The 72,089-nt window shown below is 37.3% G+C and overlaps 2 protein-coding genes across 5 annotated transcripts; one reads left to right on the forward strand and one right to left on the reverse strand.

Moving 5' to 3' along the window:
* Positions 1–9,572: 9,572 nt before the first annotated feature.
* NPY1R (neuropeptide Y receptor Y1) lies at positions 9,573–31,463 on the reverse strand. Of its 4 annotated transcripts, XM_032863535.1 has the most exons (4): positions 19,394–19,603; positions 17,979–18,189; positions 11,434–12,281; positions 9,573–11,326 (listed from the first exon to the last, which is right to left on the reverse strand). In XM_032863535.1, the coding sequence occupies exons 3-4, from the start codon at positions 12,127–12,129 to the stop codon at positions 10,874–10,876; spliced, it is 1,149 nt and encodes a 382-aa protein (XP_032719426.1). In that variant the 5' UTR covers positions 12,130–12,281; positions 17,979–18,189; positions 19,394–19,603; the 3' UTR covers positions 9,573–10,873. The 4 variants fall into 4 exon arrangements, with proteins under 4 accessions (XP_032719426.1, XP_032719454.1, XP_032719435.1 ...); XM_032863563.1 differs by lacking the exons at positions 17,979–18,189; positions 19,394–19,603 and adding an exon at positions 31,424–31,463; XM_032863544.1 differs by lacking the exon at positions 17,979–18,189.
* Positions 30,516–36,617, forward strand: NPY5R (neuropeptide Y receptor Y5). The gene is made up of 2 exons (XM_032863521.1): positions 30,516–31,137; positions 34,916–36,617. The coding sequence occupies exon 2, from the start codon at positions 34,925–34,927 to the stop codon at positions 36,263–36,265; it is 1,341 nt and encodes a 446-aa protein (XP_032719412.1). The 5' UTR covers positions 30,516–31,137; positions 34,916–34,924; the 3' UTR covers positions 36,266–36,617.
* The last annotated feature ends 35,472 nt before the right edge of the window (positions 36,618–72,089 follow it).

Below are 72,089 nucleotides of genomic sequence, written 5' to 3' on the forward strand. Positions count from 1 at the left end.
CAACAGAGACCTGGCAGGTCAGAAAGTTCTGGCATGGTATATTCAGGGTACTAAACGAGAAAAATATACAACCAAGAATACTATATCCAGTTGGCTGTCACTGTAAACAGGAGAGATAAAAAGCTTCCAGGACAAACAGAAACTAAAATAATTTGCAATCACCAAACCAGCCCTACAATAAATATTGAAAGGGATCCTCTAAGCAAAGAGAGAGCCTTAAAGTAACAAAGAGTAGAAAGGAACAGAGACAATATACAGTAACAGTCATCTCACAGGCAATACAATGGCACTAAATTCATATGTTTCAATAGTTACCCTGAATGTAAATGGGCTAAATGCCCAAATCAAAAGACACAGGGTATCAGAATAGATTAAAAAAAAAAATACTCATCAATATGCTGTCTGCAAAAGACACATTTTAGACCCAAAGACACCTCCAAATTTAAAGTGAGGGGGTAAACATCATGCTAATGGACATCAAAAGAAAGCTGGGGTGTCAATCCTTATATCAGACAAATTAGACTTTAAGCCAAAGACAAAATAAGAGATGAGGAAGGACCCTTACTTCTTAAAGGGTCTATCCAACAAGAAGACCTAATAATTGTAAATATTTATGTTCCTAACATGACAGCAGCCAATTATATAAACCAATTAATAACAAAATAAGAGAAACATAACCACAATAATACAATAATAGTAAAAGATTTTAATACCCCCCTCACTGAAATGGACAGATCATTTAAGCAAAAGATCAACAAAGAAATAAGGGCTTTAAATGACACACTGGACCAGATGGACTTCATAGATACATTCAGAACATTCCATCCTAAAGCAACAGAATACACATTATTCTCTAGTGCACATGGAGCATTTTCCAGAATAGATCACATCCTTGCTCACAAATCAGGTCTCAATGGTACCAAAAATCAGGATCATTCCCTGAATATTTTTGGACCACAATGTTTGAAACTAGAACTCAATCACAAGAGGAAAGTTGGAAAGAACTCAAATATATGGAGGCTAAAGAGCATCCTACTAAAGAATGAATGGGTCAACCAGGAAATTAAAGAAGAATTGAAAAAATTCATGGAAATAAGTGAAAATGAAAACACAACTGTTCAAAATCTTTGGGATACAGCAAAGGCTGTCCTAAGAAGAAATTTTACAGCAATGCAAGCCTTTCTCAAGAAACAAGAAATGTCTCAAGGACATAACCTAACTCTACACCTAAAGGAGCTGGAGAAAGAAGAGCAAATCAAGCCTAAACCCAGCAGGAGAAGAGAAGTAATAAAGATTGGAGAGGAAATCAATGAAATAGAAGCTAAATGAACAGTAGAACAGATCAACAAAACTAGGAGCTGGTTCATTGAAAGAATTAATGAAATTGATAAATCCCTAGCCAGACTTATGAAAAAGGAAAAAAAAAAGGGGGGGGGCCCAAATAAATAAAATCATAAATGAAAGAAGAGAGTTCACAACCAACACCAAAGAAATACAAACAACTATAAGAAAATATTATGAGCAACTATAAGCCAAGAAATTAGACAATCTGAAAGAAGTGGATGCATTCCTAGAGACATATAAACTACCAAAACTGAACCAGGAAGAAATAGAAAACCTGAACAAACCCAAAACCAGCAAGGAAATTGAAGCAGTAATCAAATATCTCCCAACAAACAAGAGCCCAGTTCCAGATGGCTTCCCAGGGGAATTCTACCAAACATTTAAAAAAGAATTAATACTTATTCTTCTGAAACTGTTCCAAAAAATAGGAATGAAAGGAAAACTTCCAAACTCATTTTATGAGGTCAGCAAAATCAGATAAAGACCCCATCAAAAAGGATAATTACAGATCAATATCACTGATGAACATGGATGCAAAAGTTCTCACCAAAATACTAGGTAATAGGATCAAACAGTACATTAAAAAGATTGTTCACCACGACCCAGTGGAATTTATTCCTGGGCTACGAGTTTGGTTCAACATCCTTTAATCAATGTCATACACTACATTAATGAAAGGAAGGACAAGAACCATATGCTACTCCCAATAGTTGCAGAAAAACATTTGACACAGTACAACGTCCTTTGATTAAAACTCTTCAAAGTGTAGGGATAGAGGGTACATTCCTTAGTATCATAAAAGCCATCTATGAAGAACCCAGTAAATATCATTCCCAACAGGATAAAACTGAGAAAATTTTCCCTTAAGGTCAGGAAGGCAGCAAGGACATCCACCATCACCACTAGTATTCAACATAATACTGGAAATCCTACCCTCAGCAATCAGACAACAAAAAGAAATGAAAGGCATCTGTATTGACAAAGAAGAAGTCAAAGTCTCATTCTTTGCAGATGATATGATACTTTATGTGGAAAATCCAAAAGAATCCACCCCAAAACTTGTAGAACTCATACAGGAATTCAGTAAAGTATCAGGATATAAAATCAATGCACAAAAATCAGTTGCATTTCTATACACCAACAATAAGACAGAAGAAAGAGAAATTAAGAAGTTGATCCCATTTACAATCGCAAGCAAAACCTAGGAATAAACCTAACCAAAGATGCAAAGAATCTGTACTCAGAAAACTATAGAATACTCATGAAAAATATTGAGGAAGACACAAAGAAATGGACAAACATTCCATGTTCATGCATTGGAAAATAAATATTGTAAAAATGTCTATGACACCTAGAATGATCTACACATTTAATGCAATCCCTATCAAAATACCATCAGCTGTTTTCACAGAAATGGAAACAAATAATCCTAAAATTTGTATGGAATCAGAAAAGACCCTAAATAATCAGAGGAATGTTGAAAAAGAAAAGCAAAACTGGTGGAATCGCAGCTCTGGACTTCAAGCTCTATTCAAGCTGTAGTCATCAAGACAGTATGTTACTGGTACAAAAACAGATACATAGACCAATGGAACAGAATAGAGAGCCCAGAAATGAACCTTCAACTCTATGGTCAACTAATCTTTGACAAAGCAGGAAAGAATGTCCAATGGAAAAAAGAGTCCGTTCAACAAACAGTTTGGGAAAATTGGATAACCAAACTGTGAAGAATGAAACTGGACCATTTCTTTACACCACGCACAAAAATAAACCCAAAATGGATGAAACACCTCAATGTGAGACAGGGATCTCTCAAAATCCTAGAGAAGAACACAGGTAGCAACCTCTTCAACCTCAGCCACAGCAACTTCTTCCTAGATACATTGCCAAAAGCAAGGGAAGCAAGCGCAAAAATGAACTATTGGGACTTCATCAATGTAAAAAGCCTTTGCACAGCATAGGAAACAGTCAACAAAACCAAAAGACAACCAACAAAATGAGAAAATATATTTGCATATGACATATCAGATTAAAAAGCTAGTATCCAAAATCTATAAAGAACATATCAAACTCAACACCCAAAGAACAAATAATCCAATCAAGAAATGGGCAGAAGATGTGAACAGACATTTCTTCAAAGAAGACATCCAAATAGCCAACAGACATATTAAAAAGTGCTCAATATCACTCAGCATCAAGGAAATACAAATCAAAACCTCAATAAGATACCATCTTACACTAGTCAGAATGGCAAAAATCAACAAGTAAGGAAATGGCAGAGGTTGGCAAGGATGCGGAGAAAGGGGAACCCTCTTACACTGTTGGGGGAATGCAAGCTGGTGCAGCCGCTCTGGAAAACAGTATGGAGGTTCCCCAAAAAGTTAAAAATGGAGCTACCCTATGACCCAACAATTGCAATACTGGGTATTTACTCCAAAGGTACAAATGCAGTGATCCGAAGGGTCATGTGTACCCCAGTGTTTATAGCAACAATGTCCACAATAGCCAAACTATGGAAAGAGCCTAGATGCCCATCAACAGAAGAGTGGATAAAGAAGATGAATATTAACACAATATTAATGAAATATTATGCAGCCATCAAAAATGAAATCTTGCCATTTGCAATGATGTAAATGGAACTAGTGGGTATTATGCTAAGCGAAATAAGCCAATCAGAGAAAGACTATTATCATATGATTTTGCTGATATGTGAAATTTGATAAACAAGACAGAGGATCATAGGGGAAGGGAGGGAAAAATGAAACAAGATGAAACCAGAGAGGGAGACACACCATAGGAGACTCTTAATCCCAGGAAACAAACTAAGAGTTTCTGGAGGGGAGGCAGATGGGAAAAATGGGGTGGTGGGTGATGGACATTGGGGAGATTATGTGCTATGGTGAGAGCTGTGAATTGTTTAAGACTGATGAATCACAGACCTGCACCCCTGAAACAAATAATACTTTATATGTTAATTTAAAAAATCCTAAGTATATACTATACTTTGGATAACTGTATTTAAATTGAAAAAAGAATAATTCTTAAAGATGTTAGTTATATTCCAGCAACATAAACATTAGCTGAGATTTTATTAACATTTATCCTCGGTTAATGTTAGCTCCTGTCTCAGCAAAAATATTTGTTCTTACTAAATGTTCAAAAATGACTTTTGTTTTGAATGTATGAATTATGTATAACATAGGCAACAAAAAAAGCAAAACATTCTAAAATTTTTCTTGTGTGCTATATGACTTGGCCAGATTAAGATTCTCTATAATTTTTCCTGTCATGCAGTAGTGGGCCTTAACACAGCTAAGGCTCTTGCTCACTTTCAGGGCTTGGTTTAGATGTCTTTCAGAAGGTTCCTTCAGTCTGACTGAGTTAAGTACCTTCCAGAAAATGTAAATATACATTTAGGGTTACCTTCACCACCTGCTGTATGTTAAAATGATACATTTCTGTACATACCTTCCATGAATTTAATGTCTGTCCAGAGTTAAGTGTATTCTTGTTTTATTGCCAGCTTCTATCACAGAACTGGACACTATTTACATTGCTCATTAAATATTAGTTGAATGGAACTGAACTGATTTGGCTTCTGAGAGCCAAAGTTTCTAGTATATTAGCTTACTTTATTTTCACCCTGTTTTTCTTATTTGAGTGACTTCTTTGAAGAAACTCTAGTAATGTTGAGGCACTTAGAGTATTATTGTGGCTATTGAATTATAAATTACAATTTCATTCAAGCTGTGATTTTTACATTTTTAATACATTATTTAGTTATATTCAGGTACAATTTTTCCATTAAAACCATACTTAAGAGGGGCACCTGTGTGGCTCAGTAGGTTAAGCCTCTACCTTCTGCTCAGGTCATGATCTCACAGTCCTAGGATCGAACCCCGCATCACAGGCTCTCTGCTCAGTGGGAGACCTGTTTCCCCTTCTCTCTCTGCCTGCCTCTCTGCCTACTTGTGATCTCTCTCTCTGTCAAATAAATAAATAAAAACTTTTAAAAAAATTATAAAAACAATAATAACAACAACAACAACAAAACGTACCTAAGGGGTGCCTGGGTGGCTCAGAGAGTTAAGTGCCTGACTCTTGGTTTCAGTTCAGGTCATCATCTCAAGGTTGTAGGATCGAGCCCTGTATTGGGCTCTGCACTTATCGTGGAGTCTGCTTGTTCCTCTCCCTCCACTCCTCTGCCTGCTTTCACACTTATGCACTCTCTCCCTCTAAAAAAATAATTTTTAAAAAAAGTACTTAAATAGGAAAAAAATATGTCCTTAAAAAAAAGGCTACTTGTATGGATGTGCTCAAGCTGAAAGCCATGCATACAATTTTTAAAGCTTCCATTTGCCTACTAGTGAGAAATATAATAATCCAGTGTTTAAGCAGCAACTTTTTGGACTCACCTAGATATGGGATTAAATTTGGCTTTTGCAAATGACTAACTGATTTTGGAGGATGCTATATAGTCTTTGTGAGATTCAGCTTCCTTATCTAAAATAACAGCACTAACTTATAGCTTGTTGTGGGGTTCTAAGTGCTCACTTGGTAAATATTAGCCTCTATGAAATAATTTGTGTGGTTAGTTTTTGATGACAAAGGATTTCTTTCCCCATGGCCCCTTTCCTTCATTTAGAATGAGGTTGTTTTATTGCTTTTATTATTATTGTTTGTCATTTTGTATTAGTATTTTCTTAATTGAATGTTTTTCAATTTCAAACCTTTCATTGGAAAGAGAGATCACGCTCTTCCTTTTAATACTTACTAATTACTGATTTTCATGTTTTCCTTGAAACTCAGCGCAGTCTTCTGGTTTCCGTGACCCTATGCTCAGTTACGTTGCGCTCATGGCTCAGGCCATGATGCACCTGAATTCCACTTTGCATACAGTCTATTAGTTCGGGGCAATTTGCTTTCCTCTCCCCAACTGCATTCATACCCAAATATATTATTTTGAAATATTTTATTTATTTATTTGACAGAGAGAGAGAGAGAGAGAGACAGCGAGAGAGAGAACACAAACAGGGGGAGTGGGAGAGGAAGAAGCAGGCTTCCTGCTGAGCAGAGCACCTGATGCGGTCTCAATTCCAGGAACCTGGGATCATGACCTGAGCCGAAGGTAGCCGCTTAACCACTGAGCCACCCAGGCACCCCCAAATATATTTCTAAATATCTTGTTTTGTTCCCAGTTTCAAAATATCTTTTATATGACCTTTAAAAATAGTGTCCATTTGGAAACTCAGGGGCTTTCACCTCATTGGCTCCTCTGTACCCCTGACTCCCCCAGTCTCCCTCAGTCTTACCTTCTGTTCTAGCCCAACTTTTTTCCCTTGGTCACATGTTTTAAATGTTTTAGCGTCACATGTTTTAGATGTTTTAGCGTCTGCATCTTTCCTCAATCTGTCCTTATGTATGACACAGGTTTCTCTCTTACTTTCCTATACCATGACTCGTGATTTTTCAAGATACTTCCTCTGAGAAGATTTGTTACAGGTAGAACATTTTGCCTGCAAACAGTCCCTAACCAGGTATCCCCTTTCTATTAACTCATTCCTAGATTTACTTAAATGGAATCACATAATTTTGGAGCTTTTATCTATCTTAGATGTAAGACAGAGACTGTTTACTCTAGATATAGATATATCATATATATAAGGTGTAGATATATCTACATAAGATACAGATATTTAGCCTAATTTCCTCATCTTGTAAATAAGAGTGCTGAGGCCCAAGGAGATCATTACAAGCATTGCATTTAAGCCTATAAGATTACCTAGAAGGAATGAATGAATAGTCGTGTTTCAAAGGGAAAAAAGCAATAAAAAAAAAACTAATGGAATGAGAGAAAATGCCTGATATGGATGCTTACTCATTTCACTAATTTTTTTAAAAGCCATAAAATACTAAGGCTCAAGATAGAAAAGAAAGTTAAAAACTAGGGGCCAAAACTCCTAGCAAAATTTAATTAAAAAAAAAAAAAGAAAAATTAGTCACACTTTTTTTTTATTTTGGTCATTTGAGAAAATTACAATTTTTTTGCTACTTTTCCTCACTTTTCAACCGGTAATATGAATTGCATGAAAAATAAACAAAATAATTAAACATTATGGTTTCATTGCAGTGCTTGCCGGTGTAGATGTATAAAAGAACAATCCATGGATTTTGCAATCAGATCTAGGTTTTGATTCCCATGGGCATCAGTTTACTCATTTGCAATATCATGAGTTAATGTAGAAATAAAAACATCTGGTAACAGACCTTGAGTCAGACGCATATTTTAATGCAACATTCCCAAGAGGCAATTTAATCAAGGCAACCTTTCTCTTCTATTTCCCTTAGGAGTATAAGACGTAAATGCAAAGCCTGACATCAATACAGGTCTGTATTTCATTGACTTTGTCTCTGGGGGATATTTTGTGCATATCCAGTGAATTCATATGAGTATTAATACAGCAGCTTTCCCTGGAAGAAGTTGGAGCATTGCACAGATATAAAAAGAATGACACAGTTAGAAGTATTGTAAGAATTTCCAAAATGCAACAGACACATGAAGTGAGCAAATGCTGCTGGAAAATGGCACCAACAGACTTGCTCAACACAAGGTTGCCATAAAACTTTGATTTGTTAAAAAAAAAAAAATAGTGTCTGTGAAGCACAATAAAGTGTGATAAAACAAGGTATGCTTCTTTGTAACATTCTGGAAAAGGCAAAATTTTGTGGAATAGAAAAGGGGTCAGAATATCCAGCTAACAGTAAAGAAATAAAACTAATATGAATAATCAGATTCCATTTTCAAGTAGAATTCTGTAATTCAGAAGGGAATCAGAGATACACAGAATTCTAATGGCCGTTTTCTCTCAACTTTTTTTTTCATTTCATTCCTTTCTACAGCCAAAATCAGAAAGAAGGTGAATGGTACTATCATGCCTTAACAATTTAACTTGGAAAGAGAGAAAAGTATTTCTAAAACTCTAGCATAGGTCCAGCTCACTGCTTAGTTTAGTGTAGTTTAGTGGACAGACTGGCTTGATTCTTCCCCCCGTTACTCAGTGTGGGGCTCAAATTTTATAAGCTGAGCTTCGGTTTCCTCTTATGTGAAGTGATCACCTTAGTCACCCACCCTCACAAGTACTTAAATATTTGACATAGTACTTGGCACATGCTAAGTGTTTAAAACTTCTAGCTATTATCATTTTACTCTGAATTTATAGAAGCTACATCGTCATTATGCTCTTGTACCAAAACAGTTGATAGATTTTTGTTCTTGGGTTTCAGAAAACCCAGTGGTTCCATAGTTGGTATTTAGTGTGTACATTTATTTCTTCTTCAGTAACTTTAGATCCTTTGGTGACTGTTGGCTTTACTGTTAGTTCATCGACATATATTGATAAAAAATAATTTTATATTCGGTTCATTAGTTATGTAAAGATAAGGAATCAGCAGCCTATGTAGCTGAATGAGGATCTTAGAAATGGCCATTTCAGCAAATGTGCTGACAAAGAAGCCCCTACGTATTACAGCTGTTCTCAAGCAGCAATTTATTTCCATAGCACCTAAGTGAAGAAAGATAAAATTTCCCATTAGTCCCCTGAAGCAGAAAAACATTTAAAATTCCAGGTTTGGGTAAGGAAAGGTGATAATATTTTCCAATGTATGTTCAAAGTTGGTTTTAGAATTTTTTTCTTTGTTAACAAAAAAGTCATTATGAGGTAGAATTTGAATCCATATGCACATTCACCCTGTAAAAAAGTTCGGTCTGTGTTTGAATTACAGGACCAAACATGCAAGTTTCTATAATCAAAAATGTCATTTTTGCTTAGTTTCGAAGGGAAAATAACATAATGAAAAGGGCAAACATCTTCTTGGTAAATATGAACTTTGAAGGAGGTGGCCCTGAAAATTTCAAGATGCAAAGTCTTTATGATTATAAATGAGAAGGGAGGAAATTTAGTTATTATTGACTTATTTGTTTCAGAACTATTTCTTGAAAAAGTTGTAAGTACCTGGCACTGTGGTAAATGCACTGGGGACAGGTTGTAAAATAGCCCCTGCCTCCAAGAAGCTTCAAGAAGCAGAGGAGGAAGAACACAGGGTAGAAAATGTTTCATTAATAAGCAGAAATGGGATGTTGTGGGAACATCATGGGAGGGAAACCATGAGTTAAAAAAAAAAAAAAAAGCAGCAAACAAACAAATAAACTGAATAGAAACATAAGGAACTAGTCAGAAAAAGCAAAAACAATTTTAATAAAGAAAATGTCTGTCTTTTTAAAATCAAACACATTTAATACTTTTATAATACACTGAAGTTGTATCTTGTTCCTTAAAATATCTTTGCTCCAAATGATTCTGAGGCTCCAATCACGATTATAGAATACATAAAATGAAATATATTAACATGACACAGCCACTTAGTAGTCTATAAAGTACATTATTTATGACTCCACAAGGCACACAGTTTATACAGGTTAATATGGGTTATATGAAGTGTTCTCAGTTTTCAGGTATTTAGCCCTGCTAGCCAGAGTGAACATTCTTTTAACAGCATACTTTGGTGTCCTTTTTTAAAGAATGGACATTGAAAAAGTTAAAAATGTGTTACTTTGTAGGCACTGATGTATGGAAAATACACTTTGTGTTTTTATATATTGTAAGCTGGAAATGTCTTTTGAGTCACATATAGATTTATGCTCGACAAACACTGAACAGTCTGTGAAGAATGGAAAACCTCATGACCAACAATTCTGATGAATACAATTCAAATATATGCTGCAATACTAATTTGCTTGTTAAATTAATTACTCTGAAATCCTTTGGTTGTCAGGTACCAAAATGGTTTTGAAGTTAGAGAATTGCTTTCCCACTTAATTCTTGTGGGTGGCCCAATTCCCCATGATATTCACAGCTGAGAAGTATTTTTTTAATACATTTTATCTCAAGTGATAATCAGGAGCAAATTAAATCTGGTCTTACACCAAAAAAAAAAAAAAAAAATGCAAACCACTCAGTGACTTCAGACTGTAGGTCTGCAAGACGTAGGCTTAACTCCACATCTCGAATGCTGCTTTTGCATGCTATCACCTCTGTAACAGACTGAAATATGTCTATCATTACATCAAGATTGCCCAGTCCAATGACCGTCTAATCTAATCAACGCAGGATGGCCTGGCCTAATGAGTTTCAGATGCAGTGCTTCTAAAGTCAGTCAATAGTAATAATTTAAAGAAACTTCATTCCAACAAATTGAATATAAAAGTCTTTGTATTATATGCAGAAGTTTACAAAAAGCACTTCAAGGATGTCTGGTCAAAACTATTGTCAGAAGATTCCAAAGCCCATACATTTTGTCCCAGTGTAATTATGACAGCTACAATAAAAGCAGTAAAAAGCAAGACAAGCAAATCTTGGTCTTTCTTAAATGATTATAACCTCATTCCCTGGGGGAACAGGTAATGAAAAGATATTACAGGTTGTGCTTGTTTTTAGACAGATGTCATCTGGGACCATATGCTACAGGAGTTTCAGATTTTTTCATTATCATCAGTGTTGATTTTCTTAAATGCGACTGGGCTTGCTTGTTTCAAAGAAGTCTTAGAAACATCTGTGTGCATGGTAGACATGGCTATTGTCTCATAGTCATCATCCCGAGACCGGAAATCACAAAAGTTAAAGAAGAACTGCAAGTCTCTCTGGAAATTTTTGTTCAGAAATCCATAAAATATGGGGTTGACACAAGTGGAAATCATTGCTGTAAGGTGGCACAGCAGGAATAACAGATTGTGGTTGCACGTAGCAATGATCTGATGATTCCAATCAAACACAGTGTTAAAGATGGTAAGGGGTAGCCAGCAGACTGCAAACGCTACTACGATGGACAACAGCATGATGTTGATTCTTTTGGTTTCACTGGACCTGTATTTATTGTCTCTCATCTTGTCCATCATGTTGTTTCTCCTTTTTAAGCGTATATATATCTATAGAGAGGGGGAAAAAAAAAAGTTCAAATAGAACCACAAATTTAATATGGAATTCTGTGGAAAGAAGGTTAAAATGGAAGCGGTAGGGGGAAACATTTTCTTACCTTGAAGTAGCAAATAAATATAAAACAGAGTGGGCCAAAATACTGCAGCATCAAGAGGAGAGTTGTATAAGATAACCTATGGGAGTCCGATGGAAACTTATCAAAGCACACGTATTTGTCCTTGAATGCGTCAAGTGTTACATTCTGGAACGGCTCATCTGTCAATACTTGATAGATGAGGAAAGGTAGAGAAGAAACCACAGCAAGAACCCAAATGACAGCAATACCTACATAAGCATGTCTGTTACTGGGTCTCCACCCTCGCGGGTTGATTATCAGCTGATGGCGCTCCACAGCAATGAGAACCAGAGAGAAAATGGACACGGTGATTGAAACACATTGCACAAAAGGATTCAACTTGCACATTGCCTCACCAAAAACCCAGTGGTCCATTAAGGTGTAGACAAATGTGAAAGGGAGACACATGATGGCAACAAGCAAGTCTGAGAAGGAAAGGTTCACAATCAGGATATTGGTAACATTTCTCATCTCCTTTTGTTTCAAGATGATTATAATTAAGGCCAGGTTTCCAGAGACCCCAAGAATAATTACAGCTCCGTAAGCAAGAGCTAATGTAAATATCATGGCCAAGGGCAGATGACAATCATCGCTTTCAAAAGCCAAAAACTGGGAATTCTCTGAAAAATTACAGAAGATTGAATGATTTTCAACCTGGGAAAATAATGTTGAATTCATTTTGATTGGTTTGGTTGTTATAGATTATGCTAGACAAATGGAAAATATGTTTCTTCAAAGCAGATCAAATGCTCAGCTTTTTCTTAATTCTCCATATTGCAATCCATTTCTCAAAATTATTCTGAATTCTTCATTCCCTTGAACTGAACAATCTGTAAAGAGAAAATGACCAATGGCATTACTAATTTTATTCAGAGCAGTCAGTATAAATTCTGACTCATAGTACTGTTTTAAGTGAAGACATTGAAATAAATAAACAAATGTAATCTGTAAAAACATTTTTAAAATAGCAGAAACAGTGCAAACATTTTTTAAAAAACAATTCTAATGTTTTTAATTGGACTTGCAATTACTACATTTTAATTCAACAAAATGTAGTAGTCTGTAAATTAGTAAGGTGTGTGTAAATCTTACCCCCAAAAGTTTTATAGAAACCAATGTTACAGATTCCTAAACATTATAAAAATATGATTATGGAAAAAAATAATGCACAGATTAACACATAAGCTATGAAATAAAGAAAAACAACAATAAAAATTTCCCTTATTCTTCCTCCTACTATAGAAATGAACTAATTCATTAAGTTGTACTAAAAACTCCACCATATCCTGAACTGCTCTTTAAGGCAGACATTATTTAGCACAAGTATATGCAAAAAGGGATCATCAATACAGTGAAATATCAGAAACCTTTGTCACTACAAAGAGCTGATATCCAAGATATATATAAAGAACTCCTCAAATTCAACACACACAAAACAGATAATCACGTCAAAAAATGGGCCGAAGATATGAACAGACACTTCTCCAAAGAAGACATACAAATGTCTATCAGACACATGAAAAAATGTTCATCATAATTAGCCATCAGGGAGATTCAAATCAAAACCACATTGAGATATCACCTTACACCAGTTAGAATGGCCAAAATTAACAAGACAGTAAATAACATGTGTTGGAGAGGATGTGGAGAAAGGGGAACCCTCTTACACCATTGGTGGGAATGCAAGTTTCCACCCTTTGGAAAACAGTGTGGAGATTCCTTAAGAAATTAAAAATAGAGCTTCCCTATGACCCTGCAATTGCACTACTGGGTATTTACCCCAAAGATACAGATGTAGTGAAAAGAAGGGCCATCTGTACCCCAATGTTCATAGTAGCAATGGCCACAGTTGCTGAACTGCGGAAAGAACCAAGATGCCCTTCAACGGATGAATGGATAAAGATTTGGTCCGGGGCGCCTGGGTGGCTCAGTGGGTTAAAGCCTCTGCCTTCAGCTCAGGTCATGATCCCAGAGTCCTGGGATCGAGCCCCGCATCGGGCTCTCTGCTCCGCTCCGCAGGGAGACAGCTTCCCTTCCTCTCTCTCTCTGCCTACTTGTGATCTCTGTCTGTCAAATAAATAAATTAAAAAAAAAATAAAACTTAAAAAAAAAAGATATGGTCCATATATACAATGGAGTATTATGCCTCCATCAGAAAGGATGAATACCCAACTTCTTTATCAACATGCATGGGACTGGAGGAGATTATGCTGAGTGAAATAAGTCAAGCAGAGAGAGTCAATTATCATATGGTTTCACTTACTTGTGAAGCATAAGCAATAACACAGAGGACACTGGGAGACGGAGCAAAGACATGAGTTGGGGGAAATTGGAGGGGGAGACAAACCATGAGAGACTCTGGACTCTGAGAAACAAACTGAAGGTTTTGGAGGGGAGTGGGTGGGGGGTTGGGTGAGGCTGGTGGTGGGTATTAAGGAGGGCACGTATTGCATGGAGCACTGGGTGTGGTGCATAAACAATGAATGCTGGAACACTGAAAAGAAATAAAATAGATTGGAAAAAAACAAAACAAAACAACAACAACAAAAAAAACCCTTTGTCATATGAAGGACTGTGGAAGGGAGAAAAGATGTTTAATCCAGAAAAGACTAGGAATGGTATAGACGTCTTCTCATATTTGAATGGGTAGCATGTACCCTAGGGAACTGGGCTTAAAATATCATACCTAACTTTACAAGTAAGAAATAGGACCAGGGAAAGTATAACACAGTGTGTATTAAAAATAAAACAAAACAAATTTCACATCATTATGAGGAACAAAAGTTTAATGAAATAAAATCAACTGCCTGCAAAACTCTGGGATGCTCCATACACAAGAGTTTGCAGCTACTGTATGAAAGACTTTTGGGGAGCTCTTACATTGTGTGGGAGATTTAAATGGCTATAATTGAAATTCCTTCTAACTTTAAGGTTCTAGGATTTTATACATCAGCAGTTTTCTAAGGATTTCTAAGGTTTTATACAAGTAAATATCCTCCCTCCCCACTGGACTGTATACTGATACAAGGCAGGGACCTACATGTTTGGGGTAATTTTGATCTTTCACAGCATTCTGTGATACAAAGACTCTTTTCTAACCAACAAGAGAAATTACAGACAGTGGTTTTTAGAGATGAAAAGCTCCTTTTAAAAAAATCTGATTTCCTCTAGTTTGCTAAATAAATATATGAGATTCAGGGTTTTTTATGCTAATTAATAGGCCATTGTGCCTGTGTTAAGAAAGGGAATTGCATTTATTTATTTTTTTATGTGAGAATAAAGAAAATCATATAGATTTACTTCCACTTCAAAGGAGATAAGAAATTTAGTGAACATTGGCCTTTTAAGAGGCACATCTAATGAAATTTTCCTTGAGTGCTTTCGCTTTCTAGAATATGAAGTGTTTTTTATTATAAAAACGCAACTTGGCTTCAGAAAACTGAAGAATAAAAATAAAGGTTTCTGGGCACCTGGGTGGCTCAGTGGGTTAAAGCCTCCGCCTTCGGCTCCGGTCATGATCCCAGCGTCCTGGGATGGAGCCCCACATAGGGCTCTCTGCTCAGCAGGGAGCCTGCTTCCTCCTCTCTTTCTCTCTCTCTCTGCCTGCCTTTCTGCCTACTTGTGATCTCTATCTGTCAAATAAATAAATAAAATCTTTAAAAAAATACATTTAAAAAAATAAATGTTTCTAACATTTAGTGAGAATAGAAGAATTAAGACTAGGAATGATTTCAAGTGTAAACTTTTTGTTTGTTTTTCCTTTCTTTTCTTTTCTTTTTTTTTTTTTTTGTAATTATGTTATGTTAGTTACCATACAGTGTAAACGTTTTTAGAAGTATGGCTCTCCCTTCCTCTGTGCAACAACCAATACATAATGGCTCCTGAACTCAGGCAGCCATCACCCTTTATCTCTCAAGAATGCCAAAGGCATGGGGTATGTGGTTGGCTCAGTCCGTTAAGCATCTGCCTTCAGCTCAGGTCATGACCCCAGGGTTCAGGGATTGAATCCCACATAGGCTCCCAGCTCGCAGAGAGTCTGCTTCTCCCTCTTCCACTCCCCCTGCTTGTGATCTCTCTTTCTGTGTCAAATAAATGCTAAAGGCAGAGAGAATAATCTTCTTCTTAGTGTCTGAGAATGAACCTTGAAGAAGTAAGTAATAATCTAACATTTCTTTACAAATTCCTCACTGAAGAATTCAAGAAAATTTTCCCATCATACCTCATATTCGTGTTGCTGTCAAGTTATTCAACATGACTTATTAGTTAATTGTGAGTTTCTCTTCATTATTTAAAGTAAAACTAGCTTGATTGGAAAGTGCATCCTCTTTATCCCACAACTTCTCATGGCTCCCTGTCACTACACACACCAGAGAAATAAGTATCGTGGAAAAAGACACTATGAGTACATTCCTCAGCCTAACACTTGAAGACCTCTACATTTTGCTTCCCTTTGCCTTTCACTTCCTGCCCCAAGAGCCCCATGGTGAATGCTCTGTTCCAAGTTGGTCATTGTCTTCACAGTACACCAAGTGCCCCCCAGCCTGTTTTAGCTTCTGCATTCATCTCTGTCTCTGCCATTGCTCTTGCTGGGTACTCTATCTCATCACCAATTCAAATGCTACCCATCTTTCAAAGCACCATTTAGTGCCCCTGAATCTTTAACTGGCTCGTCCCAATTACGCTATAATCTTTTTAAGGTAGGTAGTGTATATACCTCATAGCACCTTCCAAATACTAGATTCAGAACAAAAATGTGTTGACTGACATTGTAGCCTCATGGCTAGAATAGTACGTTCTTGTGTGAATTAATCCTAACATCAATAACTGAATTCTGTCATAGTCCTTTTACATGGCTGATGGATACTAATTACAATACTCACTATATTAGGTCAGGTATTTAAGGGGAAATATTCCATTTCCATGTTTATAAAAAAGGAATTGTTTCTGAAAGAAAATTCATTCATCCAGTAAATATTTATTGAACACTTAGTTTGTGTCAGGCATGGTTTTAGTGGAGACAACAGTGACCTTCTCTTTGAGTTTCTAGTCTTGTGGACAAAGAAAGCCAAGAAAAAATAAATTGGCAAAAGGGAAGGTATGGCAGATGGTAAGTGTTACACAGAAAAAGCAACGAAGGGGAACTGGGGTTGTTGGAAGTTACACTTTGTTACTGGGTGGTAAGGAAGGCCTCTGCTTGTCTGAAAAGATGGCATATGAACTAAGACTTGAAAGTGAGGAAGCCATGTAGATATGTCAGGGACTGCATCTCATGTGAAAAGAACAAACATAAAATCCTTAAGGCTGGAGTGTTCCTGGTATGCTAAAGAGCAATGAGAAGTGCAATAAATAAGGGAGTAGAAAGTTAATTAGAAAGGGTAAACTGAAGAGGAATAGATTACATTAAGGACTTATTCCATGGGACAGTTTGACTTTTTCTTGGGAAAGATGAGGAATCACTGGAGAGTTTTTGGTAAAGGCATGAAGTTATATGGCTTGTTTTAAATGTTACTCTATTTGCTGTTTTCAACAGACTTAAGATAGGAAAGAGAAAAAGGAGAGAGATTCATTAAGAGACTAATACAATAATCCAGATTAGAGATAACGGAGGCACGTACTAAAGTGTTTACCGTGGAAAGGAAGAAAAATAGAAATTTTAAACCCACTGACTTATTTTGACAAAACCCAATACATAATACAGTGTGTGGGCTACAAAGACAGTTTCTTATGGTTTTAGGTGAATACTAAAATTCAACTCTGACGCCTTTGAAATTATATTTGATGGACACGCTCTGGTAAGGAACAGTAGTCTTTCTACTAAGTAGATGTTAAGTTAGCTATACAGAAAATGTAAACTATTTTTTTTTTAAGTATTTGCAAAGCTTCCTTTTCTAAGTGCATATATGATAGTCATTCTAGTTTGGTAAAACAGTTCTGCATTGGATAAAATGTGTATTTTCAGCCTACCTTAGTATAACTTCAAGAAAGAATAGTTGTCAGAAAATAGTACTGAGAAGGAATTTATATACATTATCTTTGGAAAGGAAAATAATTTGATAGTTACTATCCCGATATTTAAAATAAGATATGCATCTACAGACACTGCAAAAATTAAAGCCTGTTAAATCTCAATATAGCTGTTATGAGCAATTAGAGACAAAATAGAGATACTACATGCATCAATAGTTAGAAACTTGGTCCCCTTTCAAAGGGAAATTTCCTTCTCCTTTCCATCGAGAATGCTGGCCTTTCACTGCTTGCCTTTCTTAGTGCTGTCACTACCTGAAAATACAAGTTGCTGGTCGTAGTCTGCAGCAGATACATTTTTTCATACCTCAGAACTGTCTGTTCACCTTACTTGTTTTGGAAAAGAAATGCCAGCCTTGTTACACACAGCCTCCCAAAGTTACTGCTAGTTTATCTGTGTGATTACGTAATCCTGTTTCTTCCTCCCCTGGTTCAACGACAGCTGCCTTAAAATGATAAGGGAAGACTCAGAATGCAGTAGTCACCCCCCGAAAAGCACTCATGCTTTAGTCATAGGTGGGCAGCTGGGCTGGATAGCTTTCTGCTCTCTTCTTCACCAGGGAAGCATTCTAGAGTCTTGGGACCACCAGATACTGCTTCTACGTTTCTGTGCAGGTAGAGACAGGCAGGCTCTGCACGCCCCCCTGCCTGCGTGTCAGCTAGTGAGTGAGGCTTTTGCACAGGATCCAGGTGGGCATGACAAATCTGAGCACTCTGGGGTGGGGAGGGGGGTGAGAAGGAAAGAAAAAGTAAAAATAAATGTCAAAACACACTCCCTCTCTGCCTTCCCCTAGGTTTTTCTGTGCTCCCGCAGTTGGCAGAGAAAGAAATGGCATGGTTCAATCAAAATTCCTATTGGCATTCTTACATGCCCACCTTTTTCATATTGTGTAACTAGGTGAATTGCCCCAAATTTTCCTCATCCTTAACCGTCCCGCTCTCCCCACCCCCCACACCTTCACAAACACCCGTTTGCCACCCATGTATCATGGAACATCTCTACCTATGATGATGAGACCGGCAAACAAAAGCATCCAAACCAATCAAAAATTTTTAAAAAGGGGCAGAGTCCAAACACAGTTCTCTGTGACAAACATCAGTTCTTAAAACATTCGCCTCTCCAGTCTGTCTACCTGGAGACCAGCGGAACACTCTTAAACCACCTGTACCTCTCGTCCATACCCGATATCCTCATCTTGCCAGGTTCCGTCATCGCTGTTCTAAAAGCAGCGGAAGAGTTCAATGATTGAAAGAATACGGTTCAGGGTGTACTACCACGGCGCACAGACTGGACGGGTCAGCACCGAGGGAGAGGGGCTCCTTTCCTGGCCAGATACGCGGAACCCACAAGTGTCCGGGGGGGGGGGCCGTGCCTGCGCTCAGGTCCGCGGCCCGCCAGGCAAGCCCGCGCCTTCGCCGGCTCCCTGCGGAACACGAGCGGCGCGAGGGGGACCGAGGAGGACCGCTGGCCAATCCTCCCCCCCCCCATTCACCAGACCATCCCAGCGACCCGTTCCTCGGCTCAAACTCCAGCGCGGCCGCCCGGGCAGCCAGCTCCAGAAAAACGCCAAAGATAAGCGAGGTCAGGGAGAGACGGTCTTAGGAGAACCCCAAGTGGGGAGAACTCGTACCCCGGTGCAGAAGCCTTGGGGGAGCAGGGTGTGCGGATGCCGCCAGCTCCCGGTTCCTAACGTCGGCCCGCATCCACGGGCAGCAGTCCCGGAGCGGTCCGATCCTCTGCAACACCTTGCGACCTGCCTGCACCGAGAGCCCAAGGGAAAGGCCAGCCGCGCCCCACCTCAGTTTCCCAGAGTCAATTTCGGGCACTCGCACGTTTTTTTCTTCCTCTCTCATCCTTCACGCCATCAATGAGAGGTTTCCCAAAAAGTCCCTTAAAACGTGCAAACTTGAAACTTACCCTCCGTTGGATTCGTCTTTTCCGCCCCTTTATGAAAGCGGGAAGAACGGTAACGGAAGGGAGCAGAGAGGGGAGAAAAGATCCGCTGGTATTTCTCCTGCTCAAATCCTAAAGATTGATGAAGATAGGAAGAGACGCCCCCTTAAAGCCGAACTCCACCTCGTCCCCGGACCACGTGACGGCGCCCCGCGAGTAGCGCCCGATGCTCCCCCCGCAGCCACCCCGGCTTGGATGTCCCGCTCTGGGGCGCGTTGCCTAGGAATTCTGGAAAGAAGGGCAATTAAACAGATCCGCACATTGTTCGACACAGACGCACGGAAGAGAGCAAAGTAAGCACTCATCCGCACACTCCTCGACTCCCGGGAAGGCGAGACGATTTGAGGAGGCTTCCAAAGTCGGAGCCGCGGTGTGTCCCTTTGTTTGCGGGTCAGTGCCATCTTGTGGCCGAAGTTATAACCGGCTGAAAAGCGGGAGCGGCCGCCGAACTCTGAATGAAAGGGATTGGTATTTGGGAGAAAAGGAAGCGTGGAAGTCACCGCAACAATGCCACTAATAGGTTTCTCCCTTTCTTTTGTGACGTTTGTATATTTCTCACACCAGTGCCGAGAAGGCTTTTCCCCATTTTAAAAGGGAACAAAGAGAAGACCTTTATTAAAAAAAAAAAAAAAAAAAAAAAAGGTAGCAAATCTCGGAGGAGATAGCCTGACCCTGCAGTCCTTTCTGTCCACTGAGAAAATGCCGTCAGGTTTGTTCTCAGTGCCTAGCTGCATTCTTTAGGGGAGCACGATGAACGGAACATTTCCCTACTGGTCAAAAAGAGTCAATGCCATTTCCTCGGAGCTTAGTCTACTGCTGTACTGAACGTTATGAAGGAAAGAATGGCAGGTACACAAGAGGACCTTGACAGTGGCAAACCCATCATGGTGCCGGGGGATTCTGGATAATTACGGATACACTGATCTTAGATGTTTTGCATAGTTGTGTTCCACTTTGAAAAACCAAAGTTGTGTATTTCACAAACACATGCACACAATAACGGTTTACTGGTGAGGATGAATACAACTTCTTCCAAATCAAGCTGCCAGAAAATAAAAAGTGTTCCTAATAAAGATAAACAAGACTGCCTAGGATATGCACAGAATAACAACTATGATTGCATTCTGTCTTCAAACTAAAACAAAGCAAAATTTCAAGGAAAATGGAATGACCTGAACTTTACACTGTTAAAAAAATGTTTTCTTTCTCTGGCTATTAGGCAAAATAAACACTATTTAAAGTGCAGTATAAGTCATAGCTGGTTTATTTATATAGTGATATAAACATTTCTGGGGTTTTTTTCCACAGGAAATATTTCTAAATTATTTGTCATTAGAAATATTTTTATACACTTGAAAAGGGAAAGAATTAAAATATCATGCTCATATAATAAGTGAACTACAATAATAGATGTGAGCATACATTTTACAAAATCCTACTACTGGTTAAACAGTAAAATGGCATATATATTTTCTTTTTAAGTTCTTTTCTTTCTTCTTCTTTTTTTTAACCAAGGACAAAAATATAAAGCCTAACTTAGGAACTTCAGTTTTTTAAAGAGCAATAACTCTTTAGATTTCTTGTTGCCTTCTGTCTACTCCATTCCCTCAAGTCACATTCTGAGAAGCAAGTTTGCCCCAAGGTTCTGATATCAAATTGACTGTTTTCAGTCTACTGCAAGAATTAAAAATTAAGTTATCTAATTTTCTTTGAGGAATACATTTTTATGTAGCATTTTTACTATGTCAGCAAATATTTTGGAGTTGAATATGTAATCTGGACTCATTAGACACTTTTTTTTCTGTATTTTCCAAGAATGTTAATAAAGGCATGTCTATAATAATGCTTAAACTACTGTGGCTCATGTAGTTTATAACTGAATTGTTATAAATTGTCACCCATAAGGCAAATTTATAAAGCTGCATTTTTGAAATATTAAATATCAAATACCAATCTTTGAAAGATCAGTCTCAAAGACTTTTCTATGTCAAATTTTGTGGTACAAAAAGAAGTTTCAAAATGTTCAAAAACAGCAACAAATTGTATAATTCTCAAGAAATATCATTTATTAAGTACTGTTCCATGGTGTAAAACACAAATAAAATTTTTTAAATTGTAAAATAAAAAAAATTCAACATATATAATAATCAAATACACCATAAGATCCTCTTATAATGTAATCTTATGGAAGGTTTGACATAAAGTAATCTGAGTTTCTCAGAAGACATGTGCTAAAGAGTAATCTGAATTCCTCAAAAGATATACTAAAGAGAATATATGTATGAAATAAAGATAACTTCTTTTTCTACTGTTTAATGAACAGCCAATTGCATACTTTCTTATTTGGGATTCAAGCTAGATAAAACCTCATCTTTGCTAGGGAGAGAGAACTTTTTTCCATTTCATGTATTTCTTTCTGAAATTTCATTGCCATCTGGCCTATAAGCCATGACTAGGAGAATTAAATTAATGACCTGTTCTCATGTGATCTTGGGCAAGTCTTTTTTTCTATCATTTAAACAGAATAGGCTCTACTCATTAAATCTCTATAGACCTTAGTTTTATCATCTAAAACATTGTCTGGCCCTTTAAATAGCATGATTCAATGACTGCATAGATAAAAGTGTATCACTATATTTGCTGATAGAATTTATCCATTGTACCTTCTTTTTTGGTCTCCTGATAAATTTCTGCTGCAACGTTTAAAGATTCTAAAATGCTATTAGGCTCGATACAGGAAAGTTGTCATAAATTATGACTCAGAAAAATCTTGATAGACATTTACACTACATATGAAAACTATAAAGTGGATACCACTGAAGGAAAAATTTCCATTGGGGTAAAACTTAATATGAACCATGTTGGTGAATCAGTTCATATTCTATGCATTAATTAGGTGCTAGTTTTTCCTTCTTTCTGTAAATTACTTATTGTATTTATTAGAATCAGTGGTGTCACAGAATATAGATAGCAACATTATTTTATGGACCACTGAAGAAGAAAGAAAATGCTTCCAATAAATCAATGACACATAACCAATTGTAAATGAATCTCAAAGTTAGAGTACTAAAATATTTTTTTTTAAATCCTCATCTTAGAACCAATGAAATACAGGAGGTAAAGAGTTTTGACTAAATTGCTTAATATAATCAAATGGTCAATACAATCACTTAATTCAATTGTCTTTTAAGAATTAACTCACAGAAAGAAGTAACAATTTAGTTAAAATGTTAGTATACAAGTAGGTAGGCAAGCAATTCAATTACCTCCTTTGTGTAGAGAAACTAAGTAGTATTTATGGATTTGTTCTTGATTTGAAATGAGAATGCACTTCAAGAAAGTTCTCATTTCATTACATAGACTACAAATTCAGAGCATTTGTTTTAAAACTGTCAGAATAAGACTCTAGAGGACTAGGGTCTTAAAATTATTTAGTAAATATACAAACATTCTCCTGCAGATCCCACCTTGTCTGACACCCTTTAGACAGTCAACCAAAGTGTAATGTTATTTTACAAAAGTGTCACATTATGTATTTATTACATGGAATAATGAACAGAGCTTTGTGAATGTTACTATTATTGCTTTTGATGATAATTATTACTATTCCCTTCATATCTCCATACTCAAAGGTATGGAGTGGGAATAGCTGGTGAGAAGGGCAAGTGTGAATGCTGCCTCCAGACCTGCCATCATCTATGACAAATACCTCTGACAGTTCATCCGGCTCCACTTCCACTTCACACCACCCCCACCCCAAAATCTCATCCTTAATATTAGACCCTTTCACAACACAACACAACACAACACAACACAACGCAACACAATCCTACAGGCAGCCAATATCAGTAGATCAGACTTGGCTCCGTAATGTAAATCTATGTCACATCCCTGAGATAGGGCAGTTTTTCCCAAAGGAAAAATTTAAAAAAGACTCCTATGTCCACATAAACATTACAAACTGGACAAAGGTGGTATGAAATGTTCCTAGGTGTCACTTTGCTTAGGTAAGTTTCCCTTCTTCATTCCTTTGTTTAAAGTCTAGATATTGCTTTTCTTTCCCCAGATACATAGAAATCTAGAAAGAGGATAAATATCCAAGGATGGCTGGGGTATAATTGGACTCTTCCGCACCCAGGAAATTGCTTGACTACTACCCTCTACTAGCATAGCATAAAGATAGAAATCACTGAACTGCACAGATTATTCAAAACTGTAGCTGAGAGACACCTGAGTGGTTCAACCCATTGTCTACCTTTGGCTCAGGCCATGATTCCAGGGTCCTGGGAAGGAGTTCTGCATCAGGCTCCCTGTTTGGTGGGGAGTCTGCTTCTCCCTCTCCTTCTGCCACCCCCCCTACTTGTGTTCTCTCCCTCTGACAAATAAATAAAGTCTTAAAACAAAACAAAACAAAACAAAAAAGAACCTTAGGTGAGCCTTAAATATTACCCAGAAATTCTTGGACTTGAGTGACTTCTGATTTCTCTCCTTTTAGAAGATACTTCGAATTGTCCCCCTTCTCTCCCAGTCTCCTATCTCATACCCTCAGTTTAAATAGACTCCTCCTTCCTTCTAAGTAAAAACCATAGAGCACTTACTCCCTCATTTCTACATCCCTCATTTCAGCAGTGACTCCTCTGTCCCAGCTGTTTCAACCCCCAGGCTTTGAGTCAGCCTAGGTCAGAGTTTTCCCAGCTGACACCCCAAACACCATGTGACAGAGACAAGCCACCACCAATGTGCTCTCCCACTCAATCCATGAACATAAAATTCATGACTGAGTTTTTGTTTTATTCCACTAAATTTGGGAGGTTTGTTACAAAATAATATAACTATAATACCAGTTTATTTAACAATTCAGTTTTCTTGGTGAAACAATAAAATGAAAATACAAATAAAATTGCTCTTTCTTGCATTGTAACTCCCTCACCCATGTCATAGTATCTGTAGCTGCCTTCTCTTTCCTGGTAACTTCTCCAAAAACAAACATTTACTATTCCCATATTTGCTCCTCAAATATGGCCCACCTGAAACCATCTCTGCCATGACACCAATGATCAAAGCCAGTGGAAACAATTCAGACATTATTATATTTATTCTTTATGTTGAGTTTGACTCTCTTGACCATCCTGTGCTCTTGGAATTTTCTTTTCCTTTGACTTCATGAACTCCACATTTTAGGCTTTCCTTGTTCCTTATTAGATGTTCCTCAGTTTTCTCTCCTAGGTTCTGCTGTCTCCCTCTACTTCTTAGGTGTTTCCCTCCTTAGGATCCTGCTATATAAACAGGACGGAAATAGCACCTGTGTATTAGCCTAAAATGGCCCCCATATTGTTTCCTTCTTTGCACAGCAGGCTGGGACTAATAGCCCAAAGCCAGACAGCACCAAACTCAAATTTCCACACATCTAATTGCTTTAAATGTAAGCTAAACAAATATGATTTAACCAGTTACAGCCCATCTACTTTTCATACCCTGAGAAACTGCACCCATCATCTGTTAACCAGAGATAAGACAAATCCTGTTGCCATAAAAGACAGCAAATTATTGATGAGCTTTGGCGCTCTCTGAACCAAGTCTCCCCACTTTGCTACTGAGTGATATTACCCAGGCAAGTGAATTCACTCTCTATTTTCCCCTTCTCCCCCAGAACCCCCTATCCTATCTCCCTTCTGGATGGTAGCCCCATGCTGTTGTCTTTGGAAGATCTCTTGTCTGGAGAAACTTCCCCTGTCATGCAACCGTGTCCAAGACCACCCCCCAAAAGCTTGTGTGTTACTGCCTTTTGTGGTCCTATCTTTTCCCTGATTGACCTGAAATCCCCAAATTTACGAGAGACCTCATTCTTAATCTTCTCTCTCTCTTTTTTTTAACCTTAATGCATAATCATACCCTCTGTCACCAATTACCTGTCTGTAGGCTCACAATTCTACACATCTCCATCTAAAGGACAGATACCTTTCAGGTTTCCTTGGCAAATGTGCTTTCCAGTGGACAGGAATCTCAGTCTTGTCATCATCTCCATCCTTCAAACCAGAATCTAAGAACTGTGCCGTGTTTCTCTCACACTCTTAAATTCAACTGCTCACACATTCCCATTGATTTTATCTCTTAAACATCTCTCCAATGTGTTCCTTCACACCATCAAGCTCTACTTATTTCTTTGCTAAAGGGTCTTTCTGCCTCAGTGGTTTTCACAATGGTCCAGTTACATCCCTCCTCAGTTTAAACAGTCTAATTGCTCTCCAGACCCGTCAAGTGCAATGTCCTTTTAACCAATATTTTCAGTATCACCCTCCACCACTTCCCACACACATAGTCCCATCACACTATTTGCACTTCTCTGACTGTTAACTTCCTCTCTCACCTTCATGCTATTTCTCCACCTCTTACTTGTCCATCCCTGCCATCTGGGGATTTAACTCTCACCAGTTCCTCAAACCTCAATTCAAGTAGCTTCTAGACTACAAAGCCCTATTTTATTTCTCTCCATATCCCCAAATACCCCCATAGGCTGAATGTGCCTTATTCATATGCCTGCAGTACTCTAAGTTTATTTCTAACATAGGATTTAGTACATCAGATGTAATGAATTGTTTATTTGCACAGACCCACGCTGTGATCTCTGAAAGACAGTGACTACTTTTTCACCTCTTTAAACTTACAGCCTAGAATTCTGTCTGGTAAATCACAAGATACTAAAAAAGGTTCTGTTGAAGGATTGAAGAACAAAGAATAATGTAGGATAATGTAAATTATGAACATCACAAATCAAGCCCTTTTGTTCATCTGAAACATTTAAAACTACCTTGGGCATTTTATTTATGATGAATTACTGCTCTTTTATACACACACATTATATATTATATAGCGTATATATAATGTAAATGTAAATTCTACATATATTTTATACATATATATGCTTACTATATACTTCTCTTGACAATTCTTCTCATTTTAAAAATTTCCTTTATGTGTTAATTCTGCTTTTCTTATTAAGTATAAACTTGAAAAATGAATCCTACTGCCTTTAAAAATGCGGGAGTACCTGGGTGGCTCAGTTGGTTAGGCGACTGCCTTCACCTCAGGTCATGGGTTCTGGGATCAAGCCCTGCATCTGGCTCTCTGCTCAGGGGGAACCTGCTTCTCCCTCTCTCTCTCCCTCTGTGATCTCTCTCGCTTTCACTCTCTCTCAAATAAATAAATAAAAATCTTTAAAAAATGCACATAATGTCCAGCAGAAAAGTGTCTTATGAGTTTTTCTACCTGCTGAATAATATTCTTTTAGAAGTGGAATTACCCATTAACAGGATAAGAGTAAGAATATGGGAACAGACACCTTGTGGAAGAGCATATCATTTAACAACATCAACTTTTTATTCTGGGCTTATGATTTGAACTGTTCTCTAAACATTCTTTTTAAAAACTATTCAAAACAAACCAGCATACCCAAAACAAATAAACTATTTCTCTTTCATTTCCACTTAAATATAGTGAGGTTATATTTAGACTTATAAGTAGATTTAAAATACTAACCATGAAAACTTAGCTAAGAAATGAAAATTTATTTTTTAAAAAGCAATATTGGGGGGATACTTTTCAACATCATCACTTTTTGTTTGGATTTACAACAGGGAAGAATATATGGTCTATATATGGATTTATATGATAGAAATATTTGATAGAAATATTATGCCTCTGAAGGAATCTATGTTCTCTTCTTTTATATATTTTGCGCTGAATTTTTAAAATAATATAATTAGATAAAGAATCATTTGTTGATATGTAAGACATCCACAATTTTTTAAAAGAAGAGTCAAATATCATTATGTTGTTAATATAGCTGCAGGGAAGAGAATGTGCCAGTAATAATGGAAAGCTATCAACAGTATTTCTTTTTTTTTCGAATATGGACAGCAACCATTTCTATGATCATCAAATTTTTCTAAAGATCCAAAAAGTTTCCCTTTCTACACATATATCTATAATGCATGCTTGTTAATGGCATGAAGTCATATGTAGTCAGAGCTTAAAGGACTTTACATATCTACTAGTTAGAATATTTTATTTTACAAAGGAAGTGAAAATTACAAAGGTCAAAGTGTTTTGTCTAAATTAATTTGTCCATTAAATTGGAGTAAAACCTGGATGAAATCCAGGTGTTCTGACAAGTGTCCATTATACAAATACATCTGTGATATGTGATCGTGTGTATATGCATACATATACACACACACGTATATGTGTCATATATTTTTTAACATGGAAAATTTATTTTTTTTTAAAGATTTTATTTATTTATTTGTCAGAGAGAGAGAGAGCGCGAGAGCGAGCACAGGCAGACAGAGTGGCAGGCAGAGTCAGAGGGAGGAGCAGGCTCCCCACTGAGCAAGGAGCCCGATGCGGGACTCGATCCCAGGATGCTGGGATCATGACCTGAGCCAAAGGCAGCTGCTTAACCAACTGAGCCACCCAGGCATCCCTGGAAAATTTATTTTTTAAAAAAAGAACTGTACATTCTGTCTGGAAATCAGTCACTGCTTTATATTTAATGATTTAATTGTTAGGGAATCAAAAAGAAAGATATAGTATTGCTTAAGTAGCAAAATGCTTATCAAAATGCTTATCATTATGTTTATCCTGCCCCCTTAGCACCTCAAAATTATCATTGAGTTTTCTGGGAAAATGTCTCTATGCACCCAAAACTTTAGGTTAACTTTTTTTTAAATTGCTTTTGTTCCTTAAAAAACTGCGTGTATTTCACAATTATGTTAGTTCCTTGTTTTGAGTCCTAAATATTGATCATATGACAAACTATTACAATTCCAAAGAAATCAAAGCAGTGATGCACATCATAAAAATATTTTCATAACATGTGGAAATGGCCCTTTGCATGTCTTTTAAGAATTAAGGATTAAACTTACCATGATAGAAACAGTGGATAAAGAAATGTTTACTCTTAATGAATAACTAAAGTCTTCACAGGAAAAAAATGCATCGAATAAAATAACACTATTTTTCAACTTTTTTTAATCACCACTATTCTGATAACTAATATACCAAGATCACATATTGTCTGAGATTATGTCAGTGCATTTTAGTAACTGTTCTTTGCAAATGGTAGCTGTTATTAAAATGCAGCAATAATTTTGACAAAAATCATAGACAGGTTCCTCAGAGAAATGTTACCCCAGGCATTGTTTGGAGAGTGTTTTATTATTCAATAATTTGTCATAAGAGCCCCAAGAGGTTTTAACTTTCACCTTCATAGAAATGCTTTCTTTCAAAACTGATGAAGAACCAAGAAAACTGGAAAATAGCCAGTTTAATTTTGTAGCACACATAAAATCCAGCTTAATTTCCCAAATGAGCATTTTATAAGTAGTGAGTAGGAAAAAATACATAGAGCAGAGGTGGACATTACTACTTGTGTTCCCAGAGGTAGTACTCTACCTGCTTGAATTTACTCCATAAAATAAGAAAATTGCTTATTATCTTCTACAAAGAGTGATGATGATGAGTCTTGAATCCCTCCTGGGAAATTTGAAGATAAAAGCACACAGATCTCCATAACTTCTTATGTAGCATATTGTTGGAATTTTCAAGTTGACCAAATCTTCAAAAGAAGGATTTTTTAAAATAATTTGTTTACTCCACATATATTGAATGTGTATTTAAAGAAGGCTTTTTGAGGCTTGCATGCTTGTATGTGCAGTGGAAGAAAAAGGTGGGTTAATTGGAATCTTCATCTCAATGACATGTTGGCCTTTTATTTTTAATACTCAATAATAACAACAGCTACTTAAATTTAAGGGTCGACATCATCAAAAGAAATAACAAATTTATGGAAAAGAAAAAAAATCCATCTTGTATTTTTAACATACAAAAGCTTGAAGCATAGGTTAGTATTTTGGAAGATAGTCACAAAGGGGTTTATTTGGAAGTTGTTTTAACAACAAAGCATATTTGAAGTAAGTATGTATTATAACCACGCAAGGGATGGAAGAATAGAAATTTATGTGACAATGTGTATTGGATTGACCATGTTGATGTTGGAGTTAAGAAAGTCTAAGAACCAAACTTTGTTTTCTTACCAGTCATCCCTTTTTCACATATAATCCCTTAGCTTACCAACTACAGGATCCAGTGGGCCTGCTCAGACTGCCTATTCTGTCCAGCATTTGGGGGAGAATGTACTAGTTTACCAGAAATAAGACAGAAAATAATGAAATAGGTACTGGATTTACTTGAGGTATTTAAGAGCTCTTGGATGACTCTCTTGCCAATACAATGACGTCTATATAGTTTCCTCGAATACTGAATATTAAAATACAGGAGAGAAGAGGCACAATAATTTTTGTCCACTTCTGGGGAACAGGTAGGGTTTGCTGCCCGCAGAAACTAGATTTACAAGTTGCATTGCTATCAAGGGATATAGTCCTCCCCGGTTTGGAGTACCAGTCCCATGGGATTACACTCATCACCAAACCCTTGATCCTATGATTGTCACATGATCATTTTTCAGTTTTGTTATATACAAGAAATACAATCTTTCACCTGCAAGGCCATGTTCAAGAACATATGGATCTCTTTCCAATCTCTCCAGTGACTCTCTCTCTCTCTGCACTCCCTGCCTCCTACACACACACACACACACACACACACACACACACACATATACAGATACACGGAGAGCACAGAGAAGCCTAAAATACCTGCCAACGAATGACTAACAAAAATAAGGCAAATCTGCAATACAGATTTGGAAACAATGGGGACGGAAATCATGTTGAGGAGAAACAGAGGACCAAATTTTGTAGTGTGTTTTGGTTGCTGTTTTAAAAACAACAACAACAACAACAACAACAACAACAAAAAACAAACAAACAAAAAAAAAACTATGACAACTCTTTTTACCTCTCCCCCACCCCAACCCGGCTCTGTCCGTCTTCTGTTACCCAACAGTCCTGAGAAACGTGGATTCCGTTTCAACCTCAATCCCCAGTTCCAGGCCGCTTGCCCACGCCCACAACTACTTCTCCTTAGGAATGGGAATAAACCCTTTTTCCTATTCTGACCCCTTTGTGTCTCCTGCCCCTTCAGATCAGCCTTCCTGCCTAGACTTCTCCCCTCTTCATTCTAAAAAGGCGCAAAAAGAGCAGCATTCTGTTTTGGTTTTGGTTTTTATTTTTTTCGAACAAAGAGAAAACCTGGGCCTTGAAGCTTTTTCTCATGGAGCCTAAGCTCTTAGAGGTACCCCAGCGCTCATTCCCACATCAGCTCAAGACTCCTCCGAGTTCACTTCACCAGGCTGGGGACAGAACCGGCAAAAATCTTCCTGCTCGGCAAGTTAACTTGGCCTCGGCCAAGAACCAGAGGCCAGAGTGACAGGGTGCCATCTCGAGGGCCTGCAGCTTCTCCCTGGGGCCCTAGACAGCAAGGTAGGGGCTGGGATGCCCCGAACCCGGGCTTGGGGAGAGGCTGTGGCGGAGCAGGCGCCCTAGAGCAGGGTCTCCGGGGTCCCGGGAACAGTCACGTGTTCCCGAGGCGCCTCTAAAACCCCCGCTGCTCCCCGCTCCTTCCTCCCTACCCCCACCACATCCCCACCGCCACCTCCAGGTGCTCCCCCTGCAGTCGCCGCCGCCCGGGCGCAGAAGCGACCGCGTTCCCGGGAGCTGAGGCACCAGCACCCGCCCGGGCGCCCCGAGGTACCGGGTTCAGCCTCTCCCCACCGCTCCCTTCGGCGCGGGGGTGGGCCCGCAGGGAGGGGCTGAGGCCGTTCCTGGCTCGGGCAGGAATCGGTGCGGGGCCGGGGAGCCGCACCCGTCCCGGGTCCCGGGTGTAGTCCGGGCTCCCGAGAGGGCTAGCGGGGAAGCCAAAGGCAGAGCGACTGGAAAAGTGGGGGTTTGCGGTGGAGGAACAGGCAATTGTTAGGCGTCAAGGGAAAGGGGGAAGGGACAAAGCGGAATTCTTTGGTTCGGGGCAACTACTCACCCGGGGTGGGGCAGGCGCTGGCCGAATCCAGGAGGAGTGTCCGGAATCCGCGCTGGGGCTGGATCAGGAGCTAGCGGGAGGGGGTTCTGCGGGGACCTAGCGCTTCCCTTGGGGGCGAGCCGCGAGTGCAGCCCGGCAGAATCTGAGGCAGGGGGACCGCAGCCTACAGGGTGTTCAGCTAGTGCACAGCCGTAGCCGGGTTCTGGCGCGGTCCTGGGGCGCAGTCCACCGGGCGCCCCTCGGTCAGTGCACCTGCCGCGCAGTCCCGCAGCTGGCCGCAGACCTGGAGGCAGCTGCGCGCCTGGGTTTGCGTTCCTGTTTGCAAGGTGGCCTCATAGGACAAATGCGAGCAATACCATACATGTACACACCTTGAATTCCAGAAACAAGGAATTTTTTATCCCCAAGTTCACAGACCTTTAGTTTATCTTTTAAAGGAACTTAACCATCGTGTTGGATCAAAGTCGAAAGACTTTGCCAGACACCATGGAATAGCTTGAGGCTCTCAGCAGAATTTTGAGCCGGAATGCAATTTTACATTTCAGATTTCTCAAGGGAAAAGAAACTCTGCTGTTAGAATTAGGAGAGCGTGGTGCGAGCCTGCGTGTTTGTCAGCTGAGCAAAGCTGTATTTATCTTTCCAACTCAAATTTTGCCAGATTCTAGCTTTAAAAATAAAATCATGGGAATATCTGAGAATATGGAATCTCGCCATTGTTCCAGGATCGTAGCAAAATAGCCAAGAGCTGATATTTTATCATTGCTAGAAGGGGAAAAAAACATATATTTTATTCTTTTGTGTGTGACTGTCATCCTTTGTGAAAAGATGTGCCTTATCATAAGACAGAGATTATCCTAACAAAGGAAATTTATTTAAATCTATTAGCTGTCTTTCAGTATCCTTTGAGTTCCCAACAGTTCCTCCTATTTTTTTTAAGAACTATCTACTTAACATACCTACAATCTATTCGGAAGATTTCTTTCGTCTTGGTGTCAGCTATAGATCAATTTTTGCATGAAAATTATGATATCAGAAAAGTACATAAGCCTACAAAGACATTGCTTTCTAAAAGTCACCACAGTTTGACAAAGAACTTTTCACTTTTTACTCTGAGGATTAAAGTTTGATGTTGCAGCCTGGGAATTCTGATGGTGGGAGCTAAAACTAGATACAAAAGAAAATGTCTAAGCAAACACAACAAAGGTTTCACACAGTCAATATTGAATTTCTTCTAAAATAATATTTCATTTCTAAAACTTTCTGGTTACATTTCATAGTTTCTCTAGCACTCTGAGATTAGAAAAGCACACATATTGCATTACTCTTATGTACAAAGTATTTATGTTTTATAAAATTGTACACTGTTCATTATAACACTTGCTGAAAAGCAGATAATTATTAAACAGATCTACATTTCCATTATAGGTTTGCTTATGGTTCTTTTCAGAGAAGTGAAGGAGTAAATTTAAGAAAAAAAATCCTTTGTGTGTTTTTTTTTCTTTCATTTTCTCTACCTTTGATTTTCAATTAAAAAAAAACAACAACAAGACAAATCTTATTAGACGAATAATTCCTACTGTTTGAAATATCCCCTGGCTATTGTCAGGGAGGAAGAAATTTTTCTTTGTCCAAAGTTCTTCTAGTTGGACTAAGAACTAAATTTCCATGAGACAGATTGACAGAAGAAAATCAAATTTAGTTTCCTGCCTACAGGGAATCTGCACAGGCATGGAAATTCCAAAGAAAGGCAAAATGAGGTATAGATGTCATCCTGAACTAAGGAGAGGGGTAAGGGAGAAGAGCCATTGGCAGGAAGGTGAGAAGAGATGTTTGGAAAATGAAGGTTGCCCTGTTGTGCACATATGTTTCTTAGGCAAAAAGGAATCTCTATAAATAGCTCTTTTCCCGGTACAGGTCCTCTATCTAAATTTTTTTAGGCAGTTGGTGAGGAGGTCAGAGTTTCTACCTGAGTCTTTTGGGTCTTGATTATTTTCAGCTCAAAATAATCTACCTGCCATTGTGTGGCCCATCTTGGGTATCCTGCCTTTGGCCTCCATACAACAAGATGGCAAGTTAAAGAAACAGCTTAGCATTCCCTTCCTTCCCCCTGGCCCCATTTGCAGTACCTCCAGTTGTAAGAAGTCACTGGAGCAAAGATTCACAAAATGCTCATTTAGTGTAGAGCATGTTATTAGGAGTGTGTATGGTTGTGTGGAGGTGGGATGGATTGGCCTGGGACTACGGGGAAAGCAGCACAAGGTTGACTGCAATCACACCAAAATAAAATGAATAAAAGAATGTTAGATGAGTGAATGAGCATTAGGAGAGGGAAAAACATAAGAAAAAACTTATTATGGGGTATGATATTATTATTACTTCTACATTTAACTTCAAGATATAAATTTTCCTCAGATGATATGAATTTATTCAATCTTTCTAAAGCTGAAAGTTGTTTTCAATTTTTAAATTAAAAAATAAACAGGTAAATTTTGTTTTTAAAAATACTAGCTGGTCAAAAAATAAATAAATAAATAAATAAATAAATAAAAATACTAGCTGGTCAGTGGCTATCCTAACTATGATAATCTGGCACATCTCAAAGGACTAAGAATTGATCAAGGAATGACTTTGTCATTGACTATTGTGCACACATAGTCAATAGTACAGCTTGATAAACACTTAGTAAGTGCCTGTACTATAGACTAACTCCTGGGATAGTGTTTCTACATTTGAGAAGCTACACTTGAGAAGCTTCATTGGAATATACATAAACTAGATAATATTTAGGGTACTAGACATTTGTTTGAATTTTTCATTTTTCCATAAATATATATTTAGCACCTGCAATGATGGAGTTACTGGGTCATGTATTGTGGTAGATACCACAATGAGTAAAGGGTAGTTTTCTGCTTTTCCATTGCTTATTAATAGATAATATAGGCTGCTATGTTTTTTAATTGCATTGCAAAGCAAATTGTCACATATAGCACCAGAGAGCTGTAAACAGAGCAATGTGGGGGTCTCAAAGAGGAGACTCGCAGCCAATTGAGTAGATCAAGGAATACTTCAGGACAGGTGACTTCTAAGTTTGACCTTGCTTGAAGTTGGAAACAAATGAATGTTTAAGGTAAGAGTATATGACCACACCATAATAATGAGCTATTGTAAATTAGATATCTTGAAGTTTTTATATACATTTGCCTTTTCTTTCCCTTTCATTATATCTACGTAAATCTAAAAGACATGATCTGCTATTTAAACACAAGGTAATACACCATAGAAATGACGATAGACTTAGACTTACTGTAATTGTTATTGGCTGATATTTGCCCTGAACTTGGAAACAATTAAAGACCTCAGGAAACTTTGTTTAGGAGATTAATAAGGTATGGGAACAAATTTTAAAATTTCATTTCCCTCTCAGTGGATTAATGCATAGTAGTCATGTAATTTTTTTAAAGTTGGTAACTAATGTCTTTTTATTCCAAGCAGAGCTATAATATGGATTTAGAACTCCAGGAGTTTTATAACAAGACCCCTGCCACTGAGAACAATACTGCTGCCACTCGGAATTCTGATTTCCCCATCTGGGATGACTATAAAAGCAGTGTGGATGACTTGCAGTATTTTCTGATTGGACTTTATACGTTTGTAAGTCTTCTTGGTTTTATGGGCAATCTACTTATTTTAATGGCTCTCATGAGAAAGCGTAATCAGAAGACGACGGTCAACTTCCTCATAGGAAATTTGGCCTTCTCTGATATTTTGGTTGTGCTGTTTTGCTCCCCTTTTACACTGACCTCTGTCCTGCTGGATCAGTGGATGTTTGGCAAAGTCATGTGTCATATTATGCCTTTTCTTCAATGCGTGTCCGTTCTGGTCTCAACTTTAATTCTGATATCAATTGCCATTGTCAGGTATCACATGATAAAACACCCTATATCTAACAATTTAACAGCAAATCATGGCTACTTCCTGATTGCTACCGTCTGGACACTAGGTTTTGCAATCTGTTCTCCCCTTCCAGTGTTTCACAGTCTGGTGGAACTTCAGGAAACGTTTGGTTCAGCACTGCTGAGCAGCAGATATTTATGTGTTGAGTCGTGGCCATCTGATTCATACAGAATTGCTTTTACTATCTCTTTATTGCTAGTGCAGTATATTCTTCCCTTGGTGTGTCTCACTGTAAGTCACACCAGTGTCTGCAGGAGTATAAGCTGTGGGTTGTCCAACAAAGAAAACAAACTAGAAGAAAATGAGATGATCAACTTAACTCTTCATCCATTCAAGAAGAGTGGGCCTCAGGTGAAAATTGCTAGCAACCATAAATGGAGCTATTCATTCATCAGAAAACACAGAAGAAGATACAGCAAGAAGACAGCCTGTGTGTTACCTGCTCCAGCAAGACCTCCTCAAGAGAACCACTCAAGAATGCTTCCAGAAAACTTTGGTTCCGTAAAAAATCAGCCCTCTTCATCCAGTAAGTTCATACCAAGGGTCCCCACCTGCTTTGAGATGAAACCTGAAGAAAACTCAGATGTTCATGAAATGAGAGTAAACCGTTCTATCATGAGAATCAAAAAGAGATCTCGAAGTGTTTTCTATAGACTGACCATACTGATACTAGTGTTTGCTGTTAGCTGGATGCCCCTACACCTTTTCCATGTGGTAACTGATTTTAATGATAACCTTATTTCAAACAGGCATTTCAAGTTGGTGTATTGCATTTGTCATTTGTTAGGCATGATGTCCTGTTGCCTTAATCCTATTCTGTATGGCTTTCTTAATAATGGGATCAAAGCTGATTTGATTTCCCTGATACAATGTCTTCATATGTCATAATTCTGAATGTTTACCGAGGAAAGAATAAATGTTGAGACCATCTAAATCATATTCACAATAACTCTGTATGTAAATTAAATAAATTTTAGTAACATGAAATTGAATTTATGTAACAGAGTTCTGAATTTGAATGTCAGTTCATAATATGTGGAAAATAACTTTAATGTGTTATATATAATATGATGAATTCATTTAGTTGTATAAAGTTGGTGTCAATGCAATCTATAATTTCACTTTAAGAAGTAGTTGTATTAACGTTTATTTCATCTTGTCTTGTAAACAAATGAATTGTAACTTTTGTTTAAAATAAAAGTTGTATCTAACCTACTCTGTATTTTTGGTTCAAAATTATAGTAAACAAAAATATTTTTCCTGAGACTCATTTAATGTTAGATATGAGGAATATATATTATCTATTTATCTTCATTTCTGCTTCATAGAATTCTTAATATTTAGTCTGTGAAAATACAGAAAACATTTAGTATGCTCAGCAAATCATAACAAATGATAGCTGTACACCCAAGTCATGATTGTAACTGTAAGCAATGGGTACAGATTTGGCAGGAAAACACTAATTTCCTATTATCGATAATTGGTCAGATTGTTCATTTGCCCCCACTCTCTAGTAACACACAATTAATTTAACAAATAAAAGTAGATTTTAAATCTTTTCTAGTCTCATACCACATTAACACTATCAAAGAAAGATTGTTTTTATATACATCTTTTACAATCTAAAATGTGAAATATAAATAGTATCTGTATTTCCAAATATTAAATAATTTAAAAATACTTTGAGTATCCACAGGGGAGAGAAAGAGGTTAAGTTTTTTGGTCAAGATACAGAATGATTGATAGACTCTGTGCTATTTCAGTACTGAGGTCTCATATACTATCTTAGTAAACTTTACAATTAGAACTTTTTGTTTATTTCAGACAGTTTTTTGAAAAACTGAGTCCCCGAAAATCATTGAATATTTTAACAAACAGCATATGTACAAAATAACATTGCTGTCTTCAGATCCTATAACTGATTTAACCCTCCGCAATATTGGCTCCTGTCCACAAAAACAAAACAAAACAAAAACAAACAAACAAAAAACCCACAATAAAACAAAACAGGAAACATTTTAGATTTGCAAATAGGTAATTCTGGTAGCTATCTAATCTATTGAAAATCCAGACTCCATGGAGTTTTTCTTTCACAGACCCTCCTGCTCCTTCCCTAGATGTTGTCTACACATGGGGGAAGCTGAAAATGGTGCTGGTCCACATGGTGCCTTACGCTGACTCCCACTGAACTCCAGCGGAGGAGTATTTCTCCTGCCTGGTCTCCCTGTCATGTCCACCTGTATAATGTATGGCTGGTTCTCAGCAAGGTGAGGAGCTGAGAGTCCAGCCCCAGTCCACCCCTGCTGACATTTCATTGTGTGGTCGCACAGAGACTCAACCATACTCTCCATTTTGTTCTGAGCCTAGACTCTCTGCTCTATTGGTCTTGTACCCGTCAAGTTTGGCAACTACTGGGAAACTTTAAATTCATGACCAAGGACTCTGCAGGAGCTTATGAAATTCTACTCCTTCTATAGATCACTAAGAACTGAAGCAGGCAGCATGGGTTACTGAGGCCTTCTCAGCCCAGACACTCTCAGCTGCTGTATCTGTGCTGTTGTGCTCACTCTACATTGCTATAAAAGCACTCCACTTTTCGGTCTCTTTCTAGATTTTCAAATATGAACCTGCATACATTTGCCTCTATTTTTAGCTTCTCTGATCTGTCGGTGCTATATGAGTGCCCACCCCAAGTTTTTATATGACAACAGGTAAAAAAAAAAGTGAAAGAACTTGAGTCCATTCTTGCTTTTCTCTTTCTTTTCTCTCCTTTTTATTCTAAGGGCCTGTACTTCTTTCTGCCTATCAAGAATGTCCCCCAGATCTTCATTTTTCTCTTCACTGTAGCTTATAGTAAAACTGCTCAGAACATCAAGGTTTGCTTTTTTTTTTTTAAGATTTTATTTATTTATTTGGCAGACAGAGATCACAAATAGGAGGAGAGGCAGGCAGAGAGAGAGAGGGGGGAAGCAGGCTCCCCGCTGAGCAGGGATCCCAATGCAGGGCTTGATTCCAGTACCCTGAGATCACAACCTGAGCTGAAGGCAGAAGCTTAACCCACTGAGCCACCCCGATGCCCCCAAGGTTTGCTTTTGGAAGAGAAAACTTTTGTGATTTAAAAGCTTTGCCCCTCAGAGTGCTTAGCTTCAAAACTGTTGTCTTACACTAGACTCAAAACTAGGAAGTCCAAGAATGACCTCTTGTTTTTGAAAGCAATAGGTATTTTCACTTTCACTGGGACAATTTCAAGGTTTAATTTTAGTGTGTGGGGGGTGGAAATCTCCCCATAAGTGCAAATATAAACAAAGACAGAGATATTTTATCCTGGTAGAGTAACTTACATTAGTAAATGTAGAATACCTGTAAAACTTCACAGATTTTATGCTTGCTGAGAGATGAGCTTAGTCAAACTCGATAAACTAATTTGGAACTTTTAGACTACTGAACTCAAAGGAGGCAATTTCTCTACCCTAACCAGAAGTTCTTAATTGAAAGTTGAGAAGTCTGAACAGGTTGGTGGCTGGAAGTCATTAAGGGGGGAAGGAGGGATAATAGTTTTGAAAATTTTGTATGAATGATCATTTCTTCTGTGGAGACTTGGTTAGGGAATTAAACAATTTATGTTCAGTCAACTCTCCTTTGCTCGAGAGCTGATTATCTTAACTCTCCTATTCTCTTCTGGTATCTGACTTGAATACTTGTTCCATAGCATCTTTGCAAAGCAAGGCTAGGAGAAATAAATAGACATGAAATTATAAGCGGTCAACCTCATTACTTTTAACAATTATTTAAAAATATTTATTTCAGAAGAAGTGTTAAATCAAGTTTTGGTGCTTATTTAAATTATTCCTGCTGACTATGTTGCCCATTACTAGGGGTAATAAAACACTAAAACAACAGCAACAACAACAAAAACACTGGGACTGGGAAATGCACAAAGAGCAACTAAAATGATTAAATGATGAAATTTATACAAGGATTACTTCATTCAGATAGTGTTGAATACCTGCTGTGGGCCAGGAACTCTTGTAGGTGCTTTGGAAATAGCAATGAAAAATATCCCTCCTATTTATGTTTGCCTTGTGGGAGAAGGGGAGTCCATAGCAGGAGGTGGACAAACAATAAGCAATAAGAACAATAAAAAGTGAATTAGATAGTAATCACATAGTATACAGATAGATGTGTTCATTTCCTAAGACTGCCTTAACAGAGTGCTATAAGCTGGGTGGCTAAAAAAAAAAAACAAACAAACAGAAAATTATTGTCTGACAGTTCTGAAGGCTGCAAATCTGAAATCAATGTGTCCACAGGGCAACGCTCCAATGAAAACTCACAGAGGAAGCCTTCCTCGCCTCTTCCTAACTTCAGGGTTAGTCAGTGATCTTTGGTGGTTTTTGCAGGTGCATAACTAATCTCTGCCTTCACCCTCGCATGATATCCTCCCTTTGTCTATGTTCACATTTCCCTCTTCCTAGAAGGACACCAGTCATGTTGGAGGAGCCCCCACCCTTGCCACCATTCCAGTAAGACCTCATCCTAATTTAACTAATTACATTTGCAAAGACCCTATTTCCAAATAAGGTCATATTCTGAGGTCCTGGGTTAGGATTTCAGCATGTGTTTTGTAGGAGATGGGAGGGGGTTGCAGTTCAACTCATAGCAATATAGTAGTGAATATGAGTAATGATAAAAGCCTTAGAAAGATAAAGAGGAGAGTCAGAAAGGGTGTGCATTTGGCAAGAGAAGTAGGAGAGTTGGAGGTAATTTCTAATGGGATGCATCCATAATCCTCATTGAAAAGAGAGCTTTTGTGCAAAGATTTGAAAAAGGCAAGAAGTTAGCTGGGTGGCAGTAAGGAAAAAGAGCACTCAAGACAGAAAATACAGCCAATGCAAAGGCCCTGAAGTTCGAGCACATTTCATGGGTTAAAGAACAGGAAGGAAATCACTGAAGCTGGAGTATAGTCAAGAGAGAGAGATGAGATAAGGAGCTAATTCAAGGACAGCTCTTATAGGTTCTTAAAGACATTCAGAAGGACGTTGATTTTTACTCTTCAGAAAATTGAGAGCTATTGTGATTTTGGCCACAGATAGGATAAAATATGATTTACATTTAAAAGGATCACTCTAGCTATGAGAAGAGACTATGTTCCTCTGTCTTTTTTTACGATGTCAAGCAAACATGAGTGTTTGATATCTATCTATCATCTATCATCTATCTAGCTATCTAGATATATATATTAAGGCATTAAGCATACATGTATATGTGTGTGGGTGTAAAAAGAGAGAGACATTAAGCATTCCTTTTTCCTAAAATAATATATATGTATATGCATGTGTATGTTTTTAATTCCATAATTTCTTTTACATTTTTTACATTAAATACATTAATGAAAAGATGTTCTCCTTTATCTATTATTTGGTTACCCAATGGTATAGTTCTTTCAGGAAAGAGAAGATGCATGCTTAATACTATCTATCTATTTCCCAGGTGTCAGAAAGTGATCAGCACATGGATTTGAACACATTTGATAGGTTTGGATCCATTGCCTTTATTTTCATCATTGAAGAAGTTCAAATAGTTTCATCTTTGGCCAGTGAAAGCTTCTGTAAGTTGGCGCTGGGTCATTTTTTTTTTTTTAAGCCTAGTATTTATGACTGTTACCTTGGGAAGATCAGGTCCAATAAAGGCTACTCATCTACATCAGATGTGGAACTCCATTATGCACATTCTAAATCATAGAGGATTAAGAGAAAATTTGAAGGAATAAGAGTTTCTCAACTATGGGGTTTCAAATCTCTCTTCCTATCTCTCAGAAGGTATACTAAGGCATTGAATTTCAAGAGCTAGACAGTATAATATAGAACCTAGATAATTTAAGAAGTAACCTTTACACATAGTATAGTGGCCAGAGTCCTTCACTACTCTCAAATTTACCATGGAAACGTTTTTGAGGATAGTGATTTAAGGAAAACTGTTTCTCTACACACAGAACATTTTGACACCAAATGTGTGGGATTTTCTCTCACACTAACCACCATTTCTCCAACTCTTAGAGTATTAGTTGGGTGTTCTACAGTTTAACTCAATTCTGACACTAACCACCTGGAATTAGCACAGATCTCACAAGCAAGGGCTTGATCCCACAAAACTGCTCCCACTTCAGACACTATTTGTAAATCTCATGTTGTCAACCAATTCACTATAAACCCTAGGTTCTTACAATCCCTCCTTAGGTTTGATAATTTGTTATAACGGCTCACAAAACTCAGAGAAATTACTTATTTACATTTATTGGTTTATTATAAAAGGTATTATACAGTATACAGATAAGTAGCCAAATGAAGATGTATATAGGAAAAGGTCTGGAGGGGTCGCAAGCCCCGGAGTTCTGTCCATGTGGAGTTGGAGTGTTCCGCTCTCCCAGCATGTGGATACATTCACCAAAGGAGAAATCCTTCAAACCCATAATTTAGAGATTGTTGTGGAGGCTTCCTCATGTATGCACGACCAATTATTAACTCAATTCCCAGCCCCTCGTACCTCCCCAGAGGATGGGAAGGTGAGATTGAAAGTTCTAAGTGTCTTTTTTCCCCCTCTTTTTTTTTTTTTTTTTTTTTTTATAGACAGAGGGAGTGCTTGAGAGAGGGTGGGGAGGAGCAGAGGGAGAGGGAGAGAGAGAATTTCAAGCAGGCTAGGTGCTGAGTGTAGAGCCTGTGGAGCCCAAAGATCTCACAACCAGGAGATCATGACCTGAGCTGAAATCAAGAGTCTGTTGCTTAACAAACTGAGTCATCCAGGGCCTCCTGAAAGTTCCAAGCTTCTAATAATTGTGGCTTGTGGTTTCTGGTGACTAGCCCCCATCCTGAAGCTATCCAGAAGCCTACCAAGAGTTGCCTCGCTAGAACATAAGACATTTCTATCATCCAGGAAATTCCCAGGGATTTAGGGGCTCCATGTAAGAACCTCTTAACAACCCCATCACTCAGAAAACTACAAGGGTTTTAGGAGCTTTGTGTCAGGAACATGGGCAGAGATCAAATACAGATTTCATTTTATTTCACAGTGATAATTCCAACATATTATGACTATATCTACTTACACATCATACATTAAGACTTCTTTTTCCTAGTATTCCATCCTAAATACATGTAAAAAAAAATTCTTATCTACAATTGCTGACCTGATATAATCTAAACTTACATAAAGCTCTGTATAAGCTTTATTTATAACACTTAGTAGATATATTCATGCATTTTGCTGCAGAAATATTAATATTTTCTATTGTAGAATGCTACCCCAGACCATACTAAAGGTACTAAATAATAGAAGGTAGGATCTCCTGATATTAATATCTTTTAAACACACCTGACTTCAGAGTTATGGATGAAGTTTTGAGGTTATATAATGTATATGCCTACTACTTACTTATTCCCTATCAACCACATTTTAGTAAATTTCTTTGAATAATCTCTTTATCCCGTGTGTGTGTGTGTGTGTGTGTGTATTATTATTATTATTTTTAAATTCCTAAGTCTATTCTACTTCTAAACTTCACATCCTTTTCTTGGATGCTACTTTGGGTGACCAACTATCATTTAAACTCACTAATCCTTGAGATAAGACCTCTAGAATGGCAATCACGTTTGTCAGGCAAAGTCAAAATTAGTCTTGGGTGCTTAGACACCACATAGTTGTAAAGGCTCCTCTGGTCTCTGGAGGGAGGCGTGCAATGACTGGTGATCAGCACCTTCCCTGGAGGAAGAGAAGCCAGAACAGAGAACAGCATTATTGTTGATCATTCTCTAGTTGATTCGCTAAACCAGGCACAATCTCTAGTATGTCTTAAAACGTATTGAATTGAAACAGCACTTAATAGCACAATGTTAGTATTTAGCATGATTGAAAAATAGAGTAGTCATTCATCATTACCTTCATCATCATCATCATCAACAACAATAGATGCTTACTAGCACTGAAGGTGCTTTACATGAATGGTCTCATTTTCTACTTTGCCTACAAGGACCATTCTATCTGGTACTGCTTTGACCCAGTGTATCTTTGTTGTGGTCTACAGACCTTCATGGAACTCATGGAAGTGTTTTGGGCCATTGAAATCATTAAGGATACAAATAGGTGCTGTTCAAGTGTCTATTAAAAATAATATTCATTATGTCATCAATCTCCTTTCTTTTAACAGAAGAGTTTTGAGAGATCCCACATGCATACTGAGTAGGTAGGTGGTGTAGGTAGGTGTAAGCCAAAGAGGTAGGTGGTGTAAGCCAAAAGAGCATGCCAGTAGCACAGTAAGTCGGTTGAAAAAGCACTCAGCTGAACACTCTAAACCACCGTGGTACTTTTCACCTTTACAAAGTTTGTAACTGTTTTTAGTCTGATACTCAAGTTGATTCATATAGACTGTTGTTTCAGAGAAGCATAAGGAGCACTGTGTCAGATTGCAAGTTATTGAGAGGGAGGAACATGATAAGTGTTACAAATTTGTCTCAAGATGCTATTCAACAGCTTTAAAAATTGCATTATCTAATTAAAAATTTCATATACCAAATTAAGATGTCTCTACAACTAATGAAAACACTGTAAAAATAGAAAATAATTGGGCCCATTTGGTGTTTGGCTTATTGGGAATAAAGATGATCTAAATCCATGGAGAAGTGTTGGAGTAAAGTGCTCTAAATTGAATCATCTAGAATCAAAATGCAAAAATATTTATTAAAAAGTTGAATTTATGAAGTGCAAATTGAAATAGTTTGAAATATCAGGTTATAAAAGCAGTGAGTTTTGTGTGTGTGTGTGTGTGTGTGTGTGTGTGTGTGTGTGTTGGTATATGATTGACTTCACAAACCTTTAGTTGCATCTAAATCTATAGGTTAATATTTACCTACTATTAAAAGTATAACTTTCATTTGTGAATTTGTAAAGTTATTCTGACTTATTTTAAACTAAGTTAGAGTATGTATTAGATGTAAAAAAAAATCTAAATCTCTCTAGATATATAGTGGATATTGTTAAAGTTCATTAAGAATAATGCTTCCTTTTCCCATAAAATAAAATAATAAAATAAAAGGTTATATCGAACAGTAGCTATGGCAGTATCTATAAATATTCTTGTTGTGTATATGTACATAGTGCTGAGCTAGGAGTTTTTATGACAGTTCAGGAGATAGGAAAAAAGGGGCAAAGCGATTCACTGTAACTTGTGCTTTTTGATTATTTTCTTTTTTCTCCATTCAAGTCCACTGACTCAGGCTTCCCACACTCAATAATAACTGATTTGAAGTCCTCTTCCTCCAATTGATCTGTCTCACCTCTCTTTTCTCCTAGAGTTAACCGAGCATCTTTTGTTTCATTGTTATCTGTTATACTTTTCCTACTTCTTTTCCTTGTATTCTATTGTGCACCCCGATTAAGGTTGTGACAGATTGCTCCCTGTCCTCATTTTGATGATTTTCCTTAAAGAATAGGATTCTTACCAGAAAGAGTTTCCTTTTTTGACTTATTAGAACATGATAATGAAAAGATTTGATTTAAGTGGAATCTAACTCTGTTTTCATAAAAGCTTTTGGTCAGAAACCGTAACACACTTGGGATGACCATACTGACAATCTCAGGATTTAGATAGCTGATGCTTGAATTCAGACTCTCCCTTCTATTCCTAAATGCTTAAAGGAATATATGTCAACTCTTTCTGTCTATACTTTACCAAAACCCAAGTGTCTTTGCTTCCTGTCCTCCATCAAGACAGGTCACGTCAGGCATGCATAAATAGCTAGACTTTTCTAATTCTATTTGCAAATATTTTAAGAGCTGCAGTAATTTGATGTGTAAAGCAAAAGTAGTAGAGATGGGGGAAGGATGATATGGAGACACAGGTAATCCAAAGATAATGTCCACCTGACTTTGCTATGCCTTTTTCATTTTGGAAAACTTACTGTTTTTTTAAAAAAAATACTCACTTAGACTCTTGATAAAATAGGTATGTTTATTAACTTGAGTACACTATGCCAGGTAACAGTAAGGAGTGGTAGAGAGAATCCCTCTTGCTACTTCAGTGGACGAGGAAGGGTTTGGAGTGGTTAATACCAGACACAGATATTCCCATCATGTCATTTTCAGGTAGCTACAGAAAATCTAACTACCTGAGAAAAAAGTCAACTCATCTGCAGTATACTCATTTTATTCCTATTTCAACAACCATATTAAAATTTTTTTTATTAAAGACTTTACTCTGGGTGTTATATGTAAACGATGAATGTTAGAACACTACATCAAAAACTAATGATGTATTGTACGGTGACTAACATAACACGATAAAAAAAGAGTTGAGAGAGAGAGAGAGAGAGAGAACACGAGTGGGGGAAGGGCAGAAGGCGAAGCAGACTTACCACTGAGCAGGGAGCCAGACAAGGTCTTGATCCCAGGACCCTGGGATCGTGACCTGAGCCAAAGGTGGGTGCCTAACCAACTGTACCACCCAGGTGCCCCTGGGCAATTTTTGTTATTTCATTTTATTATGAACCATACTATTGTTTAATTCTTAATGCTTGTAATTATTGTTACTTTTTAAGCTCTTATGTGTATTTTCTTTGATTTATGCTTTAGGTAAATTAGGTGTTACAAAAGCGTATCGTTTTCTCTTTTCTGGTTATCACAAATAATTTTCACAATCATTTCCTGCTCAGGGTAAGCCCACCTCTCAGGTGTGGTGACAAGGGCAGGAAGAGCAGGCTAAATAACAGATTCCCCACCCTAGAGGTGGCAAGTGTAATGGGGAATCTGTTATAACACGAGAATAACCCCCTGCTTTTTTCCATACCACAGTTCTCTTCAAACATAAGTGTCAATTTCATCATGAACACGTATAGTTGCTAGAACTGCCTTGAACCAACAAAAAATCCCAAGAGGAGGAGGAATTCTCCAGGAACTAGAAAAAACATGCTTGAATTTACTCCTGACAGTGCTATTTCAGTTGTTCATATTTGGACTTATAAAACCACAGCATATAATCGATGCCATTAAATACAGGGAGCAGTAGAATGTCTAATGCCAGGTGATTTTCTTGTAAGCATGAGTAAACCATATATCCAAAGAACCAGATTTTTGTTTTCAATAATATATAGAAACCACTAGATTATTATGCTGCTCTGCCTAATTTTTCGCTGTCCTTGTAATTTTTTTGATGTGAACCTAGGACCAAATTTATATTTTAAAATGTTATTTGAACTTATTTATATATCATAGTGTCAATTTTGATTCACATCATCTTATTTTTCAATGTTAGGAATACTCTTTCTTTTCATAATTACTTAATCTCAGATAATTTTGACTTTCTTTAAAGTATTTTGACCATTTAGCCAGAAGCACATAATTATATAGAAAATCAACTTTAATGTTAACAAAATTTGAAAAAGATAATTTATTCTTATATATAGTAGTCTTCAGATATAAAGAAAAATATGTTGTTTAACCACATGAAATTACCAGCAGTTATTTTGATCTATAAAAAAATGGATACTGTAAGCTTCAATCTATAAATAAAAATCCAGAAAACATCCAACATCAGCAAGGCATAGAGGTTTAAAACCAAATCTCAAAGGAAACTTATTTCCTTCAACTTTTTCCTTTTTCTGATGTTTTAAGTAGGTTTATCAGATATGAAAAAAATCTAAGTTATATTGAGCTATATTGAGTTGAGTGTTAAGATACATATGACAGGAGGGAGCCAGGGAAACTTTTTTTTTTTTTTTTTTTAGATTTATTTATTTGAGAGTGTGTGAGAGCAGTGGCAGGGCAGAGGGAGAGGGAGAGAGAGAGAATCTGCAGTAAACTCCCCACTGAACATGGAGCCCATTGTGAGGCTTGATCTAAAGACCTTGAGATCATGACCTGAGCTGAAATCAAGAGATAGGCAACTTAACCGACTGAGTGACACAGGTGTCCCTGGAGCTAGGGAGTCTTGAGAATATTTCGTTAGAGTATAACCTCCATGATGGTAGAGATTTGTATAATTATACCAATATAAATTATTCGTCAGTATATGCTCAGAGTCTTTTACAGTGCCTGACATTGAACAGGTGATAATTAAGTGTTGTAAGACCAAATCTGTGAACAGACATATTGCAAGTTCTCACAAAGAATTAAATATATTTTGGGAGTTGAGAGGTTCCATGAAGCACTGGGGTGGGGGACGGGGTCTCATCACAAGACACTGAATCTTCAATCTACAGGTTTGCCACCGAGATGATTCAACTATTTTCCATGTGTCTGCTTCTTTCTGTACAACTATAAGCTCTTTATGCATTCAGTCTCCATATTTCATTCCCTTCTGTTCCCTTCCTGCTTTCTCCAAACTTCAACTTGCTATGACTCTCCCCTCTTCTCAACCCCAATTTCCCCTGATCATCTCAAATGTTATCACATCACATAGCATCTCTCAATTGCACTCTGTTAACATTACTTAGTAATGTTGCTAATTGCTTTATTTTTTTCATAATTGAGGCCAGGCTTCCTATCGGCCTACCTACATTGTGCTTTTAGACATTGTAGGGACCAAATTTACCAAAAACAAAAACAAAAACAAACAAAACAAAAAAACAGTGTTTGGGTTATCCTTTATTACCCTTAGACTAGAGATTGGAAGTCCAAAGTGGTAAATCAAGAGATGAGAGAAAAAATCAGCCAGTGTGAAAATTCCTGTGGCAAGTGTAATGAGATACTCTAGGCTAATGAATGCCATGTTCAGTCTTTTATTGCCAGCTGTGCTGCACTTCCTCATTATCACCTCCTCATTTCCTGAAGAAAATCTACAAAACACTAGTTTTGAGCTCACAGAGGGGATAAATGAATGATATTCTATGTCAGGGGAGTTCCAGCTATAGAAAGAAAGTAGAAGCTACATGAGCAAAGAACATTGGTGAGAAGACAAACAATAAGGGGAAGCAATCTTCAGCATATATTAACTTGGGAGCAGATAAGAGTGGGGGAAAGAAAACATTTGCTCCCCAAATGTTAGAAGAAGTTGGTTTTTAAAAAGTTATGCATACCACCCCCATGCTTCTTGTATTTCTCTGTGGTTGACACAATTTTACCCACTCTTTTGTCCTAGTTTGCTTAAGCTTTCTCCATTCTGCCTCAGTACTGATGTTGTTTTTATTGGACAAAATAAAAATAAAATCTCCTGCCAACCCACTGTATCCTTTCTACAAAGGCAGAAAAGAATTTAGTGGTTTTATTACCAAATAAGCATTAAACTAGACTTGATGTGCATCACAGGCAATTTGCTACAAAGATGGTGAAGACGGAAGGAAATCTCAACCTTTTATAAAAATAGGAGGGGAGATGCAATCCATTACCTAAACAACTTCAAGATAAATGACAACTTGGGGATCCTGGATGGCTCAGTCATTGAACAGCAGCCTTCAGCTCAGGTCATGATCCCAGAGTTGTGGGATTGAACCCTGCATCCACCTCCCTGCTCAGAGGGAGGTCTGCTTCTCCTTCTCCCTCTACTGTTCCCCCTGCCTCTGTGCTCTAAATATGTGTGTGTGTGTGTGTGTGTGTGTGTGTGTGTGTGTGTGTACACACACATACATACATATATATAAATGATAATTTGCTTATAGGTGAGAGGACTCAACAGAATCCTTTTGTTCTGCGTAGTTCATCTTAAATTCACTCAGTATTGATGTGACATCTGGGTTGGCTAATTGTCTTTAACTAACAGAACATAGAATGCCATGTAGCTCTACAACAAGAAGACCCTGATGACTTGGAGCCATGCACGTAAGGTAAACTCACATGGAGACAGGAGCTAGGGCGCTATCTTCTTTGATGGTTTCGATTCAAAGAGTGGGCTCTGATGCCTTTATGAAAAACTTTCTTGGCTTATAAAATTGACAAGAGGATTTTCCCCCCTTATTTATTTATTTATTAACATATAATGTATTATTTGCTTCAGGAGTACAGGTCTGTGAATCATCAGTCTTACACAATTCACAGCACTCACCATAGCACATACTCCCCAATGTCCATTACCCAGGTACCTTTCTCTTAGTTTTTCAAAAAAAGCGTTGCAAATTAAAGCAACAGAGAATTTACAATGACAATTTTAAAGGAAAAGCTCTAAGAAAAGAGAAGGAGATCTCTTTCTTTTGATACCAGAAAAAAATCCTTTTTTTTTTTTTTTTTAAGAATTGTTTTAACCCTTAGGATGCATGAGAATGGTTCACAGAAGGGGGCAATCTCCCTTTCCCCCTGGGTTATTTAAAAGTACTGGAAGATTTTTTGGTTGTCATAACTAGGGTAGACCTCTAAAGCATAGAGGCCAGGGATGTTGCTAAACATCCTTTAGAACACAAGACAATCCTCACAACAAGGAATTATTCAACCCAATATATCAGTAGTGCTGAAGTTGGGCAAGCCTGTTCTCCTACAAGGGGAGTAAGCACATAATTTATCCTCTACACTGCAACACTTTGTAGAATGAGAAGATGGCATCATTAATAATAAGGCTAGGACAGTGTTCATTGTGTATATATGAATATGATGTATAGTTACTTTGTCCATAAACCAGTTGCCAATGATTTGACTGTCAAGAATGATGCTCAGAACACTTCCCTTATTGACAAAGTCCCTCAGGATATGCCCATGAGTATTTAACAATTGACTTCCTGCAGGGGAGTGGGAGTGCCCTGGTTAGTAGTGTCTGTGATTTGGGGAGTGTAAACACTGCCAACTTGGTCAATTTCAGACTATCAACAAGACCTCATTAAATGTGGACTTGGGACGAGAGGCACAGCAGCACACCACTATCTGGTATTTTCACCATACAGATTCAAAAGACATAAATAACCACAAGAACAAATAGTAAAATTGTTAGAAAGTGATAAATTTGGAATATCTAACACCTTTGTCTTTAATAGTATTTATTTAATTATGTTTATGTATTTCTTAATAATGGCTGTTTTTTTAAATTCCCAGGTAAATTTGACAATAAGATTTCATGAGATGGTGCAGGCTGACTCCAATCCACCTCTACAGCTTATTTTATGACATAACTGGAAATAAGAATTCCCTTCTGAGCTCTTAGGATATGTAAAATAAATATAAAGGGTGAGCTCTTGTTTTTGCTGCTTCTCACACCAGGCGCCCTGCAGCCCAAATCCTTCCCATTCTCCCTTATTCCCACATGAAAGAGGAGAATTCGCTTATTTTTTTTCCCTAAGATTTTATTTATTTATTTGAGAGAGAGAGAGAGAGCACGAGCAGGACAAGGGGCAGAGGGAGAGGGAGAAGCAGGCTCCCTGCTCAGCATGTGGGATGTGGGACTGGATCCCAGGACCTTGAAATCATGACCTGAGCCAGAGGCAGACGCTTAACCAACTGAGCCATCCAGGCATCCCTGGAGAATTCACTAATTTAATTGTTCAAAGCTCAGGGCATCTGTTGAACTGTACTCTGTCAGTGAAAGGAAAAACTTCCTCAAAAGCAGGAATTTAGGGGGGGTGGGAGGTTGGGGGAACCAAGTGGTGGGTATTAGAGAGGGCACGGATTACATGGAGCACTGGGTGTGGTACAAAAACAATGAATACTGTTGTGCTGAAAATTTTAAAAAAATGATTTAATAAATAAATAAATAAATAAATAAATATCACCAAAAAAAAAAAAAAAAAGCAGGTATTTAGGCTCCACAGATCTCTGTTGCATCCTGCCCCAGGGTCCAAACTGGCAAACCCAGAGATGAGAAGAGAAAAAGCTGGCATGTGAGAAAGTCCCAGTGTCAGAATCCAAATTTCACATTATCTGGAAAAAGTCCTTACAGTCTGTATAAAGTCGTGGCCACTTCTTAATTGCACCATGAGACAAGCCCAGCATTACCATAGTATATTAATATTGCCAAACTTGATTGCTAACATTTCATTAAACTTGACACACTTACGTTAGTTCCATTTTAATTTTATTTCTGTTTCAATAAACATGATGTTTGGCAAAAAGAACTGTGAAAAATATTTAAAAGATTAAAATGATATTTGTATAGTAATATAAACCATATTATTAATGTATTGATTAAGTAGTTAGTTATAATACTTTCTATAATTTTCTATAAGGTGCTCCTTTTGGTTGTAGAAAACTATACATCCATCTAAAACAAGCATCCTTAAAGAGGTTGATTTTTTTATTTACAAATTTTCAAATTCTTTTCTGGTCTCATACCATTCAGATTTTGTCCCAAAAACATTTTTTTTAAAGATTCTATTCATTTATTCGGGATATGGAGAGAGCACAAGAGAGAGAGTACCAGCAGGAGGAGGGGCAGAGGGAGAGGGAGAAGCGGGCTCCCTGCTAAGCAGGGAGCCTGATGTGGGGCTGGATCCCAGGACCCCGGGATCATGACGCGAGCTGAAGGCAGATGCTTACCTGATTGAGCCACCCAGGCACCACCTAAAAACATTTTTTTTTAAATGCCAAAAACATTTTTTGAAAAATCTAGTTTTTAAAAACAGATTCAAATGAGTTAATATACACTTTTCTTACAATAAAAATTTTTCTTTATTTGGTTATTACTGTCTCCTGACCTAATGTTGCATATGTGTCTTACCTAGTTTATCCTATGTCAAACATTCCAGGGGGATTTTCCATCTTAAAGGACTAAACAATTCATTTTGTTTAATTAAAAAGACTTATTTGTTGCTGAAGTCTAATGTCCTACACAAATCATGGGTGTTCAGTTTCGCTAATTGTCACAAAAGGAGCACATCCAAATAATCACCACTCAGATCAAGCTAGGGTAACTTTCTGATGGCAGAAGCTTATCTTGTTCTGGTCACCACAGCTGTCTTTTCTTCTAAGGTCATTACCATTCTGGTTCCTAATATTATAAATTAATTTTAGCTATTTTTTATCTTTATATAAATAAATTCATATAAACTATTACTCTTTTGTATCTACCTTCGTCATCTCACATTATCTATGTGAGATTCTTTTACTTTGCTGCGTATAATAGTTTATTTATTTTCATTGCTATTGTGTTCCATTGGATGAATACAGAGCAATTTATTCATTCTAGAATTGATGGACATGTGGGTTGTTTCTGGTTTGAATTATTCCAAGTAGTGCTGCTATGATCATTTTTGCACTTGTTTTTTGATTAACATATTGTACACATTTTGGCTGAGTATACACCTAGGAATAGAATTGCTGAATTCTAGGTACACATGATCCACTTTAGTTGATCTTGCTGAAGAGTTTTCCAAAGTGATTATACATGTGTTCATTCCTATCATCCTAGAGGTGTAGGAGTGTTCTATTTGCTCCAGATACTTGCCTGCATGGGATATTGTCAAGCTTTTCATTTTCATGTTTTTATTTATAAATTTTAGCTATTCCTGGGGTACCTGGGTGGCTCGGTCAGTTAAGTGCCCAACTCTTGGTTTTGGTCCAGGTCATGATCTCAGGGTCCTGGGACTGAGCCTGCATCAGGCTCTGCACTCATGTGGATTCTGCTGGCAACTCTCCCTCCTTCTCTCCCTCTGCCCTTCCCACTCTTGTTCACTTTCTTGCTCTCAAAAAAAAAAAATAAATAAATCTTTAAAAAAGAAACCCATAGTTTAAAAAAAAGCAAAAAAAATTCATTTTAGTCCTTCCTAAGGGTATCTAATGATATCACAGTATGGTTTTAATTTGCCTTTTTCTGATGATTAATAAAGTGGCACATTTTAAAATGTATTTTTTAGTTATTTGAATATTCTTCTTTGTGAAAGCTTATCAAGTTTTTTTTCCCCATTTTTATATTGGATGTCCTGTCTTTATTTACTGATTGTTCTTTATGTATTCCTTATATCAATATAGACCTTCTGTGTTCTCTCACTTTATCTTTTCACTTTTTTATTTAATAGAGGTTCCTAATTTACCTAATTTGAATCAATTAATCTCCTTTATGTTAAGTTGTTTTTTTATGAGAAAAATCTGAGAAATTTTTCCCTAAGGTCACAAAGATCTTATATTTTTTCCCCTTAGCTCTGATAAGATTCTATGTTTAGAAGGTAAATTCTTCCTATATGTTTTTTGTCTTGATTAGTCTTTCCCCTTTGAATTTTTTAAAAGATTTTATTTATTTATTTTTGAGAGAGAGAGAGAGTTTGGGGGGTAGGGGCAGAGGGAGAAGCAAGCTCTCTGCTGAGCAGGAAGCCCTATGCAAGACTTGATGCCAGGACCCTGGGATCCTGACCTGAGCTAAAGGCAGACGCTTATTTGACTGAACCACCCAGGTGTCCCTCCCCTTTGCATTTCTATAACAAATTTTAGAATTTCCACAATAGAATTACAATAATAATGTATTTTGTTATGCCATTTTGAATAATGAATAGGATTACAATCAACCTATAAATCAGTTTTAATTAGAATTGACACCATTACAGTATTAAATTTTCAGATTCATAAATATTTACTCAAGTAATCTTTTATTTTTTCAGCTGTGTGTTATAGTTTTCAGAATAGCAGTTTTGCACATCTTTTAGATTTATTTCTAAGTATTTGGTGATTTTCAATGTGATTTTCAATGTTAATTTTAAAATCATAAACATTTTATTTTTGGTGTTCATTGCTAGTATATAAAGATTTTCTTTTTATTTTGACTTTCTTACCAGTAAACATTCAATTTTATGTATAAATTTAGAGATTTATGTGAATTATTTTAGATTTCCTACAGATACCATTATGTGATCTGCAAATATTGATAGTTTTATTTCTTTCTTTCTCATCCTCATATATTTTGTTTATTGTCCTTCACTTATTACATGAAATCCTCCACTACAATATTAACAGATTTAGTGATTGCAAGTCCCCTCACCTTGCTGCCAATCCCAGGGGAAGAGAATTCATACCTAATTTCTATGAACATGGCAAACTCTATGGTGGGTATGCAAAACCTAAAATTGGATGAAAAAATAAAAACTTGCCGTGATACTTCCACTGTTCCATCCCAGGTACCATTCTGATAAAATACAACTTGTGTCCTATTCACTTCACCTGAATTATGAGATGAAATTTGAGGGGTATTTGAAATATACTCAGACTAGTGGCCAGATTAAAGTGTTTGTGCCAGTGTTTTGGTATTTTCTTTATCGTTGTAAGTCAGTGCAGCTTACTGATCTCAATCAGTTTTAGAGACTAATCTCATACTTATTTGAACTGTGGTACTAGATATCTGTATCCCTAAAAATGATGCAGTCACTATTATTTTAGTTTGTTCGTTTTCCCCTGAGTCAATTTAGTAGCCAAGGTTAGTGGCAACTATAGACTGGACCAGTGCAGGCCTAGATCTGTAGCTCACCAGACTCATTTATGTGTAGCCTTAGCGTGAGGGACCTATTTCTCTGAACCTCAGTGTCTCAGTCTATTAAAGAGGTAGAAGAGTAAGCATATAGGTAAATGTGATTAATAATCAAGATAAGCCAAGAAACCACCTAGCATAATGTTTGAGACAATGACAAGGTCCCAAATAAAAATTATTTATTATTCATCATAAAGGCAATAATAAAATATGTCTGAATTAATACAATATAATATGATAAAAACCAGACGTACCGATTATAAACTATGTAAATACACAGAATACGTTCACACCTCTGGTAAGTTACTACCTCTGAAAATAAGTTCCCACATTTATAAAGTAAATAATAATACTAACCGTACAGAATTAAAATTGAAAATTAAAGGAGATTGTATATAAAAGAAATAGCACAGCGTCACCTGGGTGGCTCAGTCGGTCTTGTCCTGAGATTGAGCCCTGTTCTGGGTTAAGGTCTGGGCTGGAGCCTGCTTGAAATTTCCTCTCTCTCTCCATCTGCCCGTCTCCCAACTTCCCTCCCTCTCTAACAATAGCAAAGCTTCTGTACATGAGAAGCCTGCAATCAAAGGTAGCTGTTGAAGTATCAGTGCTGTTAAACGTTGTGAAGATTAAGCGGGGGGATGGAAGGCCCCTAACAGGGTGCCTGAACTAGGAAGTGTTAAAATTGTTCCCTGTTGCAATACCACCATGTCTACCTTCACCACGACTACTGCTAAAGATTGAGGCTGCAATTCCAAACGTCTAAAGGTCAGAGTCACACATTTGAGTGGAGGGTGTGAATGGGACAAAAGAACCCCTGAAATTTTCTGGAGTCTCTGCATACTCACCTGTAGATTGAGTTCTCATTGATACACTTATCTTTTCAAAATGCATTTCTTTTGTTTTTGTTTTTGTTTTTAAGTCCCTATATAGAAACAAGATCTCATGTGTTTGTCATCTCAAAGATACTACTTGGGCTTTCCACAAAAAGCTGTTCAAAACTGACTACCCAGGTGTACTCACCAAAACTCTGCAAGACCATGACTGTTACTGGTTGGAAATTTGAAAGCCTGTGCATTTTCTTCTCTTCAGCATCTCTAACCCGCTGGTAATCGTATTGTCTGGACTCCAGTAAGCTTCCCTGCTTCTTACTTAATGAGCTAGGACCTTTATTTCCTGAACAAGAGTAGGCACACGTGAATGAATTCTACCCATTAGGACACATTGAATTATTGTCCTAAGAAACAGCTAGATTCAGTACTGGAGAGAACCACGAAAGACTTCATCCTTTTTCATGCTGTGAAACTAAATGTGGACTTTTTTTTTAACCAGTAAATTCAAAGAGGGCTTACTCTTAGGAGCGACTAAATGAGAGTCGGTGGTCCTTAAAGGCTATGTGTGCCCGAGGACCCAGAAATGTGTCAGAAGGTAGGAGATATAGTTTAATTTTCTGGATCCTACCTGATCAACCTGGGTAATTGTATGAAGGTTCCCACTGGTGATATGTCATATTATTTTTTTTTACTAGTATGATGGGATTAATTGGAAATCTGAAGGAAGGAACAGAGATTAAGAAATAGATTAAGATGAACTAGAAATTTTGATATTTGTTAAACATGTTTAACATTTATACAAACTTTAATAGTTGTTGCTCTTGTTAACTGTTACTATGACTTTATGTGGTGTTATCTTCATTTTAGAGATGAAGGAACAGAGGTTAAAACAATTATTTACGCAGGTCAACAGCTGGCTAGTAGCAGAATCAGGATTTGAGACTTAGCTGTCTGAGTTCAAGGTCACTGTTACGTCTTGGTTCCATCCTATATTGCCTTTCTTTTTTTATTATTTTTATTTTTTTAAGATTATTTATTTATTTATTTGACAAAGAGACACACACTGAGAGAGGGAACACAAGCAGGGGCAGAGGGAAAAGCAGGCTTCCCACTGAGCAGGGAGCCTGATGCGGGGCTCGATCCCAGGAACCTGGGATCATGACCTGAGCCGAAGACAGATGCTTAACTGACTGAGCCACCCAGGTGTCACTTGCCTTTCTTTTTTTTAAACCTGGTGTCTCCTTGTCTAAACAACCAACTTTATCCACCTCTACCTCTACAGAGGATAATTCATTCTGTAAGGATTGTAGACAGGAGGTGAACAATCTATGACCACCTTAGCCCACTCAACTCTACACCACATGCCAGGAAGAATATGCTGGAACAAATGGAGAGAAAACCATACAGGTATGTTTAAATGAACATTTGGGGAGTTTACCACCCAGGCCAAAGATGCTCAACTCAAACTCTGCTTTGTAAGGACTATAGTTCAGCTAATTTGCTGATTCCTGGGAATGAGGATCTTGATTGCTATTATGATCAATTGAGACCTGGTTAAAGTATAAATACTTTTGGAGCACCTGGGTGTCTCTCTCGGTTAAACATCTGCCTTTGTCTTGGGTCCTGATCTCAGGGTCCTGGCATTGAGCACTACATCGTTGTTGGGCTCCCTGCTCAGGGGAGAGCCTGCTTTTCCCTCTCCCCCTGTACACCCTCCCACCCACACCCCCACTCATGCCTGCACACTCTCTCTCTCTCAAATAAATAAAGAAAATCTTTTTAAAAATAAGTGTAAGTACTTTTATTTTTTTAATTTTTTAATTTTTTTAATTAATTTTTTATTTTTTCAGTGTAACAGTATTCATTATTTTTGCACCACACCCAGTGCTCCATGCAATCCGTGCCCTCTCCAATACCCACCACCTGGATCCCCCAACCTCCCGCCCCTTCAGAACCCTCAGATTGTTTTTCATAGTCCATAGTTTCTCATGGTTCACCTCCCCTTCCAATTTTCCCCAACTCCCTTCTCCTCTCCATCTCCCCTTGTCCTCCATGCTATTTGTTATGCTCCACAAATAAGTGAAGCCATAGTACTTTTAAAAGAAGTACTCTTAAGGAGGCATTAAACCTGGAAGGGCTCTTTATTTGGCAGTTTTATACTAACAACATAAAAGATTTCTTGAGCTGTGCAGCAGACAGTAAATGTAGATGTTATTGTTCTAGTTTTATAGGATGTTCACGCAGAAAAAATGGCCTTTCTTAGGATGACAGTCTGTGATGGAAGTTTATCAAGTTGGACTCACTAGGATATGTCTACTTCAGATAATTCTTTTTTATATGTGAGAGTGTTCCTTAAGAAATCTTTTTATTATTTGAAATACAAAGCCATATGTATTTGATAGAAGTATGGAATAGTGTTCAATGATCATACCAGTTGTAACTAGGTGATGAGATCTGGGTGAAGTTTTTATTCTCTCCTGTTGCCTTTCTGCACTACTTGAATTCTTTGTAATGAGCATGTATTATTTACATAACCAATATAAAGGTAACGCTTATGGGAATGATATAAAACTGTTCCACAAAATTCAGTTTCTTAAAATGAATATCATGTTTCTGAAATGGGATGTAAAACATTCTATTTTTCATGTAGACTATATTGTACAAATGTACAGAAGTAAAGATGGTAAAACTTCTAGTGTACACAGATGACCTTACATTGAACTGAGAACGTCTCATCCCAAATGATCACAAGGTAGGCACTTCCCAATGACCCCTACACATTAGCCCATCTCCATCTGAGCATGATGCTGGGTAAATGATGTGAGCCAAGGCGTAGTCACATAATACCCAACCTTGCACTAATGGCAAGTGTGCTACTGAGGTGTCATACTGTATTTAATATGTGAAAATAAGAATTTTTATGTAACAAAGGTAAATGATGCATGTTAATTTGATTTAGAGACTCTCCACCCAAAAGAGGGTGTCTTTGGTAACTCACAATGTGTGCCCTAATCTCCACTCAAGTAATATTACATATTTGCCTGTTTCTTGTGTGGTGTAGAACCCATAGAATAAATAGAGCTAAGAGATAGTGAGGATGCAGGTCAAATAGGCTAAATTAACCTACACAACAAAGAGGGAGAAGGAGAATGAGAGACAATACCATGCAGGTGTGTGTGGGGGGGGAGGGGCTCCTGAGTGACTCAGTTAAACCTCCAGCTCGGCTCAGATCATGATCTCAGGGTTATGGGGTTGAGCCCCCACGTGGGGTTCTGCCCTAAGCACAGAGTGTGCTTGAGATTCTCTTTCTCTCCTCTGTCCCTCACCCCTACTCTCTCTCAATAAATAAATAAATTAATTAATTAAATCTTTACCAAAACATGTAGGTGTATTTAGACAAACATTTAGGTAGTTTAACACCTGAGAAGTTCCAACATACCATATATGTGTGTGTATGTCTGTGTGTGTATGTAATATATAATATATATAATTTATAAATACACAATTTATAGTAGATAAAATATCCACTATACACACACATACACACAGAGTAGAAACAAATGAAAGGTATTGTTGGTAGTGATTAATTGCCTTTAGTGTCCCTTAAAGAACTTCAGCAAATGCTAGTACTTCCTTCTTAGTATCTCTGGATTTCTGGACTGTGTATCCTTGAAGCCCATTCAGGGCTAAACTTGAGTCTTGTGCATTCCAACCGCATGTTCAATTTGAAATTCAGTAACAATAAAAGTACTTTTCTGGTATTAGCAATAACCCTTATTTAAAAGAGAACTACTGACATGGTTAGGAGTGGATAACTAGGAAATATCTCTATACTGGTTTCCTTGGGATCCTCTTATTTATTTGTCTCTTATGCTAAAATGTGATGATGACAGTTCTTTATCAAAAGAGTCATTTCCTTTATTAGAATTTTTGGCCAATTCCAGAGGCTCTGAAATTTATCTGTTCATCTCATAGTTGAGAGTATTTATCAAACATCTTTCCATCACTCTAATTATTGCTCACATTTTGCTGCTGCAGTGATGGATTCAAGACCAAGTTCTTTCAGCTTTAAAGGGAAGGATAGCAATGTGGAGGCGGTTGGGGATGTTAGTGATTACCAATCGGGACTTTAAAAGCACTAGACTATCCAAACCTGCTGGCTAATCCCATATGAGCAAAAAGATGTTAGAAAGGGCTTCCCCAATGTTCATCGAAAATGGAAATGAATAAAGAGATATAAATTATTTACTTCCTGGTCTTTTTTAGAAGTAAGTACTTTTAATGCCGTGTTTCTGTAGAGTCATGAACTTTTCTCTCCAAATGATTTCTAAATACAGATGGTCATGTGGAAATTTTTGACTGAGAGTCAAATTTTCATGTTCACTTGGATGGTGTCATGTTTGTTTCTTTATTTTTAATAGAATAAACATATTCATCTTAGTTGATGGTTCTCTCTGTAAGAAACACAGAAGATACAGATGTATTGAACTCTATTGTTTTTACAAAAACTTGACTAGGAGAATGTGCACTTTTCATAAAAAAAAGTTTCTTAGTTTTTTTACTATTGTTAACAGATGACTTTTCCAGAAATGAACTTTTAAACATTTTAATGTTTCATAAAATAAATATTTTATCACCCTTATTACATTACTTTCAATATTTTCCTTTGAGGAAATTGGTGAGGGTTTGGAATGTGCATACCCACAAATGACTAATATGTCTAACATTTCAGTTGAATATATGATGGCTGGAGATTAACTTTGTAGTTCAAAAGTTCAGGATGTAAATCAGTTGCTTGCCACAAGGCCTCTTGTTCAGTGTGGGTGTCTCTCTGTGGAAAAAGGAAGCACCACCTATCACTCTATTAGGGTTTCCTGTTGTTCTCTCACCTTTCATTTCAAATTGTTTCTGTGTGTTGACTCTTCTACAAACAGTCTTGCTGGCTTTAGTTCACCTCTTCAGCTTTCCAGCTTAAGGGGAGTTTTTGAAGAAGGAGGTCGCCTATCCCCTAGCAACCTGGTTTGAGGGAATTGATGTATCCTGCAATGTAATAAAGCAAAACCAACATCTGGAAGATTTATTATTCCTAGCCACTTCTGCCCTGGTCATGTTGTCTGGTGAAAAATAAACAACGCCAGGTCTTCAAGGTGCGAGAAGTACTTAAACTCACCATGTGCCATGACAAGAGCAGCTAATTATTCTCAGGAGAATAGATTGGCAAGAAACTACCACGTTAGCATGAACTATCTTTTAATAAAAAAATTAATTGTCAAAATATATAGGCTGAATGTGATTAGACATAGCCTGAGGACTTCTCAAACTCTAGATGCTATCCAGTAAGAAGTTATAGGTTAAACGATGGTGTCAAAATCTCAGTATCCACATTGCTCTTTTTGTTCATTATTATTAAAGAAAGCAGAAGCTCACATATGGTGGCTACACATAGGCACACTCACAAAGAAGACACAGACATCACGTTTTCCTTGCTCCTACTCTTCATTTGCGGTACTATGTCCCAGACATGTATGAGTTTTTCCATCAACAAAGGGTTTCCAATCACGGATTCATACTTTTTTTCCTTTAGTTTGATGTTCTGCAATTTCTGGATCAAGGCTGGAGCCAAAAGCGTATACACACTTCTGCACCAAATACGTACCTAAAAATGAGAAAATTAGAAAAAGCTAAAAAGGGCTACTAACATAAAGGCAGAAACATTTCTCAATGTTATATATCATTGCGTATCAGTACTTTCTTTTTCTCTTTATCATAGGATTTCAGCTTTTCCAAGAGAAAAAAAAAGATAAACAAACAAAGAAAATTCCAGCTAGATGAAAGAGACATTTTTGGCCTTGTGACAGCTGTTTTATTGCAAAGCTAGCAGGCACCAGATCTCTGGTAGCTTTCTCTATAAATCATCCCAAAGTGATAATTGTCCAATTTTCACTGCACTGAGGAAAGAATTATGTTATAGCAAAATCTCCACCAAATTCCAGCAGCAAATTACTTTTGGCCAAAAGCTAAATGGACTCTTAACCACCATCTTATCTAAATAGCTTCAGTACTGATGAAATAGATTAGAAAAAGAGGACTAAAAGAGATTCTGAGTTTGATTTATTAAGCGTAAAAATTAAGAGTCAGTGCTTATGTCCTTGCTTCCAGGAAAATTATATTTTGATTATTATGAGGTTACAAGGTAGGAATGTTAAGAGAAAAAGATTTTCACAGGAATTTAAGAACACAATAAATTCATAAAGAGTATGCCTGGCCTGTGTTCTCTACAATGAAGACAATTACATGTCTTATTAGTGGATGGCTTAGTACTCACTGCCCACCTTCCTTTTAACTCAGTTTTTTTTCCTCCCATATGTTAGTGTCTCTCTACTAATCCCAAAAAGATAGTGATGGTTTAAACACTGATAACTCTCATGTACTTCTCAAAGATCTCTAAATCTGTGCATACTTTCAGGAGTATAATTTAAAAATATGTCTCAAAAGTCTTAAAAATGTATTTTTTGATCCAGAAATTATATTCAAGAAAATTTTTAGTAAGAAAATAATCAGGAATTTGCACAAAATTAGTTATAGGATACTCATAAAAAGTTGTGTAGAATAAAAATATAAATAATCAAAATGTCCATTAAGAAAGGATTATAAAAATTAATTTTGAGGAGAAGACATCAGCAAGATGGTAGGATAGAAAGCCCTAGACTTTCCTTCCTCTCCACAGACACACCAACTCAACAGTACTTGCACCAGTTCCCTTTGTGAGAAATCTAGAAACTAGTTCAGAGGCTCCTGAACATCAGGTGAGGGTGAAACCAGCCACATCAAAACCGGTAAAAACAAAGAAACAAACAAAACCCCAAAACACCCTCTCACCGTAATTTCACCCCGTCATAGAACCATAAGATTTGAAGGAAACCCCCAGTTTCTAACTTTTCTCTGGGGAGAGAAGGAAAAGACTGCACATTACATCCAACATTTGGATTTTTCAGGTGGCTTCCCAAGGAACTCATTTCTATCTTGCCTGATTCAAAGTCTCAGGAGCTTTAAGATTTGAAGCCACGGAGAACAAAGATGGTGATCTGGGCTAGTGTGCAAGCACGCACGATAGATCCTTTCCACTGCTCAGGGTAGAATGAGCAGATGATAAGCTTCAAATCCCAGCCTCACCATAGAGAGAAAAATATTAGACTAGGCATTAAAACTTTATTTTCCAAGATCTGCTCAAAGGACTGGCTTCTGCCTTGCCTGTTTCAAATCATTGTCAGGACCCAGTTTACTCTAGATGCTGAGAGCCACTAAAAACAAACACGACAGTTTGGACCAGCAAGCAAGCATTCACCATCACCCCTCTCCCTGAATCAGCACAGAACAAGTTTCTAAAAAATCCCACAACCTAGCTTTTCCTTGAGAAAGAAGAGTTGGGCCATATGTTCAACATTCCAACTTTTCCACCGGCTACCCAAGGGACTGTCCTGTGTCTTGCATGTCTCAGAGCACTGATGGAACAAGGCACACTCTAAATGCCAGGGTGCCACTGAGAACAAAGGTGGGTTGGACTAGCATGCAGTCATCTATTGGAGCCCCTTCTCCAGCAAGATTCTAAGCCCCTGAATTATCTCTGGAGAAGAAAAGAGGAAACTGAACCATATCCTCAATGTTCAAACTTTTCAGGTGAAAACGCAAGGCAATGGCTCGGCCTTTCCAGTTTCTAACATACTCTAGATATCTGTGGCACCTGAGAACATAAAAAGAACTTATAAAGTGCTGTTGGTCTGGACAACCCAGAATATAGCAGATAGACACAAAAGGAAACAAGAGATTACAAACACTTGGGAAGGAATGGGAAAAGAACCAGCAACTCCCTCTAATTGGGAATTTATAAGCACAAGTCCAGGGAAGACATACACACAGAAAAGATTTGAAAGGCATCCTAAATCTCTGCTAGCCTGCTTGGAGATGGATTTATCCTGTATAACACCAGTCTGTGAAGACTGGGGAGAGGTGTCTCTTTTTTTTCTACTCACAGATACTAACGCAGAGCCAAAGAAAATGAAGAAAGAAACAGGGAAACATGGCCTGAACAAAGGAATAAAATAAAGCTGTAGTAGCTAACCCTAATGAATTTATATATATAAGTTATATATTATATATATATTATATATATATTATATATATATATATATAAAAGTTATCTATTAAGTCTTGACAGAGAATTCAAAATAACTGCTATAAAGCTGCTCAACATTCCAGAGAAAAAAAAGGTGAAGAATGTAAGAATGGCAACAGATAGAAAACATGCAAAGGATTAAATAGAAATATTAGAACTGAATAATGCAATAACTGATTGAAAAATTCACTAAGAAAAAAGAGAGAAGATTCAAATAAATATCAGAAAAATCTGAACACTGATTCAGTAATTAAAACATCCCAACAAAGGAAAGCCCAGAACCAGATGGTTTTACTGATGAATTCAGCCAAACATTTAAAGAATTAATACTAATTGTTCTCAAAATCTTCAAAAAGCCGAAGAGGAAGGAATACTTTCAAACTCATTTTACGAGGCCAGATTTACTCTGATAGCAAAATCAGACAAGGACACTACAAGAAAAGGAAATTATAGGCCAGTATCCCTAATGAACATAGATGCAACAATTCTCAACAAAACACTAGCAAACTGAATTGAACAGCATAGTAAAAGGACCATCCACATGATCGAGTAGAATTTATCACCTGCAAAAATGGCTCATCATTTGCAAGTCAATAAATGTGATATATGACAGTAACAAAATGAAGGATAAAATTCTTGTGATCATCTTAATAGATACTGGGCAATCATTTGACAAAATTTTGATAAGTAGAGAATAGAAAAACAACTTTTAAAATCAAGAAAACAACATTGATTTCTTGAAAAGATTTAAAAAATTTAAAAACCTTTAGCTAGACTTAGAAAAAAAAAGAGTAGACTCAAATAAATAAATCAGAAATGAAAGAAGAGACATTGCAACTGATGTCACATATATAAAAAGACAGTAAGAGACTATTATTAACAGTTACATATCAACAACTTGGACTACTTTAGAAATGATGCATAAATTCCTAGAAACATATGGCCTAACTAGACAGAATCATCAGAAATAGAAAATTTGAATTAACTAGTAAGGAGATTGAAATTCTTCAAAAAATTCAGAATTCCTTCCAAATTCATTTTATAAGGCCAGCATTACTCTGATACTGAAGCTAGACAAGGACACTACAAGAAAAGAAAGCTACAGGCTAACATCCTTCATGTATAAACATGCAAAAATCCTCAACAAAATACCAGAAAATTGAATTTAACAACACATTAAAAGGTTCGTACACCATGACCATGTGAGTTTTATCCCTGGGATACAAAGATGCTTTAATATGTGAAAATCTATTAATAAGATAAATTTTAAGGGAATTTATTTAAAAGGGACTATATATGCATATATAACATATATTATGTATATATAATGCCTGTATAAATATAGTGTTTTAAAATGTTGAGAGTAAAACGTTAAGTCATCAAATTGAAAGAAAACAACATAATCAGAAAGAGGGAAAGGCTTCTGATACAGAGAGATGGGGAAGAAAGAAAGGAGCAGGAATTTTCCCCTAAAAGACAGATGTTTTCATAACTGATTGTTATCAAATACTTAGTTGCCCTCTGAGGTCATGTGCTTATTTGTCCTCAGTGGATTTTATGATGCTGAATCACTTCTTGCTCATCTCCTCATCTTCTTTCATGTTCTCTTGTAGTTTTCCACATATTCATTTTGGCTTTTGACTTGTCTGACTTCTTTGTACTTTTGTTGTCTCCATTCTCTAGTATAAAAGAAATGGTAAATACTAATTCTGAGACATGAAGATTTGGGGTCTGTGGCTTCTCCACAATAAATGCCTCCTTGTAAAACACTCATTAAAAAACCTTCAGTCTAAAATCAATTACAGCTTTAGGTCACCAAACACACAGAGGGGGAAAAAAAAAAGGAAGAAAGAAAATTACCTTTATCTTTAGAGACAAAAGTGCAAATATTAGTTTTCTGGTGGGAGAATATTTGCTACTGCTCCCTGTATTTGCCCCAATGGAAAGACAAATTCATTTAACGGGCTATTCTTTTTAGAAAGTGCCAAAATACCAGCTGAACAGAGACTCTAATAGGTTACTCTTCATTACAGTTATAGAAATAATACACTTACTTCTCCTTTGCCTTAGGAGATGAAGAAAATAAAGATATGACATTCTAGACTACTTCAGAAGAGTGGCCAGATCCTTCTATAAGATATGGAGATAATATATGCTGCAGGTGTGGCTGCACATTTGTTACATCCCTGTCACTCTGTTCCCTATACAGTTGGTATTTATAGAAACAGTGTCATGGGATGCCTTATGTTTTTACTTGCTACCCCTGATTGCCTTGGGATAGCACGTACAGAGTCAGCAGGCAAGTTCAAGAGATTATGGCCTGCACTGGATGGAGTGAGAGTTGCTATAGGACCCTTCTAAGACTGTAAAGATCAGCAGAATGGTTAAATAAACCTTTATGCCCAACAGTTAGTTCTAGACTCAGAGGAGAACTGGAGACAGCCAATATAAACTATTGTATTGAGAAGCTTTGATCTAAAGAACACTGGAGAAATCAGATGTAATTCTCTGTAGAAAAATGACTGGCTCTTTCTACAACTACAAAAAGTTCATTTAAAGTAGAGAGTCATTACCTATTGTATTGTCTGTGAAGCTTTCATTTTCTCCGCTATGCTCTGTAGGACAGCTGCTGCCAGTTTTGCCTGTGAGCACTCTGTTTGCAAGCCGCTAGGACCCTATGGTTTTCTCTACTTACTTAATGCTTTCTATTCTTTGGTCACATGCCCCCCTGTTCCATGTTTTTCTGTGGTTCTGCCATAAGAAGTCATTTTATTCTCCCTTACATTATATCAAAGTTTGGCATAAAGAATTATTTTCTTTTTTAAAAATATTTTATTTATTTGACAGAGAGAGTGAGCGAGAGAGAGACAGAGAGCAAGCACAAGCCAGGGGAATGGCAGACAGGAGAGAAGCAGGCTCCCCACTGAGCAAGAAGCCTGATGTGGGGTTCAATCCCAGGACCCTGGGATCATGACCTGAGCTGAAGGCAGACAGTTAACCAACTGAACCACTCAGGTGCCCCAAGAATAATGTTCTGCTTGGGCATGAATTGAAAAGGAATCCCCATTGGGTAAAAACATGAATGATGTAATGGTTGCAATGTAATATATAGTCTATATCCTAAATTATATCTTTTTGTGGATTTTTCTGGCTAACCATTTCATGGCCATTGTATCACAGAGTGTAAAGAATGAGAATCAGAATACCTGGGCCCTGTTCTATTGCTGATACTTATTAGCAAGCTACGAAACATTGTTTATCTTTATTTCTTCTTTGTAAACAGGCAGTGGTGATCTGGGTATAGCTTATAGGGTCTTCTGAACTGCAAAGGGAGAATGTATGTAAAAATGATTTGTACATCAGAAAAACACTTGATAGACCTAAGGCATTATTATACAGATAGTTTTACTGGTTGCTTCTTCACAATACATTTAAGAGTATAATACCATACATCAGAAAAGGGTAGAAGTAAAACGAAATCTCTGTGTGAAGATAGTAATACAGAATATTTAAATGTAATAGTGTCACACATTAGCAAAAAGATTTTGCCTTGGAAAACTATCCCCTATCTAGGGGATAGGGTTAAAGATATTGACAGGAATTGATCTTTTTGTGAATGTGAGTTATAAGAAATCGAACTGCCCAATATACTAATGGCTTAAAATCTTATGGACTGACCAAAATACAGACTTGTACATTGGAAAGAACATTACTGCCTTGTAACCTCCTGAGGCCATAGCTGTCTTGAAAAAACCATCAAACTGGAAGAAAGTCCCATTGCTTTTTTCCCCATTTACTGGAGTTTTCTTTAACTTCTAAATTTCTAAAATTACTTGAAAAATTTAAAAAAGAACTACAATGAAAAATTGACAAGAAGAAAGAAATTTGAAGGTTATGGATATGACAAGAGTTAAAATAAATAAAGAGTTGAACTTAGAAAGAAAATGACCCCTTGAAATAAAATGAAACTCAAAACTTACAACCATTGGCATCAACTAAAGAATCAGCAGATTGAAAATGGTGGTTGAACCAGTGGCACCAATTCTGTCCCCTTGATTTTTGCCTTCTTTCTTGGGTTCTTTATGATTCTATGACCATGAATATGCTGTTCCCAAAACTTTCCTTTGACATGCAAACAGCCATGCTTTGATTCTTTCAGCCTAAATCTAAATCTGTGGGCCCTTGGTCTAAACTAACACTTGAGTTAAGTATGGATTCTCTTAGTAGCTACTTCCATCATATTTCACATTCTGGACATCCTTAGTCCCAATCTAAGTACAAGCTCCCAGTGTCTTTCCTGACCTATCATTTCTACTCCACCTGACAGATTATTCATTTGCATTCTAAGCCTCTACACAGAATATTTCTTTTACTGTCTAGAAAGTCTCCCTCTCCAGGGTGCCTGGGTGGCTCAGTCAGTTAAGCATCTGCCTTCAGCTCAGGTCATGACCTCAGGGTCCTAGGATCAAGTCCTACAATGGGTTCCCTGCTCAGTAGAGAACAGAACCTGCTTTTACCTCTCCACCTGAAGTCCCCCCCCCCACCAATTTGTGCTCTCTATCTCACTCTCTCTCTAAAATAAATAAAATCTTAAAAAAAAAAAAAAGAAAGAAAATGTCCCTCTCCAAGAAACCACTTTTTCTTTAACCATCTCAGGTGGAGGATGCCCATCCTTTTGGTGTTAATATGCCAAATATACTCCAATAGAATGAGTGAGAAATTTTTAGTCTGAGTACGATTGGAAGCCAGAGTTTTTGGACAGCAAAGTGATATGATCTGTTAAACATTTGGGAGAGAACATGCTGGATATTGTAAGGAAGCAAGAATACATTGCAGTAATCCAACTGATTGACAACAGTGTCTTGTACTAGAATGTTAATGATAGAGGTGATGAAAGTGTCAAGACACTGAATATTTTTCAAAAGTGGAACCATCAGTACAGATGTTGAATTGTTTGAGAATTTAAGAAGAATCAAATATTTCTCCGGGGGGGGGAGTGTGGGTGTGGGTTTGTGTGTGTGTGTGTGTATCCCCAGTTAGGTGGGCAAAAGACAGTGTTAATCATTGAGAAGGCAAAGGCTGGAGAAGGAGGGGAGTGTTTGGTAGGAGTGTTGTCTAGAAATTCAGAAGTTTTGATTTGGACATTTATGTTTGAAACGCCAGTTAGCCTTTCATGTAGAGATCTTAAAAGGGCAGCTGAATTTTCAAATCTGAAATTAAAGATAGGGGTTAAAGTTGTAGATTTAGGATTTTTCTGGTCACAGGTGCTTCAAAACCATGAGACTAAAGATTATCCAGAGAGGGAATAAATATATCTAGAGAAGACTAATAATGTAGGAACCATAGATATGCATATAGACGGGATGTGGTAAAATAATAGAAGAGACTGAGAAGCAGCAGCTAGTGAAATAGGAAAACCAAGAAAGGATAGGGTTTTTAGCAGGAAAAAAAACCCAAAATATTTCAAGCAAGAGGAAATGATCAATTAATGCTGATAAAGCAATATGAAGATGTAGTAATAGACATTTCCAGGGAATATGTCTTAGGATTTTTGGAGTTTTTAGTGGGGGCAACTCATTTCCTTGCATTTAATTGAGGCTCTTTAGAGAGCTCTACTGTTGAAGAAAGTCATATTTTTCCAGTTACCAAAATGCCCATCTTAAATGAGAATCTAAATATAAACAACAGTGAACAACAACAAAAGATACCATAATTAGAAATAAACAAAACAAGAAAAAGACAGGATCTGAATGAAAACAGCTTAAAAACTTTCCTGGGAGATATTATAGTAGAATAAGGGTCCTCCAAAGATGTCTCTGTTCTATTCCAAGAGCCCATGAACAAATTATTTTACATGGCAAGAGGGACTTTGCAGAAATGATTATGTTAAGGATCTTGTGATGGGGGAGATTAGCCTGGATTATCCAGGTGGGCCCAATGTAGTCATGGGATCCTCATGAGACAGAGGCAGAGGCTTCCGAGACAGAAGGAGATGTGCTGACGGAAGCAGAGATCAGAGTGATGTGGGACCGTGAACTAAGGAATGTAGGCAACCTCTAGAAGCTGGAAAGGGCAAGAAAATGGTTTCTCTTCTAAACTTTCACAGCCTTGCCAATCCATTTTGGGTTTTTGACCCCAAGAACTATAGGATAATAAATTTGTATTGGTTTAATCCCCTGTGTCTTTGATAACAATAGAAAACCAATACAGATTTTACAAGACTTGAAAAATGGGAAGAAATCTCTTATCATATATACAGAGATAATTTTGTTTATGCCTGGAATCATTTCTGGAAGGACTCCCAGTTTGTTGGTAAGACTTGGAAGAACCCTAAGACAGAACATTTTCCTTCATATATTATCCTCTTGTGCTATTGAAATCATTTTTTTAAAATCAGCCATAGGCATGTATTAATTTTTATAATTTTTGCATGTACATTACTTTTTATATATTTTTTAAATGTTACACATTAGATGAATTTGAACCAATTCATTTCCAGTCACTGCAGAAGGGCAGTTGTCTCACCATTGGTGCACCAGATTGTTTCTGCCACTAGGTTGGACAAGAACACTTGAGCAAGAAAGAGGTGGGCAGTTGGCTTGTATTGATGTGCTTAAAGATAAGCAGTCACACATTTCACCCTGGCATAGAAATATACAGATGTAGAATCACAGAAAAAAAATATAGCTTAGGTTTCCAAGCTTTTGCCAGATACGCTGTAATCCAACTAATAAGGAATCAGAAAATAATAGTGTTCTCTTACACTTAGACATGATAATAGCTTTGAGGCAAATTTTCTATGTCTACCTGTTAGTATTCATCTTATCCTAGAAAAAAATTGAAATGATGGAGAAAACAAGAATGATATAAAAGTTCCTGAATAATAGCTCAATAGCTTTGATAGAATTGGCATTTGGATAGAGACCTGCTGTCGTTCGGTGTACTGCATTTTGTCTGAATGATAAGTGGGTGATGTGTGAAAAAGCATAAATGTGGTTGGTTAGCAAGTGGCATGTTTTGCTTAATGCAAATCACTGAGACAGAAATCATTTTTGTAAACCTTCAGCATTTCCATTTTATTATAAAATGACATTACTGCCAACGATCAAAGCAATAACTGTCTGTACAACTAAAAAGAATGAGGTACAATCAACCGGGCTTTTCTATTTGGGGACAATAAAATAATTTACAAAACTAAAATTTGCTTTTTTGGATAAATATTTGTTTCTTGCTTTTCTCAACGATAAACTATTCTGATTGTGGCTCAATCACTAGTAGTCTAAGTAATTGCTGTCTTTTCCCAGAAGACCACACATATTTTGCCATACTTTGCTGTTGTCCTCATGCCTTCCTCTGCTTACCTTACTTTGGTTCAAAATAACAAAGGATATAAAATATTATAAGATTTCAGTTTTATTTGAGGTTATTAGAAATTTATAACAATCGGGGTGCCTGGATGTCTCAATCAGTACAGCCACCAACACTTGGTCTTAGCTTAGGTCATGATATCACGGTTCTGGGATCAAGCTCCATATCAGGCTCTGCCCTCAGTGGGGAGTCTGCCTGAGGAGTCTCCCTCCCTCTTCCTCTGTCCTTGCCCCCACTTGCTCTCTCTTTCTCTAAAATAAATAAATCTCTAAAAATGTTCATAATAATTCATCGATTTGGATTCCCTAATCACTGTTTTTATATGAACAAACATAATTCAACAGTTTACCCATACACATTTTTTCTCAACAAACGAGTTTCATGATATTTTACGACAATGGCCTAAAAGACTAAATGTACTTATTTTTTAAATATGGAAAGTTCACTTGAATGAAAAATACTGTGTATTTCACTATTATTCCACCGAATTTAAATATGAAAAGTATGGGTGCCTGGGTGGCTAGGTCAAGTGGTCAGGTAAATGACTGCCTTCTGCTCAGGTCATGATCCCAGGTCCTGGGATCCAGGCCAGCATCAGTCTCCCTGCTCAGTGAGGAGTCTGCTTCTCCCTTTCCCTCTGCCCCTTCCCCCATTCATGCATTCGCTCACTCACTCTGTTGCTCTCTCTCTCAAATAAATAAATAAAATCTTAAAATAAATAAATAAATATGAAAAGTATGTTTTTGGAAATGTACAATGTTTATCACAATCAAAGAATATCTTTGTGGTTTTTTTCTATTTTTTTTCCTTTTTCCAAAGTTTTCATTTAAGGCGAGGAATTTTAAAAGTGATGAAATAACATTTAAGTGTTATTAAATATTAGGAGACCTGAAGAATACAAATTCAAAAGGTACATATTGCATAAAGGTACTGTTTGAGTTCTCAAAAGAATATATCTTTTTCCCTTCTACATTGCAATTCCAAAAGAAAATA

The sequence above is a fragment of the Lontra canadensis genome, unplaced genomic scaffold (genome assembly GCF_010015895.1).
Source record: "Lontra canadensis isolate GAN:19392208 unplaced genomic scaffold, GSC_riverotter_1.0 scaffold1, whole genome shotgun sequence".
Lineage (NCBI taxonomy): Eukaryota > Metazoa > Chordata > Mammalia > Carnivora > Mustelidae > Lontra > Lontra canadensis.

Coding starts and splice junctions, on each gene's coding strand:
- NPY1R (XM_032863563.1), bottom strand. CDS start 12,129: ATGAATTCAACATTATTTTCCCAGGTTGAAAATCATTCAATCTTCTGT. Junction 11,327..11,433: donor TATTTATTTGCTACTTCAAG/GTAAGAAAATGT, acceptor CCCTCTCTATAG/ATATATATACGCTTAAAAAG.
- NPY5R (XM_032863521.1), top strand. CDS start 34,925: ATGGATTTAGAACTCCAGGAGTTTTATAACAAGACCCCTGCCACTGAG.